Source organism: Lolium rigidum, chromosome 7, assembly GCF_022539505.1.
Source record: "Lolium rigidum isolate FL_2022 chromosome 7, APGP_CSIRO_Lrig_0.1, whole genome shotgun sequence".
Lineage (NCBI taxonomy): Eukaryota > Viridiplantae > Streptophyta > Magnoliopsida > Poales > Poaceae > Lolium > Lolium rigidum.
In genome coordinates this window covers 164,997,639-165,069,727 of record NC_061514.1, presented here as the reverse complement: position 1 = coordinate 165,069,727, position 72,089 = coordinate 164,997,639, and the positions used below count along the sequence as shown (strand labels likewise).

The 72,089-nt window shown below is 42.3% G+C and overlaps 2 protein-coding genes, 2 long non-coding RNA genes and 1 pseudogene across 8 annotated transcripts; all 5 read right to left on the bottom strand.

The window, feature by feature from the left end:
* Nucleotides 1–39,624: 39,624 nt before the first annotated feature.
* LOC124676342 lies at nucleotides 39,625–42,913 on the bottom strand. Of its 2 annotated transcripts, XR_006993580.1 has the most exons (5): nucleotides 42,596–42,913; nucleotides 42,278–42,434; nucleotides 40,027–42,162; nucleotides 39,798–39,928; nucleotides 39,625–39,699 (listed from the first exon to the last, which is right to left on the bottom strand). It is a non-coding gene; the product is annotated as an uncharacterized LOC124676342 (long non-coding RNA). The 2 variants fall into 2 exon arrangements; XR_006993579.1 differs by having other exon boundaries at nucleotides 39,653–39,928.
* Nucleotides 42,914–44,475: 1,562 nt separating this feature from the next.
* On the bottom strand, nucleotides 44,476–45,463 carry LOC124672231 (annotated as a pseudogene).
* A 3,181-nt stretch (nucleotides 45,464–48,644) lies between these two features.
* On the bottom strand, nucleotides 48,645–51,585 carry LOC124669183. Of its 4 annotated transcripts, none has more exons than XR_006992048.1 (5): nucleotides 51,469–51,585; nucleotides 50,274–51,360; nucleotides 49,208–49,997; nucleotides 48,980–49,098; nucleotides 48,645–48,896 (listed from the first exon to the last, which is right to left on the bottom strand). It is a non-coding gene; the product is annotated as an uncharacterized LOC124669183 (long non-coding RNA). The 4 variants fall into 4 exon arrangements; XR_006992047.1 differs by having other exon boundaries at nucleotides 49,208–50,383; nucleotides 51,136–51,360; XR_006992049.1 differs by having other exon boundaries at nucleotides 49,208–51,395.
* A 4,057-nt stretch (nucleotides 51,586–55,642) lies between these two features.
* LOC124670129 (cysteine proteinase inhibitor 10-like) lies at nucleotides 55,643–56,141 on the bottom strand. The gene has a single exon (XM_047206632.1). It carries the CDS (start codon nucleotides 56,139–56,141, stop codon nucleotides 55,716–55,718), a length of 426 nt encoding a protein of 141 aa, XP_047062588.1. The 3' UTR covers nucleotides 55,643–55,715.
* A 2,438-nt stretch (nucleotides 56,142–58,579) lies between these two features.
* LOC124679028 (probable UDP-N-acetylglucosamine--peptide N-acetylglucosaminyltransferase SEC) lies at nucleotides 58,580–70,972 on the bottom strand (the record flags this gene model as incomplete). The annotated part of the gene is given in 28 exon segments (XM_047214859.1): nucleotides 58,580–59,005; nucleotides 59,114–59,234; nucleotides 59,311–59,457; nucleotides 59,563–59,668; nucleotides 59,788–59,870; nucleotides 59,952–60,079; nucleotides 60,158–60,244; nucleotides 60,347–60,457; nucleotides 60,860–61,027; nucleotides 61,101–61,185; nucleotides 61,266–61,382; nucleotides 61,475–61,551; nucleotides 61,662–61,733; nucleotides 62,004–62,100; nucleotides 62,223–62,425; nucleotides 62,597–62,699; nucleotides 62,786–62,853; nucleotides 62,929–62,982; nucleotides 63,069–63,178; nucleotides 63,731–63,809; nucleotides 63,895–63,957; nucleotides 66,376–66,495; nucleotides 66,603–66,659; nucleotides 66,733–66,849; nucleotides 68,131–68,181; nucleotides 68,278–68,376; nucleotides 68,453–68,598; nucleotides 70,913–70,972. Coding segments are annotated over 28 exon segments (2,843 nt in total), but the record flags the coding sequence as incomplete, so codon positions are not given.
* Between the last annotated feature and the right edge of the window lie 1,117 nt (nucleotides 70,973–72,089).

The following is a 72,089-nucleotide window of genomic DNA, read 5'->3' as shown; positions in this document are numbered from 1 at the left end:
CATGACATGACCATACCAATTGCTTCAGCATAGTGTTACAAAAGAAAACTTGAACACACCATACCAATTGCTTCCATAACGGATGATAATGGACGTATTCTGATTTCTGAGTAAATTATGCTTCCATAACGGATGATAATGGGCGTATTCTGATTTCTGAGTAAATTATTTTGTTCCAAAGAAAAGGACTGAAATTTACATAGCTCGTGACTGACTATTTAAACACTTTCTCAGGTCTGTATGGAGTAGATCAATAGTTTTGCTTCTCAACGTAGTGTTTTTCTGTACATTATCTCTCTACTTACAAAATTTGATTTCATGATCAGAAAATCGGTTCTTGGGGATCAGAGCTAGTGCATCATCTCAACGGTATTCAGAAGAGAGGCCCAATTACTATATTGATGACAATCTCAATTCTCCAAGGGTTTATCAAGCATGTCATCTTCTCGATGTTGTCGTACACCTCCAAGCGTCTTAAAACCATCAAGCATTGCAACGGAAGACTTGGTACTTTGTTGTTGGTTTTTGTCTAGGAACGGAAGGTAAGCCAAAGTTTTCGTGATGGTGCACTTGCTACCTGGCTATTACTTCTCTCTATATACAACAAAAGAAGATAAAAATAAATAGCTGAACCAACAGACAACACTAATCTACACGATAAGTTTCTGCTTTTTTTATGTATTTGCATGGTGTAGGAGTGGCAGCTAGCTAGCCATGTCTCCAGCAATGCAGGAACTAGGATGGCAAGATCATCTGCGCGAGTGCGGACGCCATGCAGTTTCTTTTAGTGGTGGAAGAGGAATAGTTGACACTTCACCCTCCTTTCCAGAATTCCAGGCTCCAACAAAAATGTTTACGAATTGTGATCTGTTTCTCACCACAAATGATAGGCTGGTCGGCTGATGGTTGAACCCACACAAATCATCCTAATTTAACTCAGATGCCATCCAGTGATGTTCCACATACGTCCTAACTACACTCTAGTCACACTGTAAGATTCTAGTTACAGGTAGGGACACACCCACATGGGTGTTTTAATTTATGCATGTAATGTAACTTCAGATGCCAAGGCTTATGGTAATATACGTGTGGTTATTCTTTTTTACTTACTGAAGCGGTATAACGTTGGGGCAGCGCTAGGAATCGGAGCCCGATATCTGCTTCCCATCGGACTGCTTGCTCGCTCTACGATTTGGTTAATCTGGAGCGTCTGGGAGGAGCCCTGGTAGTAGTTGGGATTGACACAAATTCTGACGTGTTTCCGTAATTGCTTGTCTGCTTCCCTAAATCACGCCGGTCCTTATAACAATAATTAGGTGAGAATAACTCCTTATGTTGAGTCCATTTACCTTCGTTTTGGAGTAGGATACCATTTACGAATTTTAAGGTAAAAAATTAATCTGGCAAAATTAGTGTCTCGAGCTTCCTTAGGAATTAGGAAGGGCAGACTTTGCTTCCGTTCAAATTAAACTTGTTTCTACTCTTATTACTATAACGCGCTGGCAATGCGACTAGAATTTGCTTGCCATGACAGTAATCTTTTCTAGTGTACGTAGTATTTGGTTTTCGTTGAAGCAAATTCATGCTTCCAACTACCGATTTGTTTGCTTCCATGGTGAATTAAGCTTGCTTCGATTTAATAGATTTGCATTCATGTAAAATGATTTTTTTCCTTCCAAAACATCCATGGACTATAATATCTTCTAACAAAATACAAACCACTTTGCATAAACAATAACCATTATCATGGGTACAGAAGCTTCAAAGTAATTAGGGATATGATCCCGAGAAATACAAATAAGCTCATTGGTTTGAAAATGAAATCCCATCCATGCTTCAAAGCAATCGTTAGTTGCTTCCTACTTTTTGAAGGGCCTATGACAATGTAGCTAACAAGTCTCTGTCTCCATCACAGACACAACGAAACAACTTTACCGTCGTGTTGTAGCATGCCTATATGCTTCCATCAGCGGCTAAATTTTTTTTTGGTCTAATGCTTCAAACATGCGATGTTTACCAGCATAACCTCAACATGACAATGACCACAACATGCTCATCGTGGGTGTCATCAATAGGGTCATAGACCATCTCCTTTGCCCCCGAGGAGAACCACGATATGTGCTCTTGGTACTGCAACAAGCCAAGTGCATACGTAAGCACAAAAAAACAGCCAAAAAACCTCAAATAGCTTGAAGCAAAACATTATTCCATTTGACGAAATATTAATATTGATCAGAAGCATAGAAGCAAGGTATGCTAAGTGGATGACTGTGGGATAAATGGTGGATGGACGAAGCAAATAATTTGGCAAGTTTGAAGCAATAATGAAGTACGATGGAAGCATTGAATTGCATACACTAGAAAATGTTTTGACAATCCTGCCGTCTCAGTTTTGTCAGTTTTGTTAGGACGCACGAAAGCATAGACTTACTACATACAACAATGGGAGCATATAGTTAGGAAGCACTGAAGCATATATAGTTATAGATAGCGACGGAGGGAGTCCCACATGTTAAGGACGAGGAACAAAAATAAAGATAAATGCATAGCATATTTAATTGGCATGAACTACTTAATATATATGCGTTAATACTATAAATAAAAGCTAATTCCCCAACATGAAGAGGTACTGCAAAACGAAGAAAATAATTCAAACGATCAATGGCATGGATCCTTTACAACAGAAACGAGAAATATAGGATGCATGATTGTTTAAATATGATTATAGGAAGCATACATCAGTACTAAGAAGCCCATGCATGAGATGTAGAAGCGTTCATGCTGTGAAGCAGTAATTTGTCGCGAACCGAACATAGATGAGACATATCGGAAGCATTGATTTTAATTGTAGAAACCTGTGATGTACAGACCAACTTCCAACATGTTAGGGGTTTTGTGGGCTCAATCATCAACTAAAAGTATGCACAAACAAGAAATCAATACTTAATTTGAAAAAAACACGCAAGCTGTAGAAGCATGTTTCCATTGCCACAAACTTATTGGTATGAAGGAAACAAATATAAGATATATAGGAAGTCAGGAAGCATTGCTGGTGTATCAACTATGAAGCAAACATTTCATGCCATCTCAACAAAACTCATGCTGAGTGAAAAGCAGATGAATTTGAAACATGAAATCAGCAAGCTTGAGGTTGGGACATGCATCGTTGGCATATGAAGCATGGAAAATATTGGAAGAATGAGACAATGTTTAAATTGGAAACACAAATACATATGAAGAATGGATGCTATGAGTAGACATTTCGTGCTATCTCACATAAACCATTATGCTGGAAGCATATAAATTTAACCTTTTATATCTAGGTCTGGGCACAACAAAATAGACGCAAAAAGGGATGAACTAGAACATAGATTTGAGGAGAAAGCAAAGAGAAGAATCAAATCGGAAGTACTTACTATTGTAGAACAGCGCAGGCTAAGCAGTTGAGGGAAATAGCCTTCTGGTCCCGGCGAAGCAAACACTGAGGTGATGGACACATCGGCCGTCTACTGCGGCGAGGACACTCCGAAGCGGGACAGCAGGAGATGCATCTCCTGGAGTGCTGGAGGAACCACGGCAAGTTGAGGTGCAGGCAGCGCAGGGGAGATGAGCCTGGTGGTGCGCTCCGGTATGCTGGAGCAGGAGATTAATGGCGACGAGGAGCAGGTCGATCTAGCTAGGGGAGGCGGCATGGACGATTGTAACCGTCCCAGAAAAAAATCGGGATAAAGGTCGCGTGGTTAATGGGAGAAACTGTCGTGAAAAGCAAAGCCGATGTAGGGCCGTTCGTTTGAGGCAAGATGGACGGCGTCCGATTGGTCCGACGATTAGCTTCCCATCGGACGACGATATGTAGTATTTACCATAACGTTGGGTACTTGTTCTTAGGTCCTGGAAAGTTACCCAGCGTGTACTGTAAATTTGTAATTACTGAAAATAAAGTCTTCATTTGAGTGCGTTGAAACAATATGTGGGTTTACTTTATAAATATTTTTTGCAATAGGTTTGTCATACATGGAAAAGTGGGAAGTCATAAATCAGCTTATTCTGTGTTGTTTGTGTAAAACAGATGAGTTCTAACTGTCTTTTTATCTAACAACTTGTTTGATTGTTTCACCTCAGAATCAACAGTGCTACTATGACACAGAACAGGTGCGGATAAGCTGTAAGCGTGTAATTTCACAGCACTGGTTCATGACTACTCATCACCTTCCACGGTGCCCTCATGGATACCTCACAGATGAGCTCCGAGATGCACCTTTGTATCTGGGATCTCACTTTTTCTTATACCAGTTTGACAGATCCTATGCTACCAAGAGAGTAGAGACAAGTACCCAAACTTGGTGAACAACATAATATAGATGCTGCTCACAGGCAGAGGCTCTTGTATCCGAGAGAACTAGTTACAGCGTGGGAGCAGTGAGATTTATCAATTGTTTTGGCTGTAATCGGTGGTTGGTCTCACCGTTTTGCGTGTTACATATATAGGAGCTCAAGGACCGATACAGAGGAGAATCGGTCGGGCACAACAAGTATAAACCCGATTCGACTATTGATCTAGAGTTTGACACGGACACTAGTCCAAAACTATTACAACCGACTCTAACACTCCCTTTTAATCTAAACCTTCTGAAAGGTTTAGATTACGTTTGAACTCATTTAACTGTTTTACTGGAAGTGCCTTTGTGAAGCCATCTGCAACTTGATCTTTGCTTGAGATGAACTTGATGTCTAACAAATTTTCAGCGTCTCTCTCTAACGAAGTGAAAATCAATTTCAATGTGTTTGGTTCTGGCATGAAACACTGGATTTGCAGACAAGTAGGTAGAACCTAGATTGTCACACCAAAGACATGGCTTTTCTTTTAACTTCACACCAAGTTCACCAAGAAGAGCTTCAACCCATATTAATTCTGCAGTGGCATTTGCTAAGGCTTTATACTTAGCCTCAGTACTGGATCTAGACACAGTAGCTTGTTTTCTGGCACTCCAAGAAACCAAGTTTGATCGCAAAACCTCCAGTTGATCTTCTATCATCAATAGAGCCTGCCCAGTCTGCATCAGAGAAGGCACTGAGAAGTGTAGAAGAAGATCTAACAAATGTAATTCCAACTTTAGAAGTATCCTGAATGTATCTGAGAATACGTTTTACAGCTGACCAATGTTCTGTGGTAGGAGCATGGAGAAACTGACAAACTTTATTCACAGAATATGACAAATCTGGACGTGTCAATGTCAAATACTGCAATCCTCCAACAATACTACGATACTGAGTACTATCATCAGGGCCCAGAGGTATACCATCAGTGAGAGACAACTGTTCTGTGGAGGACAATGGCGTAGGCGCGGCCTTGCAACCACGCATGCCTACTTTAGCAATCAAATCTGTGGCATATTTCTCTTGAGTCAAAATCAATCCATCTCGTACCTTTCTGACCTCAATACCAAGAAAATAATGAAGATCACCTAGATCTTTAATGGCAAAATTTGCATTGAGACCTTTAAGTAGAATATCAATTGCATCATCAGAAGAGCTGGTTACTATAATATCATCAACATATATCAGCACATAAATAGTGATGCCAGCTCTGTCATAAAGGAACAATGATGTATCAGCCTTTGATGGAACAAAACCAAGATCACTCAATTTAGAACTCAGCCTAGAGTACCATGCTCGAGGTGCTTGTTTTAATCCATAAAGAGCTTTGTCAAATTTACAAATATAATGCGGAACGTGAGAGTTCTCAAAACCAGGGGTTTGTTTCATATATACCTCCTCTTCCAGAACACCATGTAAAACGCGTTCTTGACATCTAGCTGCCGTAAGCTCCATCCACGAGAGACGGAAATAGACAAGACAATTCTGATAGTAGCAATTTTAACCACTGGGCTAAAAGTATCCTCATAATCAATGACATACCTTTGTTTGAAACCTTTTGCAACCAGCCTTGCTTTGTATCTGTCAATGGAACCATCTGCTTTCCTTTTAATACGATATACCCACTTACAGTCAATTAAATTTCTATTGCTGCTGGGAGGAACAAGATGACACGTCTTGTTTTCAATCAATGCATCATACTCTTCTTGCATTGCTTAAAGCCACTTAGGATCACTTTGGGCCTCCACAAGTGTACTAGGTTCACCTGTAGAAGAGAACATGCCATATCTAACGGTACCATCAGTATATTTCTTCGGATTTCGAATACCTTTCTGAAGACGTGTACGAACTCCAACATCATGACCAGGCTGCTGAACAGGAGATGGAGGCGGAGGCGGTGAATTATTTTCAGAATCTTCGGAATCATTTAAATTTGCCAAATCTTCTTCTTCAGCCCCACCAGCCCCCCACCCCCCCCCCCCAGCGTCAGCTGCCACAGAAGATCCCAGGGAGATATGCTTGCAAGACATTAGACGACATTCCACCGAGAGGGCCCAGAGTATATCTATCCGTCATCGGGATGGACAAATCCCACTGTTGATCCATATGCCTCAACTCATACTTTCCGAATACTTAATCCCACCTTTATAACCACCCATTTACGCAGTGGCGTTTGATGTAATCAAAGTACCTTTCCGGTATAAGTGATTTACATGATCTCATGGTCATAAGGACTAGGTAACTATGTATCGAAAGCTTATAGCAAATAACTTTAATGACGTGATCTTATGCTACGCTTAATTGGGTGTGTCCATTACATCATTCATATAATGATATAACCTTGTTATTAATAACATCCAATGTTCATGATTATGAAACTAATCATCTATTAATCAACAAGCTAGTTAAGAGGCATACTAGGGACTCTTTGTTGTTTACATATCACACATGTATCAATGTTTCGGTTAATACAATTATAGAATGGTATGTAAACACTATCATAAACACAAAGATATATTATAATAACCATTTTATTATTGCCTCTTGGGCATATCTCCAATAGTCTCCCACTTGCACTAGAGTCAATAATCTAGTTTACATTTGTAAAGATATAACACCTTGGCCTTCCTGGTGCTTTATCATGTATGCTCACGGGAGAGGTTTTAGTCAACGGATCTGACACGCTCAGAAACTTATGTATTTTGCAATTCATTTGCGTCTTAATGCATCACTCATTTTCCAAATGAGTCGGCATTAAATATGTTTGGTCTTCTGGTGGAACCTTAATTCCGCGGTCTGAAATATGTCACTAATATTGTCATACACAATATAGCTTCAAAGTTCTGACACTATCGGAACTACACCAGGTTCTCAAAGAACCTCTTAACTTAACATCCTCAGTCATTGTCAAAACAATGACATACTCTGCCTTTGTTTGTAGAATCCGTCACAATATTTTAGAACTCTTCTAAATCTAGCATAGACAACTTTTTAGCTCATTGTGCTACCTTTTAATCAACACTTAGCCTAATTGAGATTTGAAATTCATTTTTATATGTGACCAAACTAATATCGGTGCAACAACTTACAGCGATTTGTTTGTCATTTTTCCATACAAAAATATATATATATCATTGGTTCTTCTTAAGTACTCAAGAATATTCTTACTGTTTTTCAATGATTATCATATGAATCATTCTGGTACATGCTCATAACATTTTTAGAGCACAGGACATCTGATTGCGTACATTTTATTCGTGATCTATAATCACTCATGTGTTTTTACTCATTGAGTGTCAGACACACTCAAGTCTTGTTAAACTTTCACATGACAAGAACATTTTCTTAATATTTCTATATTGAACTACTTTAATATCCATTCTATGTACTTTGACTTAAACTTTATTATGTGTTTCAATCTATCTTCATAGATCTTGACACTAAATTTGTTTCAGTCCATATCCTTTCATTGAAGTTAATTTCTCAATGAAATCTTTTTAATCAAGTATATAATTACATCATTTATAACCAACTATATGTCATCTACATAAAGTATTATAAATATGTCTCAGCGCTCCCACTTAATTTCTTGCAAATGCAAGCCTCTTCATTGTCTACGATGAAATCAAAAACTCTTTGACTATTTCATCTGGTGAAGATTCCAACTCCGCGATACTCACTTCATCCAATTGAAGTTCGTATACCTATCTAGTATTCCACGGACCAGCAAAAACTCTTGGTTGTATCTTGTATACACCTTTACTACACACTTCTGTTAAGTAATGTATTTTGCCATCCTACTAGCATATCTCATAAAAGAAATAAGTAGCGATTACTAGAATAATCCTCATAGACTATAAGCATTGCTACGGAAGATCTAATCTTATCGTAGTCAACTCTTTGAACTTTGTCGTAAACAACTTTTCAACAAGTCGAGCTTCTTCAAGGATATTTCATCCAAATCCATCAATTCTATAGATCCATTTACTTTCAAAAAGTATTTATCTATCTTGGATTTCATGGCGTATAGCCATTTTAACGGAGTCAGGGCTCATCATAACTTCTTTGTTTGTAGTTGGTTTATCATTGTTCAAAATCAATCCTTTGTCCACAAATCATTTATTAGATCACAAAGTAAACCATACCTACAAGGTTCAATATGTACTTCGATCTCCATGGCTAAAACATTTTGTAGTCATGAGAGCCATGATCGTCGTGGCCGCTTCCGGAACCAATTCCGATGCTGCGCTACTCTGATCATTATGCTCAGGTTCATAAACCTTATCAAGTTCTATTGTCCTCCCACTCAAATACTTCGCTAGAAACAATTTCTCGGAAATAAGAAACATTGACAAACACTTTTGTCTTTGTCTTGTGAGAAGAATTCCCAATCAAATCTCTGGGATAACCAACAAAGACATTTATCCGATTTTGGTTGTAAACTTATTTACTTATGCTATGCATACCAAAATTTAAGAAAAAACTATCAGGGTTCATACCCATGCCATAACTCGTATGGTGTCATTTCAACGGATCATGATGATGCTCTATTCAATGTAAAAGCGGTAGTCACTAAAGCATAATCCACAAAAATATAATGGCGTCATAATATTTTATCTCATCATTAATCCAACAAGGTTTGGATACATCTCTCGGATACTAAAAACATCATCATTATGATACTCCAAGAAATGTGAGTTGTAGAACAATTTCATAACTCTCTTAGATGTTCACTAAAAACTCGTAATTCAAATATTTCCACCATGATCCAATCATAGATATTTGATTTTTCTATTACGATGATTTCCACTTCATGCTGAAATTTATTTGAATCTATTCAAATGTTTCAAACTTCTTCCTTATCGAATATATACACATATATATACTCAATTCATTGTTGGAAATTTTCATGAAGTAGAAGAATCTCCCGCATACAACTATGCCCAGTGAACCACATACATCAGCATGTATGTTTCCACTAAGTTAGTTGCCCGTTCAACTCTTGGCCTATGAACGGTATTTTAGTCATTCTCTTTAGAAAAGATTTGCAAGCGCCAAACGATTCAAAAATCAAATGACTCCAAAAATCCATTTGCATGGAGTTCCTTCATGTGTTCCTTTCTATCATGACCTAAATGGCGGTTCCACAAATAAGTGGAATTCAAATCATTTGCCTTTTAGCGTCAGTATTATGTGTGTGTGTTTCACCATTAAGATTTATAATAACTTATCCATCGTACATGGAGTAATGTCATAATTTGAACAACTCATTGTTTTGATTTGACCAGAGCAAAATAACAATTATTAAGTTCTTTATTATAAATTCTAAGGGCTAGGTAGAATGCCAACGATAAACATAACAACACTTTATTATGTTCCAGACGTGCATTATTACCATATTCCTTATCAGTCACTTAGGCCATTGTATTCTTGTATTGCGTTGTTTTGTATGACACTTCATACCAACCAATATGGTACTAATACCCAAGAATTTCATTGTGTGACCAAACAAGGAATACATTCATAACATGTATATCATTTATATACACATGAGCTAGACTTTCTAGTCTTTTCTTTCTTTCTGCCAATAATCTTTTTGTAGTTTCTCTTTTAGCTTTCCTCATTATTCAGAAAAATACTTCAACATCATTAACTTCTAGGTTTGTTGGTCAAATACCAATAACCTTGAGGTTCTTACTTCGAAGTTGATCATCATATGACAAGTGTTCCGGATTTCACTATTAGTAACCTTTTAATATGATGAACAATTTCACTCATAATATTATCATATCATGAAGACTTTTCGAGACCATGTCTGTACATGCTAGGCTCGTAAAGTATAACCTCGGTATTCGCATGTGCAAATCTGGCTTGCACCCGTTGTATGCACACGTAGAATCTATAACACCCGATCATCACGTGATGCTTCGAAACGACGAGTCTTAGCAACGGTGCATACTAAGGACGATCACTTCATGGATATGCGAATATTGTTAGTGCCCCAATAGTTGGAGGATTGGGACGACTTGCGTCTTCAACCTTCGTACATTCCCATAAAACTTATGAGTTTATGTAGTCTCACCAAATTATATTCTATCATCTTGCAATAAGGTCTTAGATATCATATATATCTCATACCTTGATTATTTCTGAAAACTAAATTTTCAGCTCCTTACTTTTCAAACAGATTTGAACTTCAAGTTTCACGGAGACAAGATAACTTTAGGTGCTAATTGAAACCATAGCTCTCTGAATCAACAATGTGAGGTTTACTAAAAGTTTGCAATAGGACTTAATCATTTCTTGATTCTTTAACAATACGGTACCAATCCGTAAAGTTTCTTGTCAGATTTTAACAGTATTTCTATCTCAATAACAAGACTAGCGCATGGTAGAAAACGGATGCCAATACTACAAAATTAATTCAAAATACTACTCGGACTATGTTTATGATAATTAGTTCATGTTTTAATCTAATTACTAATGAACTCCCACTTAACACAACATCCCTCATAGTTGTTAAGTGGTACACGATCCACATCCACTACACCAAAACCGATCATCACGTGAGATGATGTAGCTTCAATGGTGAACATCAACATGTTAATCACATCATCCATATGACTCGTGTTCAACCTTTCGGTTTCCGTTGTCCCGAGGCCATGTCTGCATGCTAGGCTCGTCAAGCAAACCCAAGTATTCCGCGTGTGCAACATGGCTTACACCCGTTTTATATGAACGTTGAATCTATCACATCCGATCATCACGAGATGCTTTGAAACGACGAACTTTGGCAACGGTGCATACGAGGGGAGAACACTTTATTATCTTGATATTAATGTGAGGGAGCATCTTATAATGCTACCGTCGCGATCTAAGCAAAATAAGATGCATAAAGGATTAACATCACATGCAATTCATATTTGATATGATATGGCCCTTTAGTCTTTGCGCCTTCGATCTTCATCTCCAAAGCACGGACATGATCTCCATCATCAACGGGCATGATCTCCATCATTGTCAGCGTAGCGTCAAAGTCCATGGCGCCATCTTCATGGTTGTTCACCTCATGTAGCAACTATTACAACTACTTTGAAATACTACTCAACATGAAAATTAAAGACAACCATAAGGCTCCTGCCGGTTGCCACAATACAATAATGATCATCTCATACATATTCATCATCACATTATGGCCATATCACATCACCAAACCCTGCAAAAACAAGTTAGACGTCTCTAATTTGGTTTGCATATTTTACGTGGTTTAGGGTTTTCGAGTAAGATCTAATCTACCTACGAACATGAACCACAACGGTGATACTAGTGTTGTCAATAGAAGAGTAAATTGAATCTTCACTATAGTAGGAGAGACAGACACCCGCAACCCTCTTATGCAATACAAGTTGCATGTCGAACGAGGAGCAAGTCTCATGAACGCGGTAATGTAAAGTTAGCCCGAGCCGCTTCATCTCACTATGCCACAAAGATGCAAAGTACTCAAACTAAAGACAACAAGAGCATCAACGCCCACAAAACCATTGTGTTCTACTCGTGCAACCATCTATGCATAGACACGGCTCTGATACCACTGTGGAATGTCTCCGAATAAGACCCGAACCAAAAACCTTCCATGTGATAGGGAAACCTACCCAAGGTGGGAATCCCACTTGGGGTGGGATTCCCCCTTTCCATGTGGGGGGTTGGCCGGCCCCCTTTGGGCTGGGGACTCCACTTGGGACTCCACCCCCTCTAGGGTTGGCCGGCCATGGAGGTGGAGTCCCTCCGGGACTCCACCTTCCTTGGTGGTTTCATCCGGACTTTTCTAGAACCTTCTAGAACCTTCCATAGAACCTTCCGCATCATTTTAAATCACATAAAATGACATCCTATATATGAATCTTATTCTCCGGACCATTCCGGAACTCCTCGTGATGTCCGGGATCTCATCCGGGACTCCGAACAAATATTCGAACTCCATTCCATATTCAAGTTCTACCATTTCAACATCCAACTTTAAGTGTGTCACCCTACGGTTCGCGAACTATGCGGACATGGTTGAGTACTCACTCCGACCAATAACTAATAGCGGGATCTGGAGATCCATAATAGCTCCCACATATTCAACGATGACTTTAGTGATCGAATGAACCATTCACATACGATACCAATTCCTTTTGTCACGCGATATTTTACTTGTCCGAGGTTTGATCATCGGTATCACTCTATACCTTGTTCAACCTCGTCTCAAGATGAGGCTCTTGTTGCTGCGGTAGACGTTCACTTGCCGCTTGCAAAAGCGCGTAGAAGATCTTGATCACGGCGCCACGAACGGGCAGCACCTCCGTACTCGGTCACACGTTCGGTTGTTGATGAAGACGACGTCCACCTCCCCGTTCCGGCGGGCAGCGAAGTAGTAGCTCCTCTTGAATCCGACAGCACGACGGCGTGGTGTCGGTGGCGGTGGAGAATCCCGGCGGAGCTTCGCTAAGCGTGCGAGGAAGAAGGAGGAGTGGGGCGGCTAGGATTTGGGGAGAGGGGGGCGCCGGCCATCTAGGTGGTGCGGCCACCTTGTTGTATTGGGGTGAGACTCGATAATCCCCTCGTTGCTACTGTCTTCTAGATTACATCTTGGCTTGGATTGCGTGTTTGCGGTAGGAAAATTTTTGTTTTCTATGCAACGTATCCCTAGGATAACGTTGCATAGAAAACAAAAAATTTCCTACCGCGAACACGCAATCCAAGCCAAGATGCAATCTAGAAGACGGTAGCAACGAGGGGTTTATCGAGTCTCACCCTTGAAGAGATTCCAAAGCCTACAAGATGAGGCTCTTGTTGCTGCGGTAGACGTTCACTTGCCGCTTGCAAAGCGCGTAGAAGATCTTGATCACCGGCGCCACGAACGGGCAGCACCTCCGTACTCGGTCACACGTTCGGTTGTTGATGAAGACGACGTCCACCTCCCGTTCCAGCGGGCAGCGGAAGTAGTAGCTCCTCTTGAATCCGACAGCACGACGGCATGGTGTCGGTGGCGGTGGAGAACTCCGGCGGAGCTTCGCTAAAGCACGCGGGAGCTATGGAGGAGAGGGGGCGGCTAGGGTTTGGGAGGGGGTGGCCGGCCACTTGGGGGGTGCGGCCAGCTTGTGGTCTTGGGGTGGCCGGCCCCCTCCCCTTGGCCCCTCATTATATAGGTGGAAGCCCCAAGTGTTGGACTACAAGTCTCCGAATAAGACCCGAACCAAAAACCTTCCATGTGATAGGGAAACCTACCCAAGGTGGGAATCCCACTTGGGGTGGGATTCCCCCCTTCCATGTGGGGGGGTGGCCGGCCCCCTTTGGGGAAGTCCATTTGGGACTCCTCCCCCTCTAGGGTTGGCCGGCCATGGAGGTGGAGTCCCTCCGGGACTCCACCTTCCTTGGTGGTTTCTTCCGGACTTTTCTAGAACCTTCTAGAACCTTCCATAGAACCTTCCGCATCATTTTAAATCACATAAAATGACATCCTATATATGAATCTTATTCTCGGACCATTCCGGAACTCCTCGTGATGTCCGGGATCTCATCCGGGACTCCGAACAAATATTCGAACTCCATTCCATATTCAAGTTCTACCATTTCAACATCCAACTTTAAGTGTGTCACCCTACGGTTCGCGAACTATGCGGACATGGTTGAGTACTCACTCCGACCAATAACTAATAGCGGGATCTGGAGATCCATAATAGCTCCCACATATTCAACGATGACTTTAGTGATCGAATGAACCATTCACATACGATACCAATTCCTTTTGTCACGCGATATTTTACTTGTCCGAGGTTTGATCATCGGTATCACTCTATACCTTTTTCAACCTCGTCTCTCGACAAGTACTCTTTACTCGTACCGTGGTATGTGGTCTCTTATGAACTTATTCATATGCTTGCAAGACATTAGACGACATTCCACCGAGAGGGCCCAGAGTATATCTATCCGTCATCGGGATGGACAAATCCCACTTGTTTATCCATATGCCTCAACTCATACTTTCCGGATACTTAATCCCACCTTTATAACCACCCATTTACGCGGTGGCGTTTGGTGTAATCAAAGTACCTTTCCGGTATAAGTGATTTACATGATCTCATGGTCATAAGGACTAGGTAACTATGTATCGAAAGCTTATAGCAAATAACTTAATGACGAGATCTTATGCTACGCTTAATTGGGTGTGTCCATTACATCATTCATACAATGATATAACCTTGTTATTAATAACATCCAATGTTCATGATTATGGAACTAATCATCCATTAATCAACAAGCTAGTTAAGTGGCATACTAGGGACTCTTTGTTGTTTACATATCACACATGTATGAATGTTTCGGTTAATACAATTATAGCATGGTATATAAACATTTATCATAAACATAAAGATATATAATAACCACTTTTATTATTGCCTCTTGGGCATATCTCCAACAGTCTCCCACTTGCACTAGAGTCAATAATCTAGATTACATTGTAAGGAACCTAACACCCATGGCATTCTGGTGTTGGTCATGCTTTGCCCTAGGGAGAGCTTTAGTCAACGGATCTGCTACATTCGGATCGGTGTGTACTTTGCAAATCTTTACTTCTCCATCTTCGATGTACTCGCGAATCGAGTGGTAACGCAGCTTGATATGCTTCAGCCTCTTGTGTGACCTTGGTTCTTGTGCATTGGCGATGGCACCCATGTTGTCACGATATATGACTAGTGGGTCCAATGCACTAGGAACCACACCGAGCTCTACAATGAACCTCTTCATCCATACCGCTTCGATGAAGCTTACGAAGCCGCTATGTACTCCGATTCCGTTGAAGACTTCGCCACCGTGCACTTGCTTCGAGCTTGCCCGGCTTGCTTGCAGCACCATTCAATATAAACACGTACCCGGAGCTGTGACTTAGAGTCATCGGGATCGGTGTTCCAACTTGCATCGGTGTAACTTGTTACAACGAGCTCTTGGTCACCTCCATAACAAAGAAACATATCCTTAGTTCTTTTCAAGTACTTCAGGATATTCTTGACCGCTGTCCGATGTTCCATTCCCGGATCACTTTGATATCTGCTACTCAAACTAACGGCATGCGCTATATCCGGTCTTGTACATAGCATGGCATACATAATAGAGCCTACTTGCCGAAGCATAGGGGATCTGATTCATCCTTTCTCTTTCTTACGTCGTAGCCGGTCCTTGAGTCTTACTCAAGACCTTGCACTGGTAACATAGGTAAAAACCCTTTCTTACTTTCGTCCATTCTAAACTTCTTTAGAATCTTGTCCGAGTATGTACTCTGTGATAGCCCTATTAGGCGTCTTGATCTATCTCTATAAATCTTGATGCCTAATATATATGATGCTTCACCAAGGTCTTTCATTGAAAAGCTGTTATTCAAATAACCTTTTACACTGCTTAACAGTTCTATATCATTCCCAATCAATAATATGTCATCTACATATAATATCAGGAATGCTACAGAGCTCCCACTCACTTTCTTGTAAATACAGGCCTCTCCATGGCACTGTATAAACCCGAAGTCTTTGATCACCTTATCAAAGCATCGGTTCCAACTTCTCGATGCTTGCTTCAGTCCATAAATTGAACGCTGAAGTTTGCATACTTTGTCAGCATTTTTAGGATCGACAAAACCTTTGGGTTGTACCATATACAACTCTTCCTCAATGTCTCCATTAAGGAACGCCGTTTTGACATCCATCTGCCAAATCTCATAATCGAAAAATGCAGCTATTGCTAACAAAATCCTTACAGATTTTAGCTTCGCTAAAGGTGAGAAAGTCTCATCGTAGTCAACACCTTGAATTTGTCGGAAACCCTTTGCGACAAGTCGAGCTTTATAGACGAGTAATATTACCATCGGCATCTGTTTTTCTCTTGAAGATCCATTTATTCTCGACAGACCTTGCGGCTATCGGGTAAGTCTACCAAAGTCCATACTTTGTTATCATACATGGATCCCATTTCGGATTTCATGGCTTCTTGCCATTTGTTGGAATACGGGCTCATCATCGCTTCTTCATACGTCGCAGGGTCCTCATCATTGTTATCCACAATCATGACATTTAGACAAGGATCATACCAATCGGGAGTGGCACGTTCCCTTGTCGATCTGCGAGGTTCGATAGTTTCCTCGTTCGAAGTTTCATGATCATTATCATTAGCTTCCTCGTTGCCGGTGTAGGCGGTACAGGTACAACTTCCGGTCTTGCGCTACTCGATCAACGAGTATAGATTCATCAATCTCATCGAGTTCTACTTTTCTTCCGAGTCACTTCTTTAGTGAGAAATTCTTTCTCAAGAAAGGTTCCGTTCTTAGCAACAAAGATTTTGCCTTCGGATCTGTGATAGAAAGTGTACCCTATAGTTTCCTTAGGGTATCCTATGAAGACGCATTTCTCCGCTTTGGGTTCTAGCTTGTCCGGTTGTAACTTTTTTACATAGGCTTCGCAACCCCAAACTTTAAGGAACGACGGCTTAGGTTTCTTATTAAACCATAATTCATACGGTGTCGTTTCTACGGATTTTGATGGTGCTCTATTTAAAGTGAATGCGGCTGTCTCTAATGCATAACTCCAAAATGATAACGGCAAATCAGTAAGAGACATCATAGAACGAACCATATCTAAGAGAGTTCGATTACGACGTTCGGACACACCGTTTCGTTGTGGTGTTCCCGGCGGTGTCAATTGTGAAAGTATTCCGCATTTCTTTAAATGCATGCCAAACTCATAACTCAGATATTCACCTCCGCGATCAGATCGTAGAAATTTAATCTTCTTGTTACGTTGATTTTCTACTTCACTTTGGAATTCCTTAAACTTCTCGAAAGTTTCGGATTTATGTTTCATGAAATAGATATACCCATATCTACTCGGATCATCTCGTGAAGGTTAGAACATAACGATAACCACCGCGCGATGCTACACTCATTGGTCCGCACACATCGGTATGTATGATTTCCAATAATTCGAGTAGCTCGCTCCATCATACCGAGAAAATGGAGTCTTAGTCATTTTTCCCATTAGACATGCTTCGCACCTATCAAGTGACTCAAAGTCAAGTGATTCAAGTAATCCATCGGTATGGAGTTTCTTCATGCGTTTCACTCCAATATGACCAAGACGACAGTGCCACATATAAGTAGAATTATCATTTAATTTAATTCTCTTAGCATCAATGTTATGTATATGCGTATCATTACTATCGAGATCTAACAGAAATAAGCCATTCTTTTCAGGTGCTCGACCATAAAAGATATTATTCATAAAAATAGAACAACCATTATTCTCAGACTTGAATGAATAACCGTCTTGCATTAAACAAGATCCAGATATAATGTTCATTCTCAACGCGGGTACAAAATAACAATTATTTAGGCTTAAAACTAATCCCGAAGGTAGATGTAGAGGAAGTGTGCCGACAGCGATCACATCGACTTTGGATCCATTTCCAACGCGCATCGTCACTTCATCTTTCAGTAGTCTTCGTTTATTCTTTAGTTCCTGTTTCGAGTTACAAATATGAGCAACCGAACCAGTATCAAATACCCATGTACTAGAACGAGAACCAGTGAGATAAACATCTATAACATGTATATCAAATATACCTTCTTTCTTCTTCTTGACAAGGCCGCTCTTCAGATCCGCCAAATACTTGGAGCAATTACGCTTCCAGTGTCCCTTCTCCTTGCAGTAATAGCACTCGAGCATCAGGCTTAGGGCCGTTCTTAGGTTTCATAGGAGGCGTGGCAGCTTTCTTGCCATCCTTCTTGAATTTTCCCTTAGACTTGCCCTGTTTCTTGAAACTGGTGGTCTTGTTGACCATCAACACTTGGTGCTCTTTCTTGATCTCAATCTCAGCAGCTTTTAGCATGCCAAAAAGTTCGAGGTAACTCCTTGTTCATGTTACGCATATTGTAGTTCATCACAAAGTTCTTGTAACTTGGTGGCGGTGATTGAAGGACACGATTAATCCCCGGTCTCGTTAGGAATCACTATTCCCAAGTCACCGAGTTTCTTCGCATGCCCGGTCATGGCGAGCATGTGCTCACTAATGGAGCTGCCTTCTTCCATCATACGAGTTGAAGAAATGTTTCGATGCTTCATAGCATTCCACGGCCGCATGAGTCTCAAAAATAGCTTTCAGCTCATTCATCAACTCATGAGGATCGTGGTGCTCAAAACGTTTTTGAAGATTGGATTCCAGACTGCACAGGATGGCACACTGAACTTAAGAGTACCGAGTTTTCCGAGTCTCGTAAACAGCTTTTACTTCATCGGTTTCGGTTCTGCGGGAGGGTCACCTAGCGGTGCATCAAGCACATATTGCAGATTTCCGCCGGAGAGGAAGATCCTCACATGACGGAACCGGTCGGTGAAGTTGCTACCGTTGCTCTTAAGCTTTTCTTTCTCTAGGAACTGGTTAAAATTGATTGGGGACGCCATCTCTACAACATATATTTGCAATAGTTTAGACTAAGTTTATGACAAATTGAGTTCAAATTTTAATTCAACATAATTAAAAAACTAGGTGAACTCCCACTCAAAACAATATCCCTCGCATTGTCTTAGTGATCACACGAACCAAATCCACCACACCTAAGTCCGATCATCACGAGACAAGGTGTAATTTCAATGGCGAACACTCAAAGTGTTCATCATATCAATCATATGATTCATGCTCTACCTTTCGGTATCACGTGTTCCGAGACCATGTCTGTACATGCTAGGCTCGTCAAGGCCACCTTAGTATCCGCATGTGCAAAAACTGGCTTGCACCCGTTGTATGCACTTGTTGATTCTATCACACCCGATCATCACGAGATGCTTCGAAACGACAAGTCTTGGCAACGGTGCTACTAAGGATGAACACTTTATTATCTTGAGATTTTAGTGAGGGATCATCTTATAATGCTACCGTCGCGATCTAAGCAAAATAAGATGCATAAAAGGATTAACATCACATGCAGTTCATATGTGATATGATATGGCCCTTTTGTCTTTGCGCCTTTGATCTTCATCTCCAAAGCACGGACATGATCTCCATCATCTTCGGGCATGATCTCCATCATCGTCGACGTAGCGTCAAGGTCAATGGCGCCTTCTTCATGATTGTCCTCCATGTAGCAACTATTACAACTACTTTGAAATACTACTCAACATGAAATTTAAAGACAACCATAAGGCTCCTGCCGGTTGCCACAATACAATAATGATCATCTCATACATATTCATCATCACATTATGGCCATATCACATCACCAAACCCTGCAAAAACAAGTTAGACGTCTCTAATTTGGTTTGCATATTTTACGTGGTTTAGGGTTTTCGAGAGAGATCTAATCTACCTACGAACATGAACCACAACGTTGATACTAATGTTGTCAATAGAAGAGTAAATTGAATCTTTACTATAGTAGGAGAGACAGACACCCGCAAAGCCTCTTATGCAATACAAGTTGCATGTCGAACGAGGAACAAGTCTCATGAACGCGGTCATGTAAAGTTAGTCCGAGCCGCTTCATCCCACTATGCCATAAAGATGCAAAGTACTCAACTAAAGATAACAAGAGCATCAACGCCCACAAAACCATTGTGTTCTACTCGTTCAACCATCTATGCATAGACACGGATCTGATAGCACTGTAGGATAACGTTGCATAGAAAACAAAAAAATTCCTACCGCGAACACGCAATCCAAGCCAAGATGCAATCTAGAAGACGGTAGCAACGAGGGGTTTATCGAGTCTCACCCTTGAAGAGATTCCAAAGCCTACAAGATGAGGCTCTTGTTGCTGCGGTAGACATTCACTTGCCGCTTGCAAAAGCGCGTAGAAGATCTTGATCACCGGCGCCACGAACGGGCAGCACCTCCGTACTCGGTCACACGTTCGGTTGTTGATGAAGACGACGTCCACCTCCCGTTTCAGCGGGCAGCGGAAGTAAAAGCTCCTCTTGAATCCGACAGCACGACGGCGTGGTGTCGGTGGCGGTGGAGAACTCCGGCGGAGCTTCGCTAAAGCACGCAGGAGCTATGGAGGAGAGGGGGGCGGCTAGGGTTTGGGAGGGGGTGGCCGGCCACTTGGGGGGTGCGGCCAGCTTGTGGTATTGGGGTGGCCGGCCCCCTCCCCTTGGCCCCTCATTATATAGGTGGAAGCCCCAAGTGTTGAACTACAAGTCTCCAAATAAGACCCGAAACAAAAACCTTCCATGTGATAGGGAAACCTACCCAAGGTGGGAATCCCACTTGGGGTGGGATTCCCCCCTTCCATGTGGGGGTGGCCGGCCCCCTTGGGGGAGTCCATTTGGGACTCCTCCCCCTCTAGGGTTGGCCGGCCATGGAGGTGGAGTCCCTCCGGGACTCCACCTTCCTTGGTGGTTTCTTCCGGACTTTTCTAGAACCTTCTAGAACCTTCCATAGAACCTTCCGCATCATTTTAAATCACATAAAATGACATCCTATATATGAATCTTATTCTCTGGACCATTCCGGAACTCCTCGTGATGTCCGGGATCTCATCCGGGACTCCGAACAAATATTCGAACTCCATTCCATATTCAAGTTCTACCATTTCAACATCCAACTTTAAGTGTGTCACCCTACGGTTCGCGAACTATGCAGACATGGTTGAGTACTCACTCCGACCAATAACTAATAGCGGGATCTGGAGATCCATAATAGCTCCCACAGTGATCGAATGAACCATTCACATACGATACCAATTCCTTTTGTCACGCGATATTTTACTTGTCCGAGGTTTGATCATCGGTATCACTCTATACCTTGTTCAACCTCGTCTCCTGACAAGTACTCTTTACTCGTACCGTGGTATGTGGTCTCTTATGAACTTATTCATATGCTTGCAAGACATTAGACGACATTCCACCGAGAGGGCCCAGAGTATATCTATCCGTCATCGAGATGGACAAATCCCACTGTTGATACATATGCCTCAACTCATACTTTACAGATACTTAATCCCACCTTTATAACCACCCATTTACGCAGTGGCGTTTGGTGTAATCAAAGTACCTTTCCGGTATAAGTGATTTACATGATCTCATGGTCATAAGGACTAGGTAACTATGTATCGAAAGCTTATAGCAAATAACTTAATGACGAGATCTTATGCTACGCTTAATTGGGTGTGTCCATTACATCATTCATACAATGATATAACCTTGTTATTAATAACATCCAATGTTCATGATTATGAAACTAATCATCCATTAATCAACAAGCTAGTTAAGTGGCATATTAGGGACTCTTTGTTGTTTACATATCACACATGTATCAATGTTTCGGTTAATACAATTATAGCATGGTATATAAACATTTATCATAAACATAAAGATATATAATAACCACTTTTATTATTGCCTCTTGGGCATATCTCCAACAGAATCATCTGTGGTCAGTGCGCCAGGAGACAGCGATGGGGACAGCGAACCACCGCGTCACGTGCAGGTGGGCGAGACGTCGTCATCGCCAGATGGCATACGGCCAGTGGCCAGGGGCGTGTGCCCAGCACGCTCCACCTCGGGAGACCGCGTCCGTGCACGTGAAGGCGCGTGGCGAGCACGGCTGTCCTCGGGAGCAGGCGACAGCGACCGCGCGTGCGCACGACGCAAGTACATGCGAAGCACAGGCGGGCGCGGACAGGAATCTGCCTCGGGACGCGTACGCGGAGACAGCGCAGGGTCCAGGCGACGACCAGAAGAATGGCTGTTCCCAGAATCTTCCTCACTATCCGTGCCAGAACTGTCTTTTTCTGTATGTTGTTCAACGTGATGCTCTAGACTATTTGGCACACTGTTTGCACCAGAATTTTCTTCTGATTCCTCTATAACCTGCTGAGCATCAGTAATTGGAACAATAACAGGCATATGATGATCAATATTTTGTACACCCTCATTAGATTTTGGAAGAAGTAAGATTTGTTGTTTTAGGAGGGCACCGGCATTGGGATGAAGAGAGGCAAAAGGAAAAACATTCTCATCAAAGACAACATCTCGTGAGATATAGATTCTGCCAGTTGAAACATCAAGACATTTGACACCTTTATGCATAGGACTATAGCCAAGAAAGATACACCGTTTAGATCTAAAAGCAAGCTTATGCTTGTTATAAGGTCGAAGATTTGGCCAACAAGCACAGCCAAAGGTTCGAAGAGCATCATAATTTGGTGTGATATGAAGAAGACGTTCAGTAGGAGTGTCAAAATCAAGAACTTTGCTAGGAAGCAAATTTATAAGAAAGGTGGCAGTAATAAAAGCTTCATCCCAATATTTCAAAGGCATGGAGGCATTAGCAAGTAAAGCTAGACCCACTTCAACTATATGACGGTGTTTTCTCTCAGCAGAACCGTTTTGTTGATGGGCATGGGGACATGAAACATGATGAGTGATGCCAACCTTTTGAAAGAAACCATTTAATTTCTCATACTCGCCTCCCCAATCAGTTTGCATAGTAATAATTTTCCTATCAAACTTGCGCTCAACATATTGCTGAAAATTAAGAAAGGCTTGATAAACATCAGAACGCTTCTTAAGCAAATATATCCAAGTAAATTTACTGAAGTCATCGATAAAGCTTACATAATACGCATGTTTGCCCACAGACAAAGGAGCAGGACCCCATACATCAGAAAAGACTTGTTCCAAGGGAGCATTAGAGACACTAGATGACACAGGATATGGCAACTGATGACTCTTAGCTAACTGACAAGAATCACAAATATATGGGGTACTATCTGGGGTGTAAGCTATTTTATTTCTCCTAAGAACTTGCTGAACCACAAATGAAGAAGGATGTCCTAAACATCGATGCCATGTAGATGAAGATGGCTTTATTGAGAAGAAAGCATGCTTGGAGGTCTCATGAAACATAGGCACCAAGGGATAGAGACCACCATAGCAAGGGCCTCTAAACAGAATTCTACGAGTTGCTTGGTCCTTGATTAAAAAGAAGAAAGGATGAAACTCAATAAAAACATGATTATCAATGTAAATCGATGAATAGACAAAAGGTTCTTGGAAGCATGTGGAACAAGGAGAATATTTTTAAGATCAAAGGAACCATGAGGGGTACGTAATATTGAATCACCAATATGACTAATGTCCATACCTGTGCCTTCAGCAGTGCGGACCTTGTCTTGACCATGGTACTTGTCGGCGACGGGAGCTTGCTCAGCTCGCTAGTGATGTGATCAGTAGCACCAGAATCAGCATACCAGTTTGTATCAACACCATAAGTGGCAGCAGCAAGGTGAGCCCCCTTCACAGCATCATCTCTCTTCTTCTTGTCCTCAGAATAGCGCCACCAACAATCACTGGCAGGGTGTCCATGCTTCTTGCAGATTTGACACTCTGTGTCAACATATTTGGTGGGTGTACGGTCAGAACGCCGTCCACCACCATCATTGTGCCTATCACGGGGATCTCCACGGCGGTCATCACCTCGGCGCTCATCACGGCGCCAACTGCGGTCATCATCACGACGCCATCCACGATCATCATCACGGTAGCGGTCACCACCACCACCACCTCCACGGTAGGAGCTACTATCGGGGCTGCGACCACGGGAAGGTGGAGAGTAGCCACGCCTGGGAGGAGTGCGGCCACGAGGAGGAGGTGTGCGGCCACGGGGAGCATAGCCTCGACGAGCTAGATTAGCTGAAGAGACAAACACTCCGTTTTCTTCAACACCATTGCGCATATCATATCCACAAAGCTGCTCATAGAACTCATCCACTGTGGTATTGGAATTTCCATGAACTGAGGTGATGAGAGAGTTGTATTCACCCTTGTCAAGACCATGCAGGAGATAACCCAGAAGCTCATCATCAGGAATAGGTTTGCCAAGTGCAGAAAGCTCAGAGGCAAAACCCTTCATCTTGGTGAAGTACTGATCGGCAGTCATAGTGAGTTTCTTGGTGTCATTGAGCTTCTCACGCAGGTGTTGTCCCTTGGTACGAGATGCTGTTTTGAACATAGCATTGACACCAGCCCATGCAGTGGCAGCAGTGTCCATGCCCAGAACATGAGAGAGAATCTCCGGGGACAGCGAATTCAGAAGAAAACGCAGCACCTGCTGATCTCGGGCACGCCAGGCAACATAGGCAGGGTTCTCCACTTGGATCTTCTTCTTCTCAGAATCTTCAGACTCAATGGTTGTAGGAGGAGCACGATCGGATCCTTCGATGAGGCCCATGACATTGGCACCATGCAACGCCGGAAGGATGAGGGCTTGCCACATCAGAAAATTGCTCCTGGTCAACGGCTGGGACGGCGGGCTACCCAAGGCAGCGGCCAAACCAGAGGACGACGAAGAGGAACTCATGTTTCTGGTTGTTTAGATCGGATCAAGAACACGATCTGATGTTGGTTGTTTGGGTTTTCTGAGGCCGGGAATTGAACCGGGCTGGGTTGTTGATGTTGTTTGTAGGCGGCGGAAGCTCAATGAGCAACGGCGGCGGGGTTGTTTGGGCGGCGGCGGCGGCTTCTGGAGCAGCGGCGGCGGCGAGTTGTATGTCGAGCTAGATGTCACGGAAGAGACAATGCTCTGATACCATATCAATTGTTTTGTGGTTGGTCTCACCGTTTTGCGTGTTACATATATAGGAGGCCTCAAGGACCGATACAGAGGAGAATCAGTCGGGCACAACAAGTATAAACCCGACTCGACTATTGATCTAGAGTTTGACACGGACACTAGTCCAAAACTATTACAACCGACTCTAACAAGATTCATAGAAAGCCAAACTTCAGAAGAAACTCGGAAGTTTACTGTGAACGGCTGTTACAGTTACACTTCGTAACAGTTGATCATGTTGAATCCAACGATTCATTCTCCTCGTTTGTGAGAAAGTTCGGAGCAACTGCAAAGTTAGGGTCTCCACAGAGGCAGCTCCGGTGCAGCTCAAAACGAGGCGGCATTGCGCAAGTATCAAGCGATCAAGCTCAAGAAGCAGCGGTGGCCATTCTATCTCGAATACACTTAACCTAGTCTGAGTAGAGACTCGAGAGGGGAATTATTTGCTACTTTGAGCCTCGAAGTTTGAGAAAAGAGATACGGAATTTGCAACTAATTTTCCAGGAAAAACGCAAATGTACTAGGTGGGCAGGAGGAGTTAACTATATGGATTAATGCGAAGACGATCGTCTTGATCCTACTTCTATTTGAATAATTTAAGCAATTTTCTATAAATCTGGATAAACTAGAGTAGCCATTGGTTGTTGAGTCAAGTGCTTGAAAAGATAAAAGAAACAGATTCTATACAAGAAAAGAAGCTTTACTCTAGAATAGATGAGCTAGTTCAACATGGTAGTTGAAGTTAAATAATTTTCCTTGCACATTTCTCAACATCCTATTCCCGAGATGATATTGTAGTACGGAGCACGATGCACACTGATAATGCACTCTGTACCAACGATGTGGTGAATTTATTCACAACAATTAATTGCGAAATGTTGAATATTGTGTGCCGTGTATCATAAACGTCTTATTATTCAGGCACGTGTTTTGTATAAAAATCTTCGAGGAATCATACTAAAGTGGTAATTCGCTCAGTCCCTTTTCTTTGGAACATGTCAAGTGGGGGTTTACATAAATGTTTAGTCGTTGTCTTCCTTTGGTTAGGCGCAAGTGCTCTTCTTGTTGCGAGAGTACTCTTGAGGTAGCGAAGGCTGTCTTGGTTGGGTATGAAGTGTTTCCAACGGACCTAGGTCTTGGAACACTTCTATCTGGATCAGATGATGTCCCCTAGCTTTAGTCGGGTGGTGGTTTTCGCCGGTTTTCCTTAATTAACCGCGCTTGTATGGTTTTCAGGTCCGGTTTCCCTTATTAACTGGACCATTTTCCCTTTTCCTATAATGCAATGCGGGAGCTCCCCGCCCTCTGACGAGGTTCCGTCAAAAAAAGAATCCAACCAACCAAGCAACCAAGAGCAAAGCTCAAGCAAGAGAGAAGCACAGTCTAAGATTCTTTACGAGTAGCATTTTGTATAGCCTTGCATCACTTTTTTGAATATGAATCATACTAAGCTGTGGCAAGAGTTGTTGCACAACAAGTATTTAGTGAATATAAATTTATCTCAAGTTGAGGCGAAACCCACGTACTCTCCTTTTTAGGAAGGACTCACGCATATTTAGGAGGATTTTTAAATAAAATAGAATTTGCACGAGCACCCGGTTTTGGAAACATATCAACAATACACATCACTCATGTCAGAAAAAAAATACACATCACTATACAACATAGGACAACCGAATACGTTTCCGTATCAACTGTGTTATCGCACGATCCTCTAAAATTTGGTTTCAAAAGGGTTTTGTCTGTAATAAGTGGATCAAACTGATTGCACTTATGCCAATATTAATAAAAATTTATTTTTTGGATGAACCAAATATTTTTGTTTGGAGACTCACATTCACAGGCCTCCCCTCGGTGAAGTATATATATAGAGACCTCATGAATGATCACACTAGGTTTGTACGCAAATATTTGTGAAAATTAAAAATTCCGCTCAATGTTAAAATATTTATGTATTTTATAAAGAGACAAATTTTACTTAACGAAGATAACCTGTCAAAAAAGGAATTGGCATGGATGTAAAAATGTTGCTTTCGTTATTTGAGGAGACTATTGAGCATCTATTTTTAAAATGTCATTTTGCTTGTGTTGTGTGGCATATTATGTATATGAAAAAAATAGTGTCAAGGAGAAACTACTGATATAGTAGAAGTGGAACTTGATGTACGTGACAATTCTAGAATTTCGTCCCTCACAGGGGTTGAACTTTGGTTGTTGGGATGCAACACTACGACTCCAATCATTGGGCTATGCCCATGTTGTCCATATTATGTATATGACCTACAATATTTCTCCACCAACCAATATAATAGTTACTAGCAATGAAGGGCGCGGCGGCACGCCGCGCCATGTGGTGGCTGAGTGATGGTAATTCTTGGCAGTGTTAAATATCTGTGGGTTTTAGTTTCTTTTTATTTCTAGAATTGTATTTTTCCTTTTTAGAATCCGTATAATAAACCTGGGTATGTAGGTCTCTGACGTGTTGGGTGAGTATTTTTTTTCTTTCTCTTCGTTCTGTGGAATGTGTGTGATTATTTTGAATGAAAAAATGTATGTTTTCCCTGAAGTATTGCTTTATCGTGTACTGTATATGTAAGGTTAATTAAGTTGTTAAATGAAACAAAAGTGAGATAACAAAATAAATAAGAAAAGTGAAATGGTGATCATATGTTAGGATGGTTTAAACTTTTTGTTCTGACAACCCATGGATGGATGTGCTACCCATGGTGGTACATGTGTCCGGTGTGTGTGTTCTCTGAAAGGTGTCGTGCAGCTATGTTCTTTTTAACAGGTGGCGGCTGAATAAGACAGTTGCATCCATATATGTCTAGAGTGTTCTCCTCACTATAGGTAGGTCAATGTATATTGATGATCTTCAGATGTACAGAGAGATGGCGCTCGCTTGGATGTCATGCCGACTCCTTGTAAATCTCTCTTCACTATGGCGATCTGGTTTATCTTGCTGCTGCTATCTTCTCTAAATGTGGGACTATTTTTTTAAAAAAAATGCGCACTTTTGATGTTTCTTGCAAGATTATATTGGATGAAGTGGTAAATAAACTTCCAGTTATTGGGATCAAGTTTGACACATGTTGTAGGTATGGTGATTTTTTTAGTGATGTCCATGCTTCCTTGCCAGATTTGGAGGCTCATATAAAACTTCGTCAGTTGTTTACCTCAAGCAGGCAAGAGTATATTGTATAATGGATGGAGTTGAACAGAAGATAGCAGAGTCGTCGATCCGGCTACTGCCAACTGACATCATTAAAACATATGGGCATAACTTCTTCTGAGTAATAACTTAGTTATAACTCTTGCAGCGGATGGAGGCATGCAATGGAAGATAACCACCAACTGAACATGAAAGTAGAAGCGTTAACAAATGGGTGGCGCCGTACGGTCGAGCGAGTTGATCGCACACACGATAAAATATGTTCTGCTCAATTAACTGCTTTTGAATACTATGAACCTGGAGCTGCTGAGCAAACATATGAAGAGATCTCTAACTCTGCTTTTGCGGATGTTACCGATAGCATAGCTAAGTTTGAAGCAGTTGCTGAAAAGTATTAAGTAGTGCTTTAGTTGTCGCGGTGTTGAGTTGTGTACTGGGTGATATGTCATGGGATTATCAATGTTTGTCAAATGTTTTAGCAATCTGGCACAGTTAAATATGTAAACGTGTTTTTATTTTTATCTCGTGGTATCTAAAGGTATAATAGATGCCCCCCATAGGGGGATTTACAGCGATCTGAGCACGTGAGCCGTTGGATCTTTACAGTGCGTTGATCTTGGCCGTTTGTTCTAGGTGAGCTGCTGGTGGCTGGGTGGGTGTCCCCCCACGTTTCCCTCCCTAGATGAAGCCAAGAAACAGCGCAATTCTACCCGCTTGTGTCTGCGCGCGGGACCAACATTCATCTGGATCCACTCGTCAGTCACCTGGGGTGAGTTTTGGCTGGGTTACTTGTGGCTGCGGGCGTAGGGGTCGGTGGACGTGGTGAGGCTGTGTGATGCGTGGGCGGCCTCCGATTTGCTCCTCTCTCTCTGGATCAGGCCAACGAACCCTAGGCCAATCCCTGCAGCGGCCGCCCCTCTCCAATCCCCCAATCCCCCGTCCCTCTCTCCTCCAATCCCCTCAAGATCCACTCCCCTCCTTCACTGCCACTCCATTTGCTTGGTTTCTCTTTGGCTGGAGCAGGGGAAAGGGAAGCATGGCTCCATGGTTGGGGAGGTGGAGGTCAACGTGGTGCAGCCACACGGGAAATCTGACAACCGGTGATGTGCACCGCCTCCAGCTGCTCCGGCGATCTCTCCCTCCTCCTAAGTGGTCTGCTGCTCCTCCCCCTCCTTCAATTGTTGTGTGGCTTGAGGAGAGCGGCCAGGGGCGTCCTCCGTCTCCTTCTCCCTGCAGCGATTTCGAAGGGTATCCTTCTCCCCCTGCAGCGATTTACAAGGGGTTCCTTCTCTCTGCAGCGATTTGGAAGGGGGAAGTGAGGATATTGCAGGGGAGATGAAGTGGACGCCTGAAATTTGCCTCCGAAAGCCATGAAGAACTCGATTCAGTTCGGTTGGCTGGTTTCCCTTCTTTTCTTGCAATGGATGTTATTTTCTTCATGGTTCTCTCCTGTTAGATTCAGTCCTCTTGTTCGTGTTTGGTTCACACATTATTCGTGTTAGTTTTCTTTTGGATTGAGTGTCTTTCCTTTGATCATTTTGTCAATTTGTTTTGATTATTTTCCCTGCAACTATTCACAGGTTAATCTCATGCTGATCTGAGATGGCAGGATGTGGATTTTACATAAGAAAGCATTAGTTTTCATTGACTGGACACAAGGTACTTTTCGTATATATTTGATTATGTGTTCTTGATATAGGTACAAGATCGGCTGATAGGATATATGAATATTGTGCCCTACTGGCTAGATTAGTTTCCTCCCTTTCTTGACACCAGGCCATGTCCATAGGTGATGTTCTTAAAGTTTATGCTTAGATGGAATAAATAAATTGATCTGGAATTAGATTTTTGAAAGCCTAGATAGATAGTATTTTTTATTGTGAGTTGATAGACTTTATATTGTGGGCATGGTTATTTCATCGTCAGCTTTGTTTTCGCCGAGTCCTATGGCGCGGCTACGAGGGATCCCAAATGCCACCATCGCAAGGGAGCTCGCCCTGCGGGGTGCGCCTTAGCCGTGGTGAGCACATCCTCCTTGAGGCACGCTGCAACCTTGATGCTTCATAACACCGCCACTGCTCTACTCGTCCATGGCATGGCCCTCCCAATTGTCATCGTCCCCATGAAATAGGTCTTCCATTCCCTATCCCCCTTTCTCGCTCTCTCTGAACATGAACTCCTTAGTGCAGTGGCTCACAGGGTAAGAGGCCCAGAGGTAGGACATCAAGGCGGCTGTTTCCCCTGCTATGGTCCTATTTGAGCTTTCCTTTTGTTAGTATGTTGATCTTTTGGGTGCGAAATCAGTACATCGTGTGGCTGAAATGGTGCCCTGCTGTCTTGCAGGTCCTACATGATTTCTTGTATGAGGGAAACAATGCGGGAGTTATGGAGAGACGCAGGCCCAAGGTATTATGTTGACCCGGATATTGCCGTCATGTGTGTCGGCTACCAGGCTCGGCCTCCTCCAACCCCACCCCTCATCAGGGCCCACGACAACAAAGTTATACCGTGACACAGAGACACATCAACAAAATGCACAAGGCTGACACTATGACAGTAGCTTGATTAGTTACTATTTGTGCTCTTGTGCGCCTTCGTGCTTTGTTCATTCTTGCATTTTTAATACTGTGTTTATCAGCATCTCTAGAATTTTCCATCCTTTGGATTTTGCTTGACATGGATTCTGCTTTATACAGGTGGTCATCTTGCTGGATATATTTGATGGGTACTATTTAAGAATAGTTGTGTCACCGCTAAATATTTTTAGCAGTAGCAAGCTGAGTAGCAAGCTGAGCCAGAAGGCAAGCTTGCTTCTTCACTTGAGGTCCTCGTAGGTTCTTGTTAGAATTGCATTTCTGAATTTCACATTTTTTGTATTTTTGTGGTAAAACTTAAAAGCAACTTCTGTCATAGGTCATCTAATGAACATTGCCTTCTATAGTTCAGTGAGGTGAAGCACAATACCAAAGTTGGTTGCTTCTTATACTGATAGCATCAATAGAAGTGCAGCAGCCCACAACTAAATGATGGATTTATTCATACTGATGCTAAGTAGGCAAAGTATGTGATTTCTCGTCAAATACTTTGCTTATGTACTAATATGATTTTAAGTACCAGTAAAGATGAAAATAGGCTCGCACTTTTTAGGTTATATATATATATATATATATAATTTTAATAAACTCGCATCCTACATGTGGTACTTATTCAGTTTGGCCTATCTTATTCTTCAAAATGAATTTGTTGTTTGAACATGCCCTTGGTTGTTTCTTGATACTTCCGTGCCTCTGTGATTTTAGATACTCCCTCCAATCCCTGCGCAGCTATCAGACAACATACCTTGTTGCCGATGCCCAACAAGGTATATTCCAAAATCTCAATCTGTGTGTGCTTGCTTGCTGTTGTGCCTGCTTCCTTTGCAGCGAGGCTTTTTGCTTGATGGTGTGCTCTAATGTTGTTGATTTTGTCCTGCTGGGTTGATGATTGATGGCGCGGGAGCAGGAGAAGATGATGAGGGTGATGCGCCGCCCTCATGTCGATGGTCAGCCATACGATTGATCCTAGGTTTTTCTCTCTCGGTTAACTTTCAAGGCCCTTACTTCATGCACGGTCACAATAGGAAATCAAAGTTATCATTGGTGCAGCTTGTGATGGACCGGCTTTGAGGAATTGGTATGCCTGAACTATGGATTGCCTCAATGGGAACACTGAACTATGGATTATTCATGTTGCGGTTAGTAGGCTTAGTAGGCTTATGAATGTATTACCTTGCAATTAAGACTGCTCTGGATGCACTAATTTAGCAAATTATTTTACCTAAAAAATTAACTGGATGGTGGATTAATGCAGGAACTATTGTATGGATGTGATCTAAAACTAGAAATCAACGTACTCACTTATTTTCCATTTTTTGACATTGCACTAATTTGGTATCATGAATATGAAGTGGACACAACAAGTGGAAGATTTACAATTCACAGGGGGCAGGTAAACCATGGGCAGAATCTTTACCAGTGCACTTATCAGCCAAAGGGCTACTGTCATTTTGCCTTAATTGAAGACCTATACATCATGTTGTTTGTCCTCCAGAAACCATAATGCTTAATTAGATCCGAAGTTGACTTCATATATTTGTACTGCTTTGCCGGTCCAGATAGATGAAGATAAATTTCTACTTTCTGTTTAAAGATTAAACATGGGGAACACAGTTAATATCTTATGCATTATGCCTAATCATATGTAGGCCAAGATATAGCAGAGGTGTCGGAAAGTTCAGGTGAGATACAAATACTCCATAACCTCTGATTTCCTAGCTATTGGTGCATTATTCATGATTATTGAATTAACAAAGCACACCTTTCTTAAATTAAATGGTAAGAAAGGTCACAGGAATACGATGTAATTAGGCAGCAAAACTGAAATCTGCTACCTGATGCTCTGCTTGGGTATAAGATTCAGTTTTTAATTGCGGAAATCTTCCAAGTTGACACTTATGAGTTGTGGTCTGCAGACTTTCTGCTTAATGTATCTTCACCATAATATCTGTACAATAAGCATGCTACATTTTATATTAACTTTGTGACCAATGTTGCCAATCTTGGCCAGCCATTCTTATACTTGGTGATGTGCTTAGCTTAGCTAATTAGATACTTATCAGATATTATTTCAAGAATGACTATGAAACTTTTAGTAGATACTTCTATTTTTTGTTACAGGTTATAATTTATGTCCAAGAGATAAGTTGGTGCGGGGAGTCACTGTTGCAGTATATGGAAAAAATGATCTTACTTTACTTCATGATCAGGTATTCTTTCTCATGGATCATAAATATCCTGGGGTCTTCTCCTTTACGCTCTGATTTATTCTTATACAACTTTTCTCTATTTTGTTGCACCCTTTATGTACACAGCTGAATATTTACAACATATGTAATCGTCATCAGTTGCAGGTGTTTGGAGTATTCATGGTCACCTGGGAGCACAAGGAGTTGGGGAGGAAGGAGGAGCCCACGGCCAAGCGGTGGCAGGCAGCGCAGGGTCGAGTTGGAGGCAAACACATCAAGAAGCATGTAATAAGGTGACGAGTCGCTGGCCATTACCACAAGAACTTGAGTTTGAGACCCTAAAGCAAACTAGGTAAATGTTCTATGAATAAAATTATTAATCTGCTTGTTTGTGTGTTGTCTCTGATCTGTGGGTGAGAGAAAAGAGAATAGCTTTTTAATGGGAAGGCAAATTATCTGTCCATGTTCTATTTTCCTTGGGTATCAAAGGTTGTCTTCGTTATTTCTCTGTTTTTAAATATGTATGCCTACACACACGGTATTCAGTCCAGTCTTATTGCAAACAAGAACGATTTGGTTGATGCTATTGGGTGTCATGGATGTCTTGCATCTCAGATTTATACTTACGAGAAAAATCATGAGTTTCTCAGATTTTGTACCACCATGTAGATATCTGGGAAGGAGTTTTTAAAGAAAATCAATGCTAGAGCATATGCTCATAGGTATATGAGTAGTAGTACAGGAAGAAAAGCTTGCCTGGTGCATTTATACAGTGACATAGGTCGAATTCACACGAAGTAAGATTCTGAACTTTTATTAATGGTAGGTAAAAATCCAAAGAACAAGCTATATAAATACATATTGGTACAAGTTTGCGTAAGAATGCATGAATAACTTTCCAAGCTTGTTCTTGTGATAAATTTATGCTATCCAGTGTACTAGCTGCTAGCACCACTTCTAAACTAATTCCTAAACTGAATGTTTTAAATTTTGCATCTCTGAAACTACAGTAGCACCTATTCCAGAAGTTTGAACTTTCATTGCTTTGTATGTGGCCATCATGCCGCTTGCTTGTCCAAATAAAAAAAAAATCCGACTGGTGCTATACATGTTGCTAGGCTGAGAGCTTAATTGTTTTGCTGATTTCTTCTCACTATTGCCTCACCTAAAATTTTGTGGTACATCCATCGCTTTTAAGTTTATACATATGTTGTCTTACTATTTGAATTATATCATTTGATGTCCAGGGTTGTTCTATTTATTCTACTTGATTCGGGCAGCCTACCATTCTCCTGTTGTAGATTATTTTTCCTGGTGTCTAGCAATATAATAAACTTAGGTTATTTGTTTTCTTTGAGAACAAAAATCAACCTTCGCAAAGAACTTTAGAAAGCGGAAGAGAGAGTGAGGGAGGAGAAAAAGGAGACCCCAGGATCCCTGACAATACCTACAGAGCAAAGTGGGTACTCCACGACTTGTCCATAACTTGCACATCCTAGAATAAAATCTGGAGTTGTAGTAGCCTGAATTTATTTTCAAATTAGTAGGAGTATTGCTGTTGGTAAATTATGACAAAACAAACAAGTGCTTAGGAGTTATAAATTACCTTTTGATTGGGCCAGTGTGGTCTCGGTTGGACTATAGGCTGAAAAGTATCAAACTGAGGAACACCATAGTTGGGTGAGGCTAAAGATTGATTTATACCATGAGGATGCAGCAGATTCATCCCTGCCATCTGCCCAGGAGGAACAAAACCACCTACTCCCAATAGGGTAGATGAAACAGCTGGTACAAGATGTGTACTATATACATGAAAATAGTAGAAAATGTGCTTAGGAACACTATTTAAAAGGGTAATAAATGGTATAACCAACAAACCAAATACAATAGTATATATGAAATGGAAGATGGTACAGAATATCATTATATCCCCTGACAGGCCATGCTAAGACACGCAGATGGCCTGATGCTACACAACAACAATATCTCAGCACACTATAATGAAGTCACGCAGCCAACGATGACCAATTTTTGTATGATCAGTGATACCCATACACTACTGAAGTTGTTCAAAATCAGTAATATCTTGCAAAGTCTACATTTTTTAATTTTTGTTCTAGACTAGATGTCTATTGTTTGTATGTCACCTTATTTTGAATATAGAAAAATATCTTTTTCATTTATTTTGTTATGCCTAATGGAAGTTATTAGTTTGGTGTGGTGAAGTAATCATTTTAAGCATCAAAACCATGATATTTGAGTATTATTGCTTCCAAGTGATCACTAATTTTGAGAATAGATTACTTTTTACACCTCTTTTTCTGGTACGAACCAGTACTCACTTGCTATTGGTTCTGTTTACCACCTTTTCCTTGGTGTTATGGGTCTCCTCATTATAGAGGTATTCAGAGTCCTGATGCTATTATATGTCAATGTTGCAATCATATCATCACGGTTACATATATATCAAAGAGTACTAACTATTTTAAACTGAAATATGGCTCACAAAGCTTACTTTAACACTTACATTTTTCGGTGGCTCAAAGTAGACCCCCTGCATTGAAACCTTTAGGCCACTCAGGTTCAGAGTAGTTTTGTTGTAGCGCGAAGTCTTCAGTGTGACATTCGAACTAACAAGCCATGTACTGTACCTCCAGGTTACCAATTCACATTATTTCTGAACTGTGTAGTTTGGAACAGCAAAGTAATACTTCACTTTCAACAGTATAACATGTATGAATGATTTAGCCACATGAGTTAACTAGCAGGTTATTTCTTTACAAACAGTGGCATTTAGCGAACTAATAGATTAACTCAGGTTTTGTTACTAGGTTTAAGCCATGGCATTCTCTCCGTCATATACATCATTCTATTGGAGAAGTCCCGGTCTACTTCCTTCGAGCAAGCAGTGTATAGGTTGTTGACTTTAGTTCATAGTAGGACATGTTGTATTAATGAAGATTTACATATTGTTTCACTGATATGTATTAATGAAGATTTACATTTTGTTTTGCCCATCGGATAGTCTTTCATTTGATTTCTACAGATGCTTAATATAATATTTTACAAACTGTTTATTGGGGCCATGAGCCAAGGCGAGCCCCAAAATATTTCTCTATTTTCTTGAATGTATATGTGTGTGCTACTCAAGTTGTGATTTGTTTGTTTTATCCTAATATTTTGTTTTTAAAAGCTAAAACACATAGCGAAATTCACGGGATCGTGCGCCAAGGCGCACATCTAAATCTAGTTATCTTTATAGCGGTGGGATGCGAGGCCCTAGTGGGACAATTAGAAGGAAAAAAATTGCAGAGTGTGTATTATGTTTTTTTGTTACGTCTATCGGTCCACGTTGTTACCTCTGCTTCAACGGAACTGTTCATGTGTGTAGTTTTATACTGTAGATATTACTTAGGCAAATACGATTCAAAATCTTCGAAACATGATAGGTTCTACTATGGCCGGTGTGCACCTGTGATAAGTTGTACATGTGAGGTGATGAGGTGAGTATTAGGAAACTATTGACATGCAGAAACCCTTTGATACAGGTAGAGGTATCCAGCCCTTCAAAACTACCACACGCACAAGCAAACATGACACTGCAACTGTGTAAAGTTTCTCCCATATACATATGCAGTTATACAAACTTGAAAATTATCTATCCAGTTCGTGAATAGATAAAATAATACAAGTACTCATTCAGATATGTGTAGCACTCACAATAATAGCAAAGTTCCTCTTATGTAATTCTAAACCATAATAAAAGAACGGCAAGCACGAACTGGCCAAACTGCTAGGACATCTACCAATACATATGGTTCGAGTCTCCAGGTGTGACAATAAGAGTTCATAAAATTCATGAAATCCTAAACTAGCTCTCCCAAGTACGAAACTGACCATTGCAAGGTAACTGCATCCCCGATTAACTAAAAGACATCTGAAAAGAAAAAGTGATATACTGAATAATTGAGAGACAGTAAGATGAAATATTCAAATTGCTACACCAACAAAAGTGAACAATTGGCTCATCTAAGTTGGTCCAGTGTCCATCCATGTTTTTACATGCGAAGTTATGAAGCTATGCATTAGTTGCCAAAAAAAATCAGACTATTTTCAGGGATAGCAGCAAAAAGTAAATACAGATAATTCTGTACTACTATTATTTTACCAATCGGCTCTCCATTGAGTACATGCGTATTATGGATTCTAGTTTCTTTCACTGTACTTAGTAAGAATGGAGATAAATAATGGATGGTCTGCATTGGTTGACATAATAATCTAAGAATAGTAGCCGACCATTTCAGCTAATGATTTGTCAAAACGAAAAGCGCAACACGAAACCAAAAACCATAAACTTTTCAATATCATACAGAAAAATCACTTCATAAACTCAAAATGATAAATTTATAAGGGAAAATCATGATGGCTCAGGTTTGGCAAACTATTATGAACTCACAGGTCAAGGTCTAGAATGCTCTCCACGCCAAATATTAAAAAATATCTCCTTATCAAATATTATAAAAGGTTACCATGCCAAAGAAGAAAAGATACACAAAGAGAAAAAAGAGGTGCTCCTGTGGAATGAAGGAGCCTGTTGGTGTGTCAGGTGTAGTTTCAGTTTGTTACTTTGTTGTATTGATCTCCTAATTTGTTGGCTCACTGGGCTGAACCTGGAACCAAGAATAACATGTATTTAGTGAATCAGTGGTCCGCTCAACGAACTAATTCTTCTTTGCCAGTAATAGCTTTCCCATACTATATGGAAATTTCAACTCTAAGTCTAGCCTACAGCAAAACATGAATAACCAAGAAATGGAAAATAGGGAGATTGTCGTTGGTCTTTATTAAAATGTGCCAATGTATACTACTGACGCTTGAGAGATATATCTAATAGCAAGGAAACAGAAAAGCAAGCTTGTACATGTCTACTGGCGGCCTTGGCGGCATCCCCTTTTGTGGATGACGCTGCACTATTGGATATGTTCTGCACGCCGCGCCCCTGCTTAACTGAGCGAGGAGGATCGAAAGAGCGAAAGGGACTGTAAGTGCTGCAAGTATATGTGATGATAACTTGGTTAGGCGTAAGCGAAGGTGAAACAACATAAATAGCCGATCGCTAGAGGCTCTAGCAATATGTGTGCACTTGTACCAGGAACACAGATGTGACATGTTATCAACGAATCCATCGTTATAACTGCAGTATACAAGTGTTCAGTGACAACTAATCACAGAAAAAACACGGTAAGTAGACGTAGGGTGCTACACATGGTAATTACAAAAGAGCAATAGAGTGACAATGAAATTCAAAGAACCACACCAGTAAACTTAGCACAGATAGTTGCAGAAGATAGGATAACTTCTACACATAAGTTAACATATATATAGGTAGATTGGATCGCTTAGTACTGGTCATAGGTGCGCGTGCGCATCGATAGCAAGCAAAAGTATCCCATGTTCTAACACTTAGGCACTACATCACTTGCCGTGTTCAGTGATCTTCTCACATCCATTGCTTCCTATTATGACCACCTTCGTGAAAGACTCCACCACAGCATAAGTAAAGAACAGAGTATCACCTTCGTCAAGGTTGTTGTCTTCGGCGAAGTCATCCTATCCGTGCTCAATGTAGATGTGATTTCTTCCCTCCACCAGTATCACACGCCAAGACTCTCCACTTGTGTTGCCGATCACTATCTTTTCTGTGAAATCAACAATGATGCATCTGCAGAACTCTCTTGGGATTTTGAGTGGGACATAGGGATTTCCAACAATCCTGTGCATGAAGCCACGACGAAACTGCGCTTCTCTCAGGAATCCGACTTGCGGGCGCCTTCCTCGTTTTACAGTCTCTGGCTTGCCTTCTTCAGTGTCTTCTGCGGACTTGCGCTTCTTATGCCCTGATAAGGGAAGAGTAAAGAACTTCACATATGCTGCCTCGTTCTACAACAGGTAACACCTATTTAAAATCACCTCCTAAAACCAATCTTTTGACCGAAAGGAATAGAATGCCAAGAGCTATCATTAACAGATAAGATGTCTCTTAAACTCATATCGATGGCCTAAAAGCAACATCTATGTGTCATCAGCGCTTCATCCCACAATATGAGTGTTGACTTTTTCTATCAACTTAGATAAATTAGAGCCCTGAGAAATATTACAAAGAAAACCCAGTCGAATTGAGGGTTGCATACATAATCTGATCATAAATATTGAGCTGGTCTGCATTCAATCTCCCATGGAAAGAAGAAGCCATATCTCTTAGTTCATTTCTATCATACTGGCCAGCCTATTACCAAGCGATCTGGCATTGCTAATAGACTCGGTGTCGGTGGACATGTTAAAATATGCTAAAGAATAGCCATTTTTTCCGAACATAACAGATAGCTGCAGCTGGACACGTAAATATTCTGGAGGAATCACTACAGTAGTATAATGTAAAGACTGGGCAATCTGAAAAGCTATGTCATCAGCTATAAATCGCCAAGTACATACGTATGCACCTGTCTACTTATTAACATTGGATGATTCTGTGTCAAAAACGACGCCCATGTCAGTCAATCGAAAGATATTGCTTAACTAAAATGAAACGACATAGAAAAGCAATAAATTCAGTAATTAGTACAATAGCATTTATACAGATAAAACACTTGGTCACAAAAGGTTTCAATACAAATCACCGGCAATACTTGCACTTCAGAACCAACTATTTCAAGTCTATAGCCAAGAGGGACTGCAACGGTTGAATAAGCACAGGATTAAACAGGCAACATAACAACAATTCAATGGGCGGAACACATGACTGTAAACTGTAAACATGCCACTACGAACCGTAAGTAGCATCGGCTTCTAGGGATCAACTGGCTCAAACCTGCTGGAACACATGCACTATATGTAGCACCAACGAACATTGTACCGAGGATTAGGAAACAAACTCCATTCTTCCATGCATCAGATAAACCCTGGAAACAAAAATGGATAAAATATTAAATATATGAATACACACCCTAGACAAATAAAAACGTGGGTAACAAAAATGGTTATAAGGGGAAACACTTACATGAAGGGCCTTCCTAGAGATTATCAAGCACCTCCTGGTACACTATGTTCCTTGTTTCTGTAGTCGGTTCCCCATTTTCATCAAGTGCAAGTATCATTAACCCTTTCACTGATGTCACCGTTCACACAACGACATAGAATTGCCCATGAGAAAAAGTAGGCCTTGGTAAACAGACGCCGACCTTGTCAACCGTCTGTCCTTCAATTTTATTAATCTCCATTGCGTAACATAGGCGAACAGAATAATGTTTCAGTGTGAAGGGCCACTTACAAATACACGTTACAAACAATATAAGGGCAAAACCAAAAGAAAAAAATCCCTACTATCAATGCTTGCAAGATCACCTCGTCATCCACATTTGGCCGGTACAGTGATAGACATGAAAAATCTCAGAGCAACCATTCGTAGCATGACTTTAGCAAAGCAAGAAAGATATCGAGGACATGCATTGCAACTTATTTTGGTGACTCAATTGCGGATATAGAATTTCCATACAAAAAAGTTTCAAGCCATGATCTGTCTGTAGAACCACTCAGCCAATGCTTCCTAAAGTAACAATGCAGGTAGTACTTAGCTTCACACAGAAATATGACAATTTGAATCTGATCCACAAATATTGAGAAACTCAGGAAAGAAAAAGAGAAAACCCAGGAAAGTATACAACTAACCACACACCTTCACATTGCTCCAAATTGTAACATCCTTATGAATAAGACAAAGCAGCATACACCATCACATACTACAGTAATGCCATAAGATACTGCTACATGGTTGTGTTGTGATTTCATATACAATCAGCACCAAACTGCCAGCTTACAATATACCACTGCAAATATTCAGATAGGTGCGTTAACACAGATGACACGCAGAAGTTGATAAAAGTGCTTTAATTTGAGATTGCAAGAGTGGTCTTCTCCATGGATTACAACAGAAGTTTGCAGGAGATGTTAAGAGACATATATGTGCCAGGTATATTTATGAACTTCATTAAAGTAGAAGATTATTGTGTGCTGATAAGCTAATGTGCAACTAAATTCCACCGTGACTCTTCAAATTCAAAACCTTAATATGTGTCTGCATGTTAATTTTATTTTCCAGTGTACAGAAAGCAAGCTGTAATAAATAGGCAAATCACAAGTAACTGAACCTGAAATTAATATGGACTACATCATATTCAAGGCTGAAATGGATTTGAGATGAAGTTTTTACAATGGTTTTAATGTATAGCACATATACTAATTAGGCTTCAGTTTTGGTGCTTGAGAAATCAAAATGATGGTAAATCATTGCTCTAGGGGACCAACTCTTTTCGCATGGTGGTAGATAGTGCCTAGTGAGAGATACCATGGCCTCTAACGTACATCACAGCTATTAATTACGCTTTGGGCAGGTTAAACTAACAACAACTTTTATTGTCATGCAAAAGAACTACCCCAACATGAAATCAGTCCATTCTACTCTGACCTGAAAAATCGTTGGATTGGTCAAACTTGCCCTTGATAAAACAAAGTCCACTGAAACCCCGCAGGTAACCGTGGAGTTTTATTTGAATGAAAGCAAAAAAACCAAGAACATCAGTTCGTCCTCAAATTCCTCCTATGCATAACTATTGATGATACTGGCAATTCTTATTCCACGTAGAAGAGCAATGATCTCCAAATCAAGTAGAGACAATACATGTTGTATTTGGGAAAATAATAAATAATCTAAAAAACCATAAACAATCTACAATTTTACCTTTATATAAGCATTGCTTCACTGTAATATTGGACAGAATACGTAGTGAGAAAATATTCTTACCATCTCCTACATGCTAGTCTCTTAACAGAGAACATCCTGCCCGCCTAATATAAAAAATCTCTTATATATAGAATTTGAAACATAAAGAATTTTTGAATACTTGGAACAATCTATCAAACATTTGAACTGAACAACATAAATCAAATGCAATTAGCATCATTTTGTAACAGTTAGCCTGCAAAAAGGGTCTTTCTTCCGAGCAAACAAAAGATACTGAAAATATAATGAGATGATTTTGGAAAAATCCCTCGAATTCCCCATTTGGAGTGCGATGCAGCCGCGAGGTCAGGCCAGCAGATCAATGCTCTGGACACTGCGAACGAATACAGGACAGTTCTAAAAACAAGAAAAAACCAAGAATCAGTCTAGTTGAAGGGGCAGATACTTAGCATGGCCCAGGCATCGGAGTGGCCAAGGCAACCTGGAAGTAATGGGAGTTTAAGCAACTCACCTGAGTCGATGAATGAGAGTAGCTGTGCCGCACCCACCTAGGCCACGATTGAATTGTCCCAACTGCTAGCGAAGAGTCTTCAGCTGCGTCCGGAGTGTCTTGAGGCCACACCACCAGAGTGGTGAGAGGGGCCAGCTTCAGCCTCGGCAGTACAGCGCTGCAGGAGACATGCCAGGGTAAGAGAGCATAAGCCAAAAAAAAAACATTGGGCACGGAGAAGACATCAGTTCACCAGATCCAACTGGCCTGGAGGGTTCAGTTTTGGGATCGAGAGGAAACATGAGAGATTATGAACGGGAAGGTGTGAGTGTGACCAACCTGAGATGGGAGCGGACCATGATGGTCATCACCGTAAGGAACGAAGTTAGCGAGGACGAAGCAGATCTGTCTGGTGGTCTTGTTGGTGCCCTTGAAATCCTTGCGGTAATGGATCAAGGAAGAAGATGTGGATCTCCTGAAGGCCGAAGAAGTACAAATTCTTTAACGCCGCCCGGGACGCAGCCCAACCAGGCCCACATCATGCTCGCGTCACCACGGAAGGCTCCTCGCGCCGCCAATACCACCGCTCGCCATTGTGCCTCCCAAACACACCAACATGCCATGGCGCCGGACGGAGGCAAAGGAGGCCGCCAGTGGTCGCCGAATCGCGGGCGAGCGAATCGAGCGCGACCAAATGACGCCCCGATCCACGCTGGGACGCCTCCACCCATTTACAGCCGGCCTCTCCAAAAAACACCACCGCCGGCCAGATGACGCCTCGATCCCATGTCGTGACGCCTTCACCCATGCGGCAGCCTACATGCCAGCAAACAGCACCGCCGGCCAACGCGACCAGCTGAGCTGGACGACCCGTGCCGCCGACCGCCGGCCGCCGCTCTGAGTCCCCCGGCTGGAGGGCACCACCAGGGCAACAAGGTCCCATGGACGCCGGATCGAGCAGGCCTTGAACGGTGGGAGGTACCGGCAGCTGCAAGGAGGGTCAGAGATGACCATGGTTGGACGACTCGCCGGCGGCGACCTACACTCAAAGGCTTGTAAACATTAGGATGCCCCTCGGTGATGCGGATGGAGATATTCATGCGAGACAAAAGAATTGGATAGGCCATCTCGATTGTTCATGTAGCACCGCTTTGACCAATTCCCACTGAACCAACAGGTAGTGCCCATGGCCCAGCACCGCTTCCGTCCACATTTGGCTACGTCCACCCGAGCGATTTACACAACAGGAGACCACCAAAGCACACGAAGAAAAATAGTATAACCCAAATCGCTATGCAGCACCAAATCGCACACAGAAAAACCCCGCGAAAACCATATCATACAAAAGAGCTACGTGTCACCTCTGCTGTAATTCTAGAGGAGGCCTCAAAATTATGAGAAAAAAGAAGTTGGTTCCCAAATAAGTATAGTATATATATGCCTGAGAATTGGTTAATGGAATTGATACTAGGGAGATGTAGGAACAACAATGTGTTCAACAACGATGGATCTTCAAACTTTTTGCAGGTTAATCAAATGTCTTTCCACATGATAGCTATGATACTTCCTTTTCCATCTGGATCAGCGCGGACTTATAGCTACTAGAATGAATTGGCGCGGCGGCACGCCGCACCTACCCTATACTACGACGGCGGTTAAGACCATAACATGTGACATGATTTGTTATGATGGTTCTAATGCTGTCTGGATTCAGAAACTATACTGATGGTTCATAGATAAATAGTTGCATAACAACAGGATGAAACCATATTTGTATATTGTTCATAAATAGACAGATTACACAGTGACATGAATCAATCACCAAGGTAGGAATCAAAAGTTACTCTTCGTGCCTTGGTGGGTCAAGCAAAAAAGTGCTTTTTCCCCGGCACCAGATCCAGTGGGACGGTTTTCTTGGTGGATCAAACAAAAAGTGAGAAATATAATTGAACAATTTTTCCTGTGTGCTACTTTAGAGGATGATAATAACACCCAATAGGCTCGCAATGTGTGATCAAATGGTAGATCAGCACAGCAATAGTCTTACTGCTACTTAGAGGTTTATTATATAGATAGAACACACACATTCTCTTGTAGGTCGTCAAATGAAGATCGATCTTAATATGTTCGTGTCTAAGGTGCTTACATACATTCTGCTCTTCAACATTAACCAAATTCTCTTCGCAACATCCAGTGCATGAGATGTACAATAGCTACAACTATGTTTGATCATTTTACTCAGCAGGCTTGCCATGCATTAGAAATTTGAACCATTTCCAGTTTGCATATAGCGTAGCTTCCATATCAAATGGAATACTTTTCCCTTGGAAGCTCTAATCTAATTCAGTGTTCCGAGAGACAACTGGAAGCTTCTGAAAACAGCTTCTGCAGTAGCATAAGAGAAATGGTATAAGAAAAGATACATAGGACAAAAATTGTCAAAGGAAAATAAATTGCAGTTCAGTCTCTCACCTCCTTGTCTGAATGAAATAAATCAGGTGCATTCTCAAGGTCTGCTATGCTGTAATTAAGTAGCAAAATAAATTTATGGAGTTCACCATATCTGACCACAAAATCTCAGTACAAACTACAAATAAATAATTTAGTTAGCTGGTACTACTACGTTGTTTTCAAACAGTTGTTGACAATTGAGCAAGTCCAATACACTGCGATTGAGGTATACCTGAGAGCAATTTTGTCAGAAACATTTTACTTGATCACCAGAACTTTCACCCAATCGTTTAGGTTTAGGATCTGATGATGGGGTCATTAGTCTCTTCATCTAGCCTTATAATGCAAAAATGTATGCTGCGACCAACCTGTTTGCAGAGGCAACCAATTACTTCAATGAAGAATAAGTAAAAGGTTTCTAATGATTATACTTAATAACGATGGCCAGACACAAATATTTGACTGTTCCTTATGTTGTTTTTCAAGTCTGTAAATGTATCTGTCCTGTCCATGAGCTCAAATTTTAGAAGGAATGCTCTCAGCACCTGAAATGTAGTCGAAGAAAACATTAGACCTGATCTGAAACACTGCAATTGTACAGCTATTAATAACAACAGATGGCAAAAAATTAAAGAAATCAATTTCTTTATTACCCCAATTCTTGTAAGAAGTCCACCAGTATTCCAACTCATAAATTTTAAGCTCAATTGGCTTGTGAAGTTGAATAATCTGTCTACTCCAAAACACATGAATCATTGTATCAGTAGTGTCTTAGGCTTTTCATATCCGTACACTGAGCAAGGGAGCTATGCACTCGAACTCATCAGGATTATAATACGTAGATTGAAATGAACATTGTGGGACAAAACCTGCCTGGCTCGGTGCCATGCGAGGCGTCAGAAGAGCCGCCTCGAGGACAACAGCGGCCGGCTGCTCAGCGTGCGCTGGAGCACCTCGGCGAACACCACCGTGCCGGGCGCCACCAATGTCCTGGCCACACGCTTTTGCTCATCCATGGCGGAGGCCGCAACGAAATTTACCAATTAAACATGAATGAGACATAATCTATCATATTTGTCAGTCAGCAAAAGTCTGAAGGCAACTCTCCAGAGAACAAATAAGCAATGCTTCAAGAAAGTTTGGATTATCGTTTACTATAAAAAAGAAGATACTGCATCAGCATCTATAAGAAATGAAAAATAAAACAAGACACATTGCATCAACATCTATACTGTAGTCCCGTATACGTGTACAAAAGGGAACTATTTTAGCTAAAACAGTGTATGTAAACATTTGAGTTGCTCCAGTATGAAGATTAAGATCTCAATAAAAGTCACACTTTCTGAGGACCTATGCAAATGTTCTGATAGAAATTTAAGTTCTATGCGAAATACTACCTCTGGTCCTATTTAATTGACGCTGCTTAACACATGAGACTGCCTTCCGTATGCGCACCACCTGCGTCAATTTAAACCGACCGGAGGGAATATAAATTAATGCAATGTTAAGTCCACCAAATGTACAAATTAAATAGGCAAGGGGGTGTTTCTTGAAATATTAGAAATAATATGGCATTTGAAAATTCGGGATGTTCCTTAAAAGTTATGGAGCTAACAAAACTGAAACAATTTGATACCATGGAGACAGTAACACCATGCATTTCTTCCAAAATACTTCAAACATAATGTGTGGATGTTAAATGAGAGGGGTTGGTGATCAAATATATGTCGGTAACACCATGGCCACCTCAAGCTTACCAGGTGACATGATCATGCTAAACAGAACTATCATCAGCCGGTACTTGACGCCATCACTTCAGAAATGTTGTGCATCGCTGATAACTCTTGCATGAAGTGAAGGACTATATTAAGAGAACCAAACCTGTAATGTGTTGAGAAAAAGGTAAGTCAATCACATTCATGTCCCTATGTCCTAGGTTGTAAATTCAAAATTGAAAACTGGGAAGGGTTAACAGATACAAACGGAACTAAGAAGCATGAGGTCATTTAAGTACAATGCAATTGCTCCCAGCACCAAGTACCCCATAATTAGTCTGGTCAGAACCACCCATGGTAAGAATATAATATTTCTTTGCAGGTATGTAGATATTACTATACATGTCTAACAACATCAGATAGTTTCAGAATAGACCAGGTATGTCAGAGACAAATAAAAATTAAAGAGAACTGAGAATGATGGTAAAAAACATTCTTTACACGCCTCTGAACATATATGATTTGCTTAGATTTCAGTATCTACATGATGACCGATGGTTGATATTTTCCTGTTGCTTTACCAGGAACCTAACATGCAAAATTAACCTGTATTTGTACTGATATTACTGGAGCACGGTCGGAAATAGCTAAACGTAAACAACTGTCTAATAATGCTAGTGTTGTACCGAGAACATTAAAAAGGAAATATTTGGCTGATATCATTTATCATAATCTGTGAATCTGCACATAACGTTTGCAACCATCCAGACCAAAGAGAATATATCTTTCCCTGTAAATCCACTCACCCATTGTCTGTCCTCAAATTGGCAAGCCAAGAAATAACTAAAAATTGACTCATATGCATGAACAAACATGACGGTGATTCTACATCTAAGAAAAGAGAAAAATATATTGAAAGCATGACACAGCGTAGCACAAAACAACAGTGACACGGAGGAGCAAAGGCGAAATATCAACATGCAAAGGGATAAACACAAATGAATAAAGGGCCTCCTCATCAATCTGTTAGATCAAAATTTTCAATGTTGTATATATCAATTTAACTGGACGTAGAAGAGGAAGGAATAGATCCGCAAGATTAAATATACCATACAGCTAGTTGATGGACTCAGGATGGATCCATCCAGGTGCTTCCTTTTTCTTTCTTTTTGATTCATACAGTACGTGCATAGGATGATTTGTTATTTTGTTATAGACTCGCGCAGACGTACATGGAATTCCTTGGTCCTTGCCACTCTGCTCTCGCAGCTTCAGACACAAGGTTCTGCTTGCACCTGAACACATTACAGCAGATCATGCACATGAGCCGGCGACACGAAGCTACCATCGATCTCCTCATGCCCAGCGTGCCTGTACTGGCCACATCGTGCGCCACATCAAACTTGAGCGATAAAGGGGGTGAAATCCGGCCGCATGGGCCAGGGAGAGAATATTGACCTGAGCGCCGGAATTTGGCCGGAGATGGAAAAAATAGGGAGGAGATGGCCAGAGAGAACCAACCTGCCCGTCGATTTGGTGGCGTCCGCCCCTACATGTCGCTCTCCGATTCCTCGATCCTTGTGGCGCCGCCGATCAGAGCATGCTCCACCTGAGCCTGCCGCGCCATCTCCTCTACGAATCTAGCCTCTCCACCTGCTCCTTAAGAGCGCGGTGCGCCTGACAGGGAAGCGCGCGGCACGCCAAGACCGGTTGCGGCGCGATAATCCGTCGGCTGAGCGTCGAGGAAAAGGAGACCGGCGACCATGGGGAGCTCAGATAGGGCACGAGTATAGCCGTATAGGTGGAGATGGAGCACGGGAAAGAGACGGAATTGAGAGGGATTGTTGGAGGAAAAAAAAGGCACGGTGAAATTTCCAGATCGAGATACCACTTCAGAGGACAAAAGTCAAAGCGGTGCTAGGTGTCCGCTAAGAAACCACCCGACAGCAGTGGGCCAACGCACAAGATTTAAGAAACATACAGACAAAATTGAAACTCTGCTGCACGGACACAGTTGGATGGCCCAATATCATGAATGAGTGAGCAATAAAAATGCAAGAGAACACCCGAGGTGCACACAAGATATAAACAACGAAAATCAATCTCATAATCACGTATGTGTCAACTGCACATTAATCCAAAAAAAGGTTCAAAATTATGAGAAAAAAGAAGTTGGTTGCCCTATAATATAGTAGTTATACAGAGCATCCAGAACAATCAGCTGCATCAAACAGAGTATTGCAAAAACATGGGAGTATGATTAGGGCAATTATACATAGTTAGGTGATGGATACCTAATACTCCTACTACAATACGTCAAGTACTTATCGTGTAGAACAGCTGGTAGGTCCATAATACTATACATAACTCACTGATTGGTAGTACTGTACAAAATCATTGCTTCATCGGTTTCTCTCCTTTGCTTTCGGTTCTTGGCTGATCTGAGTCGTTCTTTTAGGTGAATCTTCGTTTTGCTGCGAAAGAAGAATGAAGGTAAAGCCAATTTATTTTCTGACAACTACATTGTGTTTAACTTGTGTCTAAATCTGCTGCTTACCGAGGAGTGCCAACATCTTTATTTGCGTGGGAAGAGCTCTTTGTTGACTTGTTTCTTGGTTGGTGCAGTAGCCATGCTTTGGCCTGCCTTATCTTCTTTTCAATTGCAGAGATGATATCCTTGAGTACAGAAATTTGTTGGCTATTCGACATGTCTTGTGTAGAAACCGTGTGCCGTTCAATTCCTCTATGAAATTAAAACAATGAATAAACTGTGGTCTTCACTTACCTCTTCTATATCTGATGTTGTCTGACATGGAAATGAGATTTGTAAATGAAGGTGCTGTACATATTCTTGCTTGTCATCTGAATGGCTATGCAGCCCAAGATTCTCCATCCGTTCAGCATATTGGACACTGGAAGGCATTATTGAGTTGTACTATATTCATATAAGCATGAGGTTCTACTGTATTTACCATTGAACTTTAGAAATGCTTGCAAGACTGAGAAATTGAATAAAATGGATAGCAAAAAATAGGCAATCGACTCGCAGAAAATTTTACCACTGTATGAACCTATAGCTATGAAGTAAGGAACAATTTTATTAAAAGAGAAACAATGCAAAACAGTTTTGCTGCACGAACCTACGAAGTAAGTATATGTTTTTTGCACACAAAATCTTTCATGCTGCTGGTAGTGACACATAAAAGATTAACATACGCACAGATACAGGGACTTTTGAATAAATTAAGCAGGAGCTGGAGGGTTGCATGATTATTACTCCACGTAATGTATGTGCAGTAAGCTTTCCCACACTAAGCGCAAAACAGAAACTGATATATATTAAGAACAACTGTTACCAAATAAGAATTATATGTGCTTAACTGAAACTTGTGATGCCATCAATGCTAGGATAACTGAACTGGTTGAAGCAATTAAAGACAATGGAATAGGTAGAAAGTATAGAAGAACATGGAACCTAACCTGAGTATATGATCAAATTTTTTTTTTCCCATTCTTCATTGACACATTCTGGTTCCCTCGCCTAGGATTCTGTTGGCCTGACACGGAGCACACAGCTGCGCAAGGTGGTTTTAAATGTATTTAAAGTAGTCGATCTGATATTGCAGTAAGCTCACTCAAATGAAAAATGTTCATCCAGAACACCATTACACAGGTCAAACACACTCTAAAATGTTGGTGAACCAATTCAGCAGTAATTTCCCTGGTAAGTCATATGAACAACTGAATTTCTTACTACTGTGGAGCAAAAAAATCTAAATGGGAGGAACATTCAGTTAGGTAATATTGATGCGCTGGTAATTAAAGATTGAATAAAACATGGTGATACTTACAATGATCCAATGATCAAAATAATCAACACCAAGAAGTTCTTAGGTTGTCTTCTCCTTGAGCTATCCACAGCTGATGCCTGGCTCTCTTGAGAAGTAGCACACCTATGGACCTGTAAAAATTCAAATCATGCAAAAAAGTGAAGCTCATGTATCAATGGGTTCCAGTGTACTACAGCAGAACAAAGGCACATGAAATATAACATGCCAAATCATTATGCATTTCTTTGGAGACAGTGATCTGGTTTTTTGTGAACATATCAGTTCCTATAAGGGATGATTAAATATTCACGTAGTAGGGGTACACTTCTGGTTAGTTCAACTGCATTTCACACTCCAGTGAGAAACTGGACCAATCCTCTGAAACATCAGTATCAGTGTAGCTCGTAGCTCAGTAAGGATTTAAAAAAAAATATCAGGGAACATCAATGATATACATATTGCATAACTGGGTGAACTGAATTTTATTTCATGAACTATTGTTGCTAGATTTGAATTACTCATGAAGACACTAAAACAATGGTCAGCAAAACATTCTAGTAATTTGTGCTTGCTTGTGATACCGTTTTATTTGTTTAAATTCTTATTTTTTCTGGGCTTGAACCGGTTTAGTTCTTTCTTGTCCTGGATTTGGACCAGTTTCCAAATGTACAGTGCCATTAAATTGGTAGTAAAATTACCTTCGGCGAATAGCAATGATTAAGACTTCTCAATTTGATCATACCAATTCAGAATTAACTCTAGGGAGGAGAATCGAGATAGAAAGGGAAGAGAAAATAGAGCAGGGCAAACCAATAATTGGAGTGTCGAATCAAGAACATAATATTCCATGAAGCTTCCAGTAAGACTGAGGTTATATGATCACCTTCTTTTATAAGAACAAATAATTCAGTAGAGGGTGGAGGAACCGCCGAGCAGCAGCTCATTGCGCCCGGAGCATCCGTGGGCCGCCACCGCCAGGAACCCCTCCATCCACCATGTTCCGTGCCTTGCCGACGGTCATGGGCTTACTGGTCGTCGTTGGGGCGTCTGCCGGCTACGCCGTGATCCTGAGCCGACGACGGTGCTGGTCGTTGTCCAACACCAGGGCCTGTCAACACCCGCGTGAAAACCAGAGGAGAAATCCTAACACAAACAACCAAATTAACAGAGGAATTAAAGCGCTGGCAAGGTGGGTGAACTAACAAAAAAGCAATACCTGATACAGATGAAAGAACAACAGGGACGGCGAGAGTGGTGACCACATAGCAGTGTGTCCGGCTCGACCAGATGTTGAGCAAAAAAGAGAAGGCCAGGAGGACTGGAACCGCAAACGAAGCCGCAAACGATGCCGGCGTCGCAGGGCGGGGACCGCATCATCGAATTCCAGCAGCAACCTAATCGAGCTCGGCCGGATGAGGCCCCATACCAGGACACCCCCGCCGCTGCACAACCGGCCTCCTCCAAAACCGTCACCATCCTCCACCACGAACAACCGCCACCACCTGAGCTCCACGGCCACGGCGGCGGCCACCGGTCTGAGTCCCCTCGCTCGAGGGAACACCCGGGGAAAGTCCCGCCGCGGGCGGATCCGCAGGATTTTTTCCCGGCGGCAGGGAACATGAATGGCTGCAGGGGAGGGAAGGAAGTGGGGGAGGCGGGCATAGAGATCAGGGAGGAGCTCCGGTAGAGGGAGGGGCTAGGTGCCGGGAGGAATCGGGGGCGCGCCGGCAGCGACGGAGAAGTTGACCTTGGCCTTGCTCCCGCGAAGGCGGCGGGCGGCGACCTCGTAGGCCCGGCTGGCATCGTCGGCTGTGTAGAACGTGCGGAGCCAGACGCGGGTGCCATTGTATGGGTCATTGGGTCGCCAATCTCCGCCGCCCACTTGCCCCATGGCCGCTGACGGATGTCGTGGAGTTCGGGAGGATGCTGCCGCGGCGAATTGCTCTTGTCTTACGGCCTCTCTATGGCAACTGGCCGGGATTCACAGAGGTGATTTCGAGGAGAAGGCGACACTGGGGGAAGAGGAAGCAGGCGACGCCGGGACAGAGACGGATTTGGGAGAGAAGAAAGATGGGACAGAAAGGAAACAACACCACCGCTTTGACTGGCACGGTATCCCACACCGCACCACCACTACACACACAACCAAAGCACCCAAGAACCCCGCCAACGAAGGCTTGGGAAGCAAAATTTCCCACGTGTCAGCCGCATGTCAACTCTGAGCCTCACAATAATTCGTAGATGGTAACGAAATTGCACATAGAGAATACCCAGCAGAAATCAAAACATTGAAAACCCATACGTGTAAGCTCAGCGTTAATCCAAAATAAAACTCAAAATTATGGGAAAAAAGATGTTGGTTGCCCTATAATATAGTAGTTATTGGATGTTGCTACTGTTGACTGTCGTTTAGGATATCTGCAGCCAGAATGGCTAGCGGCACACTAGCAGATTACATAGTGGATAGGTATGTTATTTTATTTTGTTTTCGCTGGTTTATTTATTATTGACTTTGTTTTTTCGAGAATACACCCTATAAGGTGTATCAATCACATAGAAGAGGGGTCAACATGGTCGATACAATGCCACGAATGGCTACAACTCCACTCAACGCCACGGAAGGCTATAGCTAAACACAACACCATACCACACAATACACGGTTTACAACACCAACCCCAAGACACACAACAACAAAGACTTGCATTGCACCGTCACCCACCAAGAATGGCGAGGGGCAGGGCACAGAGTCCCAGAACCACGTCACGCCTGAAGATGAAGACCTCGATAGAACAACACTAGGGACGCGTGAATCAATGTACTATACACTCATAAGCCTCTAGAGGAAGTCGGCTAGTAGACAGCAGGACATGACCAGTCCAGAGGAAGTCGGCAACCAAGAAGCACCATCCACGGAGTACATTGCGCCTCGGAGGCCCATGCTCCAAGCAGCTGACACCACCACCCGCAGGGACTCCAGGAGTAACCAAGGCGACGCCTTCAAGAAGGAAGCGACATTGTGATGCCGTCATCGCCCGTTCCGGCAGCCGGACCAAGGGTTTCCCCCGGTGCTCGAGGTGAGGAAGAAGAATCAGGGCCACAACGACGCCTTCAAAGAGGAAGACGACACCCGCGGGCATCGGCGTCGTCCGCGGGATTTCTCCTGGCCTAACCGTCGACCCCAATGTCCTGCATAACCGCGGAGATGTGCAAAACAGATGTCCACACCACCGCAGAAAGCCAAACCGGAGACGCCGCTGGAGCGGTGGAAAGCACTGACCACCGCCCACCAAGACCACCACCGGACGGGACTGGATGGTGGGATCTAGCCCGCCGCCGTCAGGCCGACAACCTCCACCGCGCCTCCCTACAGCCACCACCACAGCGTCGGCCCGCAGAGGCCTAGATGGGCCGAGGGGGGCGGAGCTCCAGACAGCAGTTGTAGGGGTGCCACCGCCGCGAGACGAAGCACTTGGAAACCGACGAACCGCGTCCTCCGCCGGCAACGCTGCCCCACGCACCACGCCGAGACCGCCGGTTGGCGCAGCCTCCATCTACCGCAGACGGGCCACTGCAGACGAGGGCCACCACCCACTACCGCCTCCAAATGCGAGAGGACGCCCCTAGCGTAGCATGCCTGCCGTCGCCACGCCAAGCTCTGCCGACCTCCGTCGAGAAGCACCGCCGCCAAGGAAGGCTGCCGCCCCGAACAGCCCGCCTCGCGTCGGGTAAGGGAAGTCCTGCTGCCGCCGGCACCGCGCAGGCTTTGCCCGGCGGCGCACGCCAGCGGCGGCAAGGGAGGGAGGGGAGAGGGGGAGAGGAAGGTTGGGATGGCTAGGGTTTCGCCCCTAGGCCGCCACGGGGGGCGACCGGGAGCGGGGGAGAGAAAGGGCTCATGAGAAACATCGCATCTTTGATCTGTGAATTGTAATATACTGAACTTGGAAAGGAGAAGAAAACCGGTTCGCTCCCCCGCGTCGCTTCCTCCTGGCGACCGGGGGACGAAACCCTAGGCCGCCGCCGCCAGCTCCCCCCGCCTCGATCTCCCCTCCTCGTCGCCCCCGGAGGCGCCGCCGGTCGAAGGCCGCGACGCCCAGGAAGGGGGCGGCGGGGATCTGGGATAGGAGGAGGAACGCCGCGCGGGATCTGCTGGTGCCGGAGCGGGCGCGACGTCGGCGCCCCTGCTGCGTCTTGCTCCTGCCGGAGCAGCCGCGGGTCAGGGCGTGGTCGACCAGCGCTCATCCCAGTGGGGGCTTGGGCACCGGAGGCGGCGGCCTCTGCGAGGTGAGGTCGGCACGGTCCCTGGCGGCGGGGAGCGCTTGCTGATGCTGAGGACCGTCTCCTCGATCGCGTGGGCGGCGTGGAGGCGGTGGAGGGTGCTCGGGCCGCGGTGGTTGCCCCGTCGACCTCGTGGCAGATCTGAAGACGGAGGCCGGATTCCATGTGGTACCCACCCCAAGGCCATGTCATCCGGCGTTCTCGTCGGTGTGGTTGGGGTGGCAGGGCAGGGGGCTCTGGCCGGGAGAAATCCTTGGCCGGCGGTGGCGGTCACGGCGTCGGCGACGTCCCGGACGCCGTCTTCCTCCTTGGAGGCGATGCCGAGGTATATCCCCCTCCCTCCTTCCTTCCGGCACCGGGTGAAAACCCAAATCTTTCGATTGGGCGGCGACGGCGCCACGGCGTCGTGTTTCTTCTTGAAGGCGCCGCCTTGGGTCGGCGGAAGGTGTCCGTGCTGCGTGGGTGTCCTGGTCTGCGGTTGCGGCGCTTGCCGTGTCTTCTCTGGCGATCTCCGTCTTGATGCTGAAGTCTTTTGGGTGGCCGGTGCGTTGGCCGGCGGCGATGCCTGTGGTCCTTCGAGTGCGGTGGTCGTGTCTGGTTCTTGTCCTTGGTTTGATGCCCCTGGTGCTCATTCGTGCTCTAGGGAGAGCTACTCCGCTTGCCGACGGTCCGGCGCCCTACGATCCAGGGCGAGAAGGTTGGGACCTTCTTCGGAAGTGGAGGCGGATGGCATTCGGGCTGCGATGCGACAAGACTTGACGGTGGCAGGATTCCCGGTGGCGAGCTTCATGGCGTTGTCCCTCCTCCGCTTTGGTTCTTCCTTGAGATGATGACCTTGATGACAAGTTGTTTGCTTTGTAATCTTTCGTTTGCTTGTTCATCGATGTTTGTAAGCTGTTCTTCAGCATCCTGTAACACTTGCCGGCAACGGCCTTATTAATTTAAGGCAGGGCTACGGCCTTCTCTTTAAAAATATACTGAACTTCGTAACAAGATTAGATGTGTGCATGTGTGATGCGTTTCGAAAAAAAATAAAAACAGAGAACAGAGGGCCATGCGTGTGCGTGGATCAAGCATGAACCACATGTTTACTTATTATTCAGTGGCTACTAATACATATCACTAGTTCACCGCCGCACAACCCAAATTACAGAACCGAACCATCACGAGCTAGATATGCTCGTTAATCATTTGGGAGAAGGCATGAAAGACACAAGCTCCCTGGACTCGGGCTTGACCCACGCCTTGACGACCACCACGGCGTCGATCGGCCGGTCGCCCCCGGCCCCGGCGCCGCGCTCCCGGGCGATGACCTTGAGGTAGTATTTCACCCCGGAGACGACCTGCTTCTGCGCCGCAGCCACGGCGGTGAACGCCAGCCGGACCGGGATCGGGTCGCCGTTGCCAGCTGACCCGCCGCCGTGGCGGAGGCGGCGGTTGTGTTCGGCCACTGCGAAGCGGCCCAGGGACTTTACCAGCTTGTTGGTGCTCGCGTCCTTGATGGTTGTCCGTCCTCCTGTCGCGCCATGAGCCAGCGGCTGCGTAGTTTCGGCGGCGGCGATGGCGAGGGTGGCGAGGAGGAGGAGGGAGATGGCGGAGGCGGAGGCGGCCATTGTTGCAGCTGTGTGTTGGGGAGAACTCTTGGACCCTTGGTGCCTATAAATAAGCACGGTGCGTTGGTGACGAACCGAGTGTGGAGAAGGAAATCTTGTGCTAGTAGTAGACAGTAGTAAGAACCAAAAGAAGAAAAAGGCTGATGATATGGAATGATTGGCCGGCCGCTTGCCTCCGTGAGCAGTGACGACAAACGCAGCGCTCCGGTGCGCGTAAACTTCTCTCCAAAATCTTTTTTTTAAGAAACATAGTACAAACACAGACGTTCTTCAAGCTTTTTTTAGAAACGGAGGGAGTACAATTTTCTCAGGAAAGAGAAGGCTCACTTGCTATGATCCCATAGTTTGGGCGGGATGAGGAATTGCTTACTTGCTATGATTTAGTTGCAACATGCAATTCATGTTCAGTTTTCTAGGGAAGCACCGTGGGTCTAACGTACCTCAATTTTTATTTAGTTTTGGTGTAAATGTTTTCATGCTTTTCGTGTGACATCCAACAACACTCTAATTTTGGGCCTCTTTGTTACACGAGATTTATGGCTGATATTTTTCGTAAGGCCTCAAAGAAACAAATAAATCAAAAGAGAGCAACAACACTTTAATTGTGGACTTCTTTGCTACAAAAGTTTCAGAGACAGAGAAAATAAACAAATATAAGTTCTACCACTATGAACGCACACACGCACACCCTACCCCTATGAGCACCTCCGGAAGACTGAGCCGGCGGATTGGATCTTGAAATTGACGAAGTCACCACGAGCGCCTGCGTCGGCCGGGAACGTCGCCTCCCACCGAATGAATATTCCGCCTTTATGAGACACACAGATGTCAAACCTGGGGTTTGAACTCTGGTGGGTTGGGGGTACAACCACCCTCCTAACCACCCAACCTCAGGTTGGTTCTCTAACGAGTAATTCTTGTCATACTTTTAGTTTATGGAGTACTTTTTTGCAAGGCCTCAAGGGAACACAAACATGCACGTGAGCATGCACGCCAAGGGAGGGATAAAGCATAAGGTTTGTGTTCAGGTCTAAATCCTTATGGAAATGTGGGGTAACTGAAATGGCTCATATATTGGGGAATCCTACACAATTAAAGCATATCTGAAAATTACATGTTAAAATTTAAAAACATAGGAAAAGAATGCCATGACATGTTGAAGTTCAGGAATTGAAAACACTTTAATGTTATAATACATATTGTTTGGTTGTGTTGCAAGAAAAACATGGTGAAGGATTGTGTGTTTGCCATAGTTGTCAGAGAAATAAGGGAAAATATTATGAGGTTGGGGAAACTAAGAGAAATTTTCATATGAAATTGCATGCGAAGTAAACCATATGAAAAAAAAAATGGTTTCACATCCTACAAACCGAACAAGCTCTATAAGAGATAGTCATAAGGATAGATCCTCCAAAATTCCTATAAAACTCATTTGAACCAAACAAGCCCTAACCTCCATGAATCTGTGCCACGCAGATGTGGCTTTAGTTGGAGGGAGTAAGATGCATGTGTGGCAAGGCATTATGCTTTTTAGAAGAAGAATATGATGAGCTAAAACATGTAATTCCTCTATTTCTGTCGATTGTGCAATATGCACTGGTCCCTGAAATTTAGCAGTACGCAACAGCTTTGCCGACTGAATTGTGGTAAGCCAGCGGTATGATGTGTGAGGATGGAACTGTTAGGGGTTCCTTGCAAGTCACCCCCTAATAAGAGAACTAATGAGGCCAAAGAGTGCGCCATCACCTAGTGAACCGGCTGAAATGCTAAATCCATAGGAGACGTAGGCGTGGGGTGATCTTGGCTGGCCCGTCGGCATGTGACATTCCCTGTTTCTAAGGATTTGCATTGCATTATTCTGCAAGTGCATGTGGTCCGCCGGTCACGGGTGACCTAACCTATGCGTGCTTGCTCAGTTTGTTCCCTTGTGTAGACAGTGAAGAAATGGAACTTGGGCCGTCCTTGCCTCTTCAGAATTGAGTTGCTTCTCCAAGCTAATGATAGTCAGGGAGCTGTAAGGGGAAAAATTATACAGTAACTGGATGCATCCTTTTTCTTATGACAGTACGAAGGGGAAATCATACTACGTACTTGTTGTGAACAGAGTCCAGAATGGAAGCATTCTAGATTTTCGACTGAGAGCAAAGTCCAGAATGAAAGATCTTTTTCCGACATGCCGGCACAGGTCTCTGGAAGACTCTGTAGCTGCTAGTCCTGCAAGTTTGAACTCACAAACCAGACAAATGTTGCCCATAGTTTCTCAGCCCCAATGCCATGCTAAACATCCAAATATCCAATTATGTATTCGTCCATCCTCGTCTGCCATCTCCCACATACCAATGATCGGTTATGTGATAGCCTTGCAGGGTAGGGCAACAGCATCCACACGCTTACTCTTATCGGTAAACCATCAAAACGAGCACGGATTGGACACAATCAAAGCCACACCAATTGATGATATTTGATTTTAAAATACTGATCTTGTATCCGTTTCAGACTTGCAGCTAAGTTTAACCAACATCCTGTCAAGGCAGAAGCTCGGGTTGATAGTACAACAATCAGGTACCAACAAAACTATAATTTTTTGTTGGCACACATAAATAGATGACTAAACCTAAATGACTCTCTCTTGGGTACATATGTAGGACTCCACACGAGATAGTACAGGACAGGGCGCAGACATACGAGTTACTGACATAAGACTATGTTACAACTCTGCTTTTATCTACACAGCCGAGATTTCACGCCACTCATCTGTCATATGGGAACTCGTTGTCGTCTTCCTTTACCTTAAACGGCTCCGGATGGCGGCCAGCGCAATAAAGGTTCCACATCTTGAAGTACGCCCTATCAAGATTCCGAACCTGAAACAGTTCACGAGAAGAGCTGGTAAAAAATCATTGCCCAGACGAAAATGAAAACATGGCGGCTATCAAACAGGAACATTCTGAATTTGTGAACAAATCACGTACCCATCGAGCCGTATCAAATAATGGACATGTTAGACGGACTTCTTTAAGCTTATTAGTCAGTGCTTGGAGTTTTGCCGGGTTTGTTGCCAGTTCAACTGCTCTGTTTTCATACTCCTTCATGCTACAATCAGAGAAGGAAGGGTAAATAATGTACATACCACCCACGAGTGCATTAAGAGATTCTAATTAATGCTTACTTGTTAACTATCATCTCATCTCCAAGCCCAGTCGCTAAACAGAGGGAACCAGCTACTCTGGTTGCCATTTTCTCTAGTGGAAGTGTGATCATCGGCAAGCCAGCCCATAGAATATCAGTACCGGTTGTGTGTGCATTGCAAAGGGGCCTGTTATGCAGAAAGTTCAGAGACCCATAATATGTACCAGGAATCAGTTTGAACTGATGTGCTTATATCATGCAGAACAAATGAAACAGATGGTTAAGTGCATACGTGTCAAGAAAAAGATCTGCTAATTCACTTCTTCGGATATGCTCATGTTTCATGGCAACATCTGTGAATATGATCTGATCAGGGCTCACTCCTCTTGCAGCAGCATCTGTATAAAATAGTACTCCGGTATTATAGATATTTTAAAAAAAAAAATCAGTTGGCTCATGTGATTCTTCTTTTATAGATGAAAAGCTCAGGCAACAAAGAAATATTTAATCTGCTTACGCGCTTTTACTCTCATTTCACCAGTGGCTGGAAACCTTAAGAGCCACAACACACTGTTTGGAACACGTTTGACAATATTACACCTTCAAAACAGAGACAACAAACATTAATGTATGAATCTATGTAGACAAACTGCGCAGGGAAGTACAGGTGATTGAAGTTACCATGTATCAAATATTTCTGGATCCATCTTATAAAGCTGATTAAAGCATGCAAAGATGAACTTATCCTCAGGTAACCCATAATCTGATCTTTTATGCGGGCACACGGGACTTAAGACATCACAATTTTTCTGGTATAGTAGCCATAGTCAGAAACAACATTATAATGAAAGAAAGCAAAAAATAACATAGTGCAATATGAAGTGAACCTGCTTGTAGTCATTGACAAAGTAGCAGTGTGGGAGATGAACGAGCTTTTCGGAGTATATATGTGCATAGCGAGTTGGAGAAACAAACTGCAAAGATTGTTAAACAATATAAAAAAAGGTCAATTAAGTGCACCTAAGCAAGAAACTAATGGGCATCAAAAGTCAGAATATTACTAGAACAATTCAGACCTCATCAGTGACCAAGTAGTCTATGTAAGAAGCACCCGTAGTCCCTGGGAACCCCATGTATGAGACTTGAATAGGTGCTGGTTGCATAGCAAAAATTTCATTCCTTGCACCCTGTTTAAGTTAAATGCATAGAGCAGAATGACAAGTTAATAAAATCAAACAACAGCTTCTTGAGCGCCCACAAAGCTTTAAAAACACAGTTGATTGCATGTTTCAAGATGTTTAGTGATACTACCTAACAACTTGAAGAACAGAATATACCACCCAATAACCCCAATATAGATATAATCCCTCAGTTCCAAATTAGTTGACACAGTTTTTTTTTCAAAATGAACAAACCTACTGAATAAATCGTGTCTAGATACATGCGTATCTATACCAAATCTGACCAAAGCTGCGTCAATTAATTTGGAATGGACGGAATATAATGCATGCAAATAAAAGTACAGGCAAACAGAAGTGAGCATGAGAAACTGGATGACAGGCCATGGAAAGGAGAAGTCTAAGCATTGCCTTTGTGTAGCCATTAAGATTGATTAAAATTTGTATTTTGTCTTCATTTATCATTTTCGCGATCACATCTGACGTCATGGCAGACACATCGATGAAATGCTCTGCCTCAGCTTGGATACGCTGTCTCCATTCAGTACCATCATTTTGACTCAACGCATAGCAAAAAACCTGACATACCAATTGATGAGTTATTGATACAATATATCCTTCAGGTGCAAGAGAACAAAGATTAGTGAACCACCTCAACATTGCCACGGTCATGCATTCCAAATACTGAACCCATGAGATGGGAAAGAGGATGATTACCAAAATCACTACTAACATATCTGCAAAATCCATGAGATGTCTATTAGACAGTTGTTGATGGTGCCCAGCAAATATGATAGAGCTTACTTTAGGTACGTACCCAATCCTGAGTCGACCATGTTTACCCTCTGCTCTGATAGGTAAAGGGGATGGGTGGACAAATGGTGGCAACCCAAAGCGCGAAGCAATCAACGAGCACTGGACTGCATATTTGCGGCTGCAAAGCAAAATATACATTGTAAACAACAAAGTAGAAAATACCACCAATGGTGCAAATAGCAGCATAGTAAGAGCTAAGCGGATGTATACCTGATTTCCAAGGCGAGCAATGGATCAATAGGATAAGCAATAGCATGAAATGGCTGCACACTTGGCAGAAGTGACATCTATTTGAACAATAACCAAAGCTCGTCATGACTCGGGATATTTCCATTATTTAAGCTTTATCTTATTCCAACCATTACTTTACGAAATGAAATTTATCAAAAATGGGCACCTTAATCTGCCGTTTGATTATATCTTCAACCTCATGGAACATAGTCTCTCTGTTTTCCCAGTCACAAACACTCTGCAGTGAAACAAACATGTAGCAATTTTTAATTACTGTCTTTTACTGGTCATAGCTGCAATGAGCTTGCATTCTGGGCACATTGAACATGAAATATCCAAAATACATGATAATTTTGTACATGACAAAATATATCGTATGCACTTCAGTTTTAACAAATCGGCTGAGTAAAGGTATAAAATTAGCTCTTGTGGTCTTGATAAATACGTGAGGAGTGCAGCAATTTTCATATATGATCGTATGCTTCTGTAAATGTGGAATAGATCTTACCTGTAGAGTATGCAGAAGGTTGCACGTTACTTCTGGAAAATCAGGACGGAGACAAAGAGCTTGTTTATAGCTAGCTATAGCTGCTTCTTGATGTCCACTATAGGGTAAAGATCACATTTCACAAGATTAAACTCAAACTAGAAACATAAGGCCAAAATAAAAACCAGATGGTTATACCAAAACTGTAAATTATCTTGATTGCTAAATACGGAGTAGTACCTATCTTTATAAGCCGAGGCTAAGTTCGCGTGAGCTTCCGCCATTGTTGGCCTGATTGTCACGGCCTGTACGTAATCCTGAATTGCCTCAGCTACCCTTCCGAACTCCTTAAATGTGTTTCCTCTATTAACTAGTGCATCAGCTGCAGTAGGATCGATACGAAGTACTTCGGTGTAACATGCAATAGCATCAGCATAGCTTCCCTGATACACACAAAGAAAAAAGAATATCAGGAAAAAAAACACACATGTGACTGCACACGTTCTAACTAAAATCTGGGTGGAAAATTAAGCATGCAAAAAACATGTCAAACAACAAAAGTAATAAGTGTATCCTCTACAAAACTATACAGAACAAAATCTTGAAGCTAGTACCTGCTGCTTGTATATGACTGCCAAATTGTTGAGTGGAGAAGACAACCCAGATGTAACAGCAATTGCAGCTTTGTAGAATGAAGCAGCCGCACTTATCATGTTCCTGCGATGCGATTTTATTTTAGTATGCATAGTAAAAGCACATCAAAGTTGTGGGGTATCAAAGATTACGAAGTATGAGAATCCTACCACTCCATGTAGATATTTCCAAGGTTAGTAAGAGCCTGTGGATGGTTTGCCTGCAACATAAGGCACGACTGCGCCCCAAAAAAGAGTGAATGGGTTGGAACTAGAACAAAATGTGGAAATCACAGCAATGAAGTACACCATACTTGGAAGCAATTAATTGCCTCTTCTACTCTCCCAGCATCTTTAAGTGCATTACCCTATCAAAGATAGACAATGTTAACCAAGTTACCCACATAACTATTGTCGCAATCAGTTATGAACGGAGACTACTTCATGAACTTACCATGTTATTGTATGCTTCCACAAACCGAGGGTCACACAGTAGAGCTTGACTGTAACAGTGAATTGCCATATCGAGCTGGCGTTGCTCATAGTAGATAGTAGCAAGATTACCTGCATGAAAATGTCCCCCCGCCCTTTGCATTACGAGGTATACTAAGGCTCTACTTTGAAGGTAAAGAAAGGACCATTCTCTTGTCAGCTTGTACATATCTCATCGATGATGAACATCTAAAGAAATGGACTCGAGAGGGAAAATGTCACTACATTAGTATTTACAGTCACAAAATTTGCAAGATCCTAAGAGAAAGGACTAATGGTAGGTTTTAGTTAGTATCCAACAGCTATCGTGCTAGGTTTCAGCCACAGCTAATGAAATCTATACCTGTTTGGTAATTGACTATAATTAAGTTTGCCTGACATTATTCTAGCTACTTTTGGATGTCTCCTTGTATGATTCAACAATCAGCAGCCAAATTCCTTCGCCATGGCAAGTGGGACTAGAATTTCTTGCCAATAATTAAATTAAAAAAATGTTATTCATTTGGTTTATGAACAAGAAAAGTTGACCATTCTGATTTGTCAACAATTAGCATTGTAGTTGTTGGACACAAACCAAACCTACCATACATCCTTGCATACACAGAGTAAAGAAAGACTGCGTACCATAAGCCATTGCATAGTCGGGGCGAGCCTGCAAAGCACGCTGATAACAAGCAATTGCCTCCTGTAGCATTCCCATAGCCTAGACAAGCCAAAACATTTGCTCCATAACCAATTGCTGACAACTTCTCAGGCCATAAGCTACTGCCATAGTTCAGAAGACTCACCTTGTACACATTCCCTTGGTTAAGATGTGCATCAGCAAAAGATGGCTTAAGTTTAACAGCTTCCTGCAAGATTTTTAAACAAAAATAACAGCAATGGTACCACATAAATCGTTGGACATAACCATCAGAATTATAGTCAGGAAGGTTAAAGAAAATCAACCATCTATTTTGTGAGGATATAACAAGCATGCAACATATGGAGCTACAATACATACAGGCAACACTTGCTATGCAATCACCGTTTGCCGCAATCATGCAACTGTGTTTGGTTAAGGCGTTCATGAACAAGAAAATTCACCCAAAAATCTAAGCATGGAGTTAGTCAATTTACTCCACTAATGTAAAATTTAAGATTCAAATTCACTATATATGAGGGTAACAAATATGAGAATTTCAAACACATGATAATTAAATGGAAAATAAAAAACATAGTAAAAAACAAATGCCACCATTACTTCTCTTTTTTGTTTCTTTCAATATTAATTTGACATTAAATTTTAAAAGGGTTGGTACTAGAACTCTACATACTACATTTTCCAAAAACTAAATCATTTTGGTTTCATGCCCATGAATACACCAAGAAAAAAGATTGCATATCACATAAGGAAGTGCAATACAAACACGTTACAGAACTTGATGTACTGTATCCATATCAGGGACTAAAATCCCATCAGAACACCATCAATATGCCTCAGGAGAATATCATTTATCCGGTATGTACGAGGGAATAAAAAACTCTTGAAAGGGTAAAATACATCTATGATACAGCAGCATACCACAAGAAACTCACGGATAATGCACTCGAAGAGTATTAGCTGTTGCTGCCAAGAAGCTACATTTCTTTATATCAAGGTCAAATCTACACGATGCAGAGTGTCATCAGTGATCTGCTTACTTAGTGCCGACCACGGTCAAATATTGGTGGGGCCAAGCAAATGTTTTTTAAGGAAAGCGGTGGGGGAGACCCACGCAGCAGAGTTTTTTTTACAAATAATAAGAACCCAAATTCAAATCAGCGGGGACTTGAACCTGGGTGGCTGGGTTGTACATCCACTCCCCTAGCTAAGTGAGGCTCATTCCTTGAGCCAAGCATATGTAGTGCAAGGATGACTAAGGGATTGGTATGCTCAAGAAATCAGGATGATTGCAGTATTGTGCAGTTATGAGAATGAAGTGCAAGAGGAAAGTGCAGTCACTTCTGTATGGGTGTTGGAAACAGTTAAAAGGGCCTTTCCCCCGGGGAAGAAAACAGGACTTGTCCGGATTAAGGAGAAATAAACAAAGAAAGGGTGAAAAAGAACAACACGGTTGGGCCTGACCACACACGGTAATTTCTTCCGAACAAAAACTATATTTTCTGTATTTTCAGTTTCAACTACACTACTTCGATAGCTCAGCGTGTTATTATAAATGATAAAAAAATTACACCATGAAAGCATATTTCGCAATCAAACTAATGTCATCAATCTACAGAATGTTTATATACTAATGGGCAAACCTAAAAGCAATTTTCATTTAGGACTTTTAGCAGGAATAGGTATGATAATGGCAATCGATGGGACCATATACTTCAAAGCAATATCTGTTTTTTTTTTCTTTTATAATGTTACCATATCACATTACCAGCATTTTTAAAAAATGGCCATCATCTGTTCCCAACACCAGTGTGCCCCGTTGAGGGTATCTCGAAGAATTATACAAAGTATCCAGGAAAAACCTAAATGGTTTAAGGTTCTACAGTTGTAACCATAATCGTGCACAGGATAAGACCAAGAAGAGTATAGTAAGCATGATCTCTTTCATTTCACCTTCGCACTAAAGTTATCTTCTTTCACGAGGCACTCATCTCAGTGGCACTTGGAAACTTCATAAGAGTCTAAGGGGTATTTTTTTTTAGTTTAGGCTTATGGAGAAGCCGGTTTATGGATTTCGGTGGGGAGAAGCCCCTAGAAACTGTTCTTCCTATTCTTTTTACATCTGGAATTTCGGCTTGTTCGCTGTGTTCAGTTGTTGAAAACCTGTAATGGCCCTGAGTTTGATATGTACTTTTTAAATATGAAGATCCAGTAAAGAAACAGCAAGCAGTTGAACTAGTACTAGTCCATTTGTACGTCAGGTTACTCACAGCATCAAATGCCAGCACAGACCTACAGATTATTTTTCGCAATTAACAAACTCAAAAAGGCAGGTAGAGCCCATGATGTCATCACTCAATGATATATCACCAACAAACTCGATTGTTTGACCACCCACATAGACTAAATGCCAGTAAATATTATACTCTTCTTACCACTCCTTAACATTTAAGTCTATGGTAATGAACTAGCGCTCAAACTTTATTAACCAAACAAGGTAGCAACATAAATTTCATGTGTTCAAATACATTGACCTGATGTATATACAATTCCGGTTGAAGCATTCTTATAATACACATACAAGTAGATATTTCTCATTTCAAGCCCACGCCGATGTGATATTTACCTTGTAATACTGCATAGCCTTATTGAGGTCCCCAACCTCCATAAACAGGCCAGCAAGATTTGACCAAGCAATTGCAAACTGCGGATCTATTCGTATTGCTTCAAGATAGCAAGCGTATGCCTGAAGATGCAATCATATGAAATGGTAAAGATCATTCAACGGTACCACTTGTTACCAAAGATTAGAGCATGACTTGGTTACCGAAGCTTAGAACACGACTTGCTTACCTCTTGCACACGCCCCTGGGCTTTCATTAGATTCCCTAGATTACTATGTGCATCAACCTAAATCATAGAATAACAAAATGTCAGCTCATAAAGTGAATAAGAATTACTGGTAACATCTGAACACACATACCAAACATGGGTTCAGGGCAAGCGCTTGTTTACAGCATTGTGCTGCCTCATTCAATCTCCCTTTGCGTGTATATGCACTTGCAAGGTTTGACCATGCATCACAAAAAGCTGGACGTATCTGCGAGAAAAGAAATCCACAGTTAAACCACTATCTCTTTCACAATTTTGCAATTGATAGTTCATCTTAGGAACTGCCAAAGATATAAATTTTATTGGACTAAAAGAACAAAGAGCAGGGGCCAATTGTGTGCACTGGCCACATCAGGCATACCAGTGTACTAGAGGGCCAATTAGCACCGCTGGTGGTCATGAAAAAATATGTGTAATTGTTAAGTACTTAACTCTCTAAATTTAAAAATAGTGAACATCTTCACAGAAATGAGAGCAAATTGCACTGTGGATCATAAAACTCCCAACCAATAGTTTAGTTCACTGAAGGTAGGGATACCAATCTGTGTAATCGTGAAGTACTTAACTCTCTAAATTTAAAAATAGGGAACATCTTCACAGAAATGAGAGCAAATTGCACTGTGGATCATAAAACTCCCAACCGATAGTTTAGTTCACTGAAGGTAGGGATACCACATGTCGTTACTGAGCTGCTGAGTACCCTTACGCGGATCTGACAAGCCAGGCATGGAGGGTGGCCAAGCGTGCCATGCTTGCCTTCACGCATCTCATCATCCAGCCATGGACCTTGTCAGCTTTGGCCAAGACAGCTTGGATACTTGACGACAATCCTCTTCTAGGTCAATTTTTGGTTGTTTTATATGGTTCTTGGAAATTCTTGGTTACTGAGGGATTCTTGATTGTTTGATAATTCTTGGTTAACTGGTTCTGTCCCAAGAAGTGTTTTTGCCGATTTCTTAGTTCTTGATAATGATTATTGCTGAACTATTGTTGTTCATTGGTTCTGTTAGATGAGATAGCCTTTATATTTGGTAAATCATTTAGTCCACACCAAAATCAGTAAACTATTTCAGTCACACCGGCGGGCTTCTGCAACAATAGGTGTCTACAGTGTCCATATGACAGCAAAACAGAGGGAGTAGCGTGATGCAAGGGGGGAGACTCGTAGCATTTGTATGCACCTTCCATGGACAACCCCCTCCGGTGGTGTTTCTAATTGTCACTAATCAGAACCAGACTGAAATGGTCGGACATGATAAGGCTGTTACGTGAACTCTACAGCCTGAGAGATCAGTGAACTGCAGTTCTGGACAAAGAACTGCAGTGAAAATGTTGCAGACTCGGAAAATTATTCAATGGCTAGAACGAAAATAACAACATAAGAGGGGCTCTTGTCATATTTGAATATTATAGGCAATGCTCTTTAAGGGCAAAAGACCAGAATGAAGCATAAAAGACATTAAAGCTAGGAAAATATAAACAAACACACCTGAATAGCTGTTAAATAGTAACGAATTGCGAGATCAATGTCGCCCTTCTCCTGCATGACAAATTAAAAACGCATTGCTCCACGAATTTCAGGGACCATCCAAAAACATGTCCATTTCTCGAACAATTTTTCTACTGTTCAACATACCTTCCAAGCATTCGCCATGTTGCCGTAACACTCTGCAAATTGTGGATCAATAGCCAGGGCCTCTTCATTCTTTGCAATGCACAGATCATAATCACGAAGCTACAAAGGAGAGAACTTTCAGTGGTGGACTTGGAAGGTAGAAAAAAACATGCCAAAGCATCACAATAGTACTAACCTGGAAATAAATAGCCCCCAGAAGAAGTAGATTATCAGTGCGACGTGGGTTCTTCTCGTAAACAGCATTTCCATGCTCCAGTGCCTGACTATATTTTCCTGATCTGTAGCTCTGATGTGCAAGAGCCAAGTGCCCCTCTTCATCAACTAAATCATTTGAAGAAACAAGATAACGCAGTTAAAATATTTAAAAAACGAGTAGGGATTAGAAGGTAAAGTCCACATGCTGGCTTTGTCTATGATAGCTGGGAAGGTGTATAATCTATATCAAATTGTCAATTTCAACATGGGTATTCATTTACATAAGCGTACTACTTAATTTCACACAATGCAACACGTACACTCCAATAGGTTCATATTTCTAATAAGGTACGCCAAGTTGCCTCCACCAAGACAGCATACTAATGCAGAAGCCAAAATAATGTGACTCGGAATTGTAAATCTTGCAATACAATTACAGTTCTCTGAACGTCACACTCATGACTTCAAAAAAGTGCCCGACACGATCTATGGGGAAAAATGAAATTTCGCACAAAACCTTCATTACTCACGACAGAACACCAACAAAATATTGTATTACAACACAAAATTTGCCTACCATCCACAGGCCACAAATCCCTAATTTAAAGGGTGAATTACATTTAATAAATACTAAAAATAGTGGAAAGGGGATGGTTATCTTGAAACTGACTTATAATGCTGAATACATATTGAGCCACATCATTTTTGAAACAATAGCCATCAGATAAATTATAAGAACATCTGGAGTTGTAAAACATAGCCTCTTAAACTGAAAGAACGCATGCAACTTATAGTTTGGAAGCATTGCTACCAAGAGACACCTGCACCGATGTCTTGGAACGATCAAAACTGATAGTTGTTCTCCTAAACAGGAGAAGGAACATGCTTTAACTGTAATTGCATACAAATTTGACACGGAGGTTAGTGAACCGCCATGCATTTTATTGCTCAACGTAAGAAAAACATCTCCCGCGTCCACAAAGCTGACTATTTCATTCCACGTTATGCAAATCCCTCTTGGTCAGGTCTAACAAATTTTGTATGGTTCACGCTTTCAGTGTAGGGACCCCTAGAGTGCTTCACTAAGACTCAGATGCATACATGATTTCTATGTTGCCAAAACGTTTGCCACTACGGTATCAATTGGATCAGATCACGACGTTGCATCACTCAAATTCCCAATGGAAAGCAACCATCTTAACAACAGTCTAGGCATCTTAGGTCCCTCCATGGATTGACACTTAGGTGGCATCCACCTCCCACCGCAGGCCGCCACATTAACGTGCCGGCAAACACACCCTTCTCACTTCATCAACACAAGCTGGTGGTAAGTTCTACACACGCATTGGTTCTCTTACATGTGTATCTGCCCAGACTTGGAAAGTCTGCTTTCTGGTTTTCTCTTGATAGTCTTGAGGAGGCGGTGCTTTGGCTCATAGGTGCAGATGCAACCGTTACAAAAATGCCTAAAACATACATTTTAAAATGCCAACAAATTCGTGTGTACATCCGTATATTCTATGTTGGCAAACATGGTTTCACGAATTAAAAAACAACATTTTTTGTGGCCTGTGTGTAAAAGGACAAAAAAATGCCTCGTGAATAGTCATATTAAAGCATTGAAAAAATGTTTTAATCATAAAGGAGTGACTCAAATGAGGTGAAGTAAGTGAGCCCACCACTGCACATCGTCACTCGACATGTTGAGCGCATGGGCTTTCCACACCGCCAATCTAGCTATGGTCTCGGGCCCAGAAACCATCGAAATATGCTGACGTTGCATCAACTGTACGGACCATAAACGCTTAAGGAGTAGTGGGTTGGATGAAAAAAAAAGAGGTGTTGTACTTTCTCCCGATGGAGATAGTAGCTCTCCCTTTTGCAATGGATGCAAATAGTTTTAGATGCTTGGATTTCACTAAAAAACAAGATAGAAAGTCAATTGCCAATGATCAAAGCGCACAGAAATGATTAGTTCAGCACTTTGTCATCTGATTTGATAAATCGTTCAGATTTTATTTATCTACAGCCCTGCCTGAGAAGCGTGTTGAGTATTCAACTTGTGCCTATTTACCTAACTTGATACGCACAGAAATGGGTATGAGGACCTACTTAGATAACCAAAGCAATCTCAACCAGCAGATAGGCTAGTAGTCCCCATCAGGTTAATAATGACTCGATAGTTCACCGATTCCTATAAATCCCAACACACCATGAACTAAGCAAACTTTAAACAAGCAGAGCTCAATTCTCCACAAACAAAATTGAGTTTTGAGACCATTCACGCCATATAACAGAAGAAAGAAAGGAAAAAGAACCTTCCTGGCAAAGGTAGCGATCACAAATCTAAAGACGAACTTCCGTGCCCGCAAGAATCTCCACTAACTAAGCAGCGATAAGTCCCAAAAGCGGAAACTTTGGGATCAGCGGAGGTACTCACCGGCGACTAGTTGCTTGGTCCTGGCGTCCACGGACACCGGCGGCAGCAGGAGCGCCGGCGCCGGCCCGGCGCTGATCCCGGCCCACGCGTCATCCCGGCCGCGAACCACCGGCGCCGCCAGGTGGCGCGCGTCGCTGCGCAGCGAGAGCATCGCGAGGAAACCCTAGATCCGGCGGCCAAGAGCGCCCTGGCCCGAATTCTCGCGCGGGCGCGAGAGGTTTTGGGGAGTGGTGGGATGGACGCGGACGGGGACGCCTCCGTTCGCGGCGATTGGGGAATTGGCAGAAGAGAGAGAGATTTCCCGGAAGATGCGGAGGATTTATTTTAGAGCATTTTTTTTTCTGTGTTCCACCGATATAGCCCAGATGGGGGCGCCAGGTGTCTACTAGCTGCAGATCGTTATGCTTCTGGGTGGGACAGCTTCTGGATCAGATCGTAGGCAGTTGAGTCTGAAAGATATCGAATTTGATACGGCTTTTACTTTTCTGCCCACCTACAATTCTCGAACAGAGACTGGAAAGTGACATCAGTCAGGATGTGATCTTCATTTTAATTTTTTTTGTTTGTTTTTGCGGGTGCCTTTATTTTCTTGTACTAGTTCAACCCTTGTGTGCCCTCCAAACACTTGTCAATATTAGTAGGCTTGCACGTGAAATGCATGTCTTAAATTTAAAATTTATATGCATTGTTTCTCCTATCATGCGTGCCTAATGATTTGGATTGGAGCAATCATTTTGAATAAGTAGAAGACATATGGTGTAAGAATATGTTAATGTATTTTTTATAACTTGCATGACAACCAAAATCAAAGTATTACCATGTGTTAACTGAACAAATGTGATCATCTCTCCATGTGGACCTTTTGCAGCCATGTGCACAAATTGCGTTTGACACGATATAAAAAAGCACCACTCTGTTTAACACAATCAATCTTGTCCATCAATAATAACCATATCCAATGGATAATGGATTCAATTTAGCTTACAGAAAACCTGGTTGTAGCTGAAAGTGCATGGAGCACCCATGTGTGGTTTTGGTAATTGGTGACAATCTCTATGGACTATGTTCGCATTTAGTTATTTTTGTAGGGTTTATCCATAGGTAATGCTTGAACCATATGTTGGTTTCAAGGTTGCAATAATAAGAAATTGATGAAGAATATTGAGTGTCAACTATG

Excerpts from the sequence above, each read along its gene's own strand:
- LOC124670129 (XM_047206632.1), bottom strand. The coding sequence starts at position 56,141 with ATGGCCGCCTCCGCCTCCGCCATCTCCCTCCTCCTCCTCGCCACCCTC.